Source organism: Pipistrellus hanaki (genome assembly GCF_964339955.1).
Source record: "Pipistrellus hanaki genome assembly, chromosome: 5".
NCBI classification, from domain to species: Eukaryota; Metazoa; Chordata; class Mammalia; order Chiroptera; family Vespertilionidae; genus Pipistrellus; species Pipistrellus hanaki.
Window position 1 is genome coordinate 95,590,535 of NC_140507.1, and position 72,089 is coordinate 95,662,623.

Genomic DNA, 72,089 nt, shown 5'->3' on the forward strand with positions numbered 1-72,089 from the left:
CAATGTTCCCTAGCTGCCTCAGTTCATAACAGTGTGTAGGAAGTTTTTTGATAAAGTGGGCAAAGCTTATACTTGGACCAGAAGGCAGAATATAGGAAACTACATGAAAACATGAATAATTCATTGAAAATGACTGTAAACAGATGAGAACTTGTTTAGAACAGCTGAAAGAGAATCTCCAAGTCAGTTCTTAGTGTAGAAAAGGTAGCTAAGATAAGGGAAATCCTTAATTCGAGTTAAGATAACATGAAACACTGTATGAATCCTATGTTGTTTACTTAAAGGAGACTAGAGTGGTAAATGTGTGTTATATAAAGCAGAATACCATTGAAATAGAGAAAGAAACACGTTCGGCAGCTTTGGAAAGCCTTACGCTTCACTGAAATGTAGTACTACACTCTATAACACAGTTGAGAGACAATGTTCCCTAGCTGTGTTAGTTCATAACAATGTGTAGGAAGTTGTTTGATAAAGTGGGCAAAGCTTATACTTGGACCAGAAGGTAGAATATAGGAAACTACATGAAAACATGAATAATTCAGTGAAAATGACTGAAAACAGAAGGGAACTTGTTTTAGAACAGCTGAAAGAGATTCTCTAAGTCAGTTCTTAGTGTAGAAAAGGTAGCTAAGATAAGGGAAATCCTTAATTCGAGTTAAGATAACATTAAACACTGTATGAATCCTATATTCATTACTTAAAGGAGACTAGAGTGGTAAATGTGTGTTATACAAGGCAGAATACCATTGAAATAGAGAAAGAAACACGTTCGGCAGCTTTGGAAAGCCTTACACTTCACTGAAATGTAGTACTACACTCTATAACACAGTTGAGAGACAATGTTCCCGAACTGCCTCTGTTCATAACAGTGTGTAGGAAGTTGTTTGATAAAGTGGGCAAAGCTTATACTTGGGCAAGAAGGCAGAATATAGGAAACTACATGAAAACATGAATAATTCAGTGAAAATGACTGTAAACAGATGAGAACTTGTTTAGAACAGCTGAAAGAGATTCTCCAAGTCTGTTCTTATTGTAGAAAAGGTAGCTAAGATAAGGGAAATCCTTAATTCGAGTTAAGATCACATGAAACACTGTGTGAATCCTATATTCTTTACTTAAAGGAGACTAGAGTGGTAAATGTGTGTTATACAAGGCAGAATACCATTGAAATAGAGAAAGAAACACGATCGGCAGCTTTGGAAAGCTTTACACTTCACTGAAATGTAGTACTACACTCTATAACACAGTTGAGAGACAATGTTCCCGAGCTGCCTCAGTTAATAACAGTGTGTAGGAAGTTGTTTGATAAAGTGGGCAAAGCTTATACTTGGGCCAGAAGGCAGAATATAGGAAACTACATGAAAACATGAATAATTCAGAGAAAATGACTGCAAACAGATGAGAACTTGTTTAGAACAGCTGAAAGAGAATCTCCAAGTCAGTTCTTAGTGTAGAAAAGGTAGCTAAGATAAGGGAAATCCTTAATTCGAGTTAAGATAACATGAAACACTGTATGAATCCTATATTCTTTACTTAAAGGAGACTAGAGTGGTAAATGTGTGTTAAACAAGGCAGAATACCATTGAAATAGAGAAAGAAACACGTTCGGCAGCTTTGGAAAGCCTTACACTTCACTGAAATGTAGTACTACACTCTATAACACAGTTGAGAGACAATGTTCCCTAGCTGCCTCAGTTCATAACAGTGTGTAGGAAGTTTTTTGATAAAGTGGGCAAAGCTTATACTTGGACCAGAAGGCAGAATATAGGAAACTACATGAAAACATGAATAATTCATAGAAAATGACTGTAAACAGATGAGAACTTGTTTAGAACAGCTGAAAGAGAATCTCCAAGTCAGTTCTTAGTGTAGAAAAGGTAGCTAAGATAAGGGAAATCCTTAATTCGAGTTAAGATAACATCAAACACTGTATGAATCCTATATTCATTACTTAAAGGAGACTAGAGTGGTAAATGTGTGTTATACAAGGCAGAATACCATTGAAATAGAGAAAGAAACACATTCGGCAGCTTTGGAAAGCCTTACACTTCACTGAAATGTAGTACTACACTCTATAACACAGTTGAGAGACAATGTTCCCTAGCTGCCTCAGTTCATAACAGTGTGTAGGAAGTTTTTTGATAAAGTGGGCAAAGCTTATACTTGGACCAGAAGGCAGAATATAGGAAACTATATGAAAACATGAATAATTCATTGAAAATGACTGTAAACAGATGAGAACTTGTTTAGAACAGCTGAAAGAGAATCTCCAAGTCAGTTCTTAGTGTAGAAAAGGTAGCTAAGATAAGGGAAATCCTTAATTCGAGTTAAGATAACATGAAACACTGTATGAATCCTATATTGTTTACTTAAAGGAGACTAGAGTGGTAAATGTGTGTTATATAAGGCAGAATACCATTGAAATAGAGAAAGAAACACGTTCGGCAGCTTTGGAAAGCCTTACACTTCACTGAAATGTAGTACTACACTCTATAACACAGTTGAGAGACAATGTTCCCTAGCTGCCTTAGTTCATAACAATGTGTAGGAAGTTGTTTGATAAAGTGGGCAAAGCTTATACTTGGACCAGAAGGCAGAATATAGGAAACTACATGAAAACATGAATAATTCAGTGAAAATGACTGTAAACAGAAGGGAACTTGTTTTAGAACAGCTGAAAGAGATTCTCCAAGTCAGTTCTTAGTGTAGAAAAGTTAGCTAAGATAAGGGAAATCCTTAATTCGAGTTAAGATAACATCAAACACTGTATGAATCCTATATTCATTACTTAAAGGAGACTAGAGTGGTAAATGTGTGTTATACAAGGCAGAATACCATTGAAATAGAGAAAGAAACACGTTCGGCAGCTTTGGAAAGCCTTACACTTCACTGAAATGTAGTACTACACTCTATAACACAGTTGAGAGACAATGTTCCCGAGCTGCCTCAGTTAATAACAGTGTGTAGGAAGTTGTTTGATAAAGTGGGCAAAGCTTATACTTGGGCCAGAAGGCAGAATATAGGAAACTACATGAAAACATGAATAATTCAGAGAAAATGACTGCAAACAGATGAGAACTTGTTTAGAACAGATGAAAGAGAATCTCCAAGTCAGTTCTTAGTGTAGAAAAGGTAGCTAAGATAAGGGAAATCCGTAATGCCAGTTAAGATCACATGACACACTGTATGAATCCTATATTCTTTACTTAAAGGAGACTAGAGTGGTAAATGTGTGTTAAACAAGGCAGAATACCATTGAAATAGAGAAAGAAACACGTTCGGCAGCTTTGGAAAGCCTTACACTTCACTGAAATGTAGTACTACACTCTATAACACAGTTGAGAGACAATGTTCCCTAGCTGCCTCAGATCATAACAGTGTGTAGGAAGTTGTTTGATAAAGTGGGCAAAGCTTATACTTGGGCCAGAAGGCAGAATATAGGAAACTACATGAAAACATGAATAATTCAGAGAAAATGACTGCAAACAGATGAGAACTTGTTTAGAACAGATGAAAGAGAATCTCCAAGTCAGTTCTTAGTGTAGAAAAGGTAGCTAAGATAAGGGAAATCCGTAATGCCAGTTAAGATCACATGAAACACTCTATGAATCCTATATTCTTTACTTAAAGGAGACTAGAGTGGTAAATGTGTGTTATACAAGGCAGAATACCATTGAAATAGAGAAAGAAACACGTTCGGCAGCTTTGGAAAGCCTTACACTTCACTGAAATGTAGTACTACACTCTATAACACAGTTGAGAGACAATGTTCCCTAGCTGCCTCAGTTCATAACAGTGTGTAGGAAGTTGTTTGATAAAGTGGGCAAAGCTTATACTTGGACCAGAAGGCAGAATATTGGAAACTACATGAAAACATGAATAATTCAGTGAAAATGACTGTAAACGGCTGAGAACTTGTTTAGAACAGCTGAAAGAGAATCTCCAAGTCAGTTCTTAGTGTAGAAAAGGTAGCTAAGATAAGGGAAATCCTTAATTCGAGTTAAGATAACATCAAACACTGTATGAATCCTATATTCATTACTTATATACAAGGCAGAATACCATTGAAATAGAGAAAGAAACACGTTCGGCAGCTTTGGAAAGCCTTACACTTCACTGAAATGTAGTACTACACTCTATAACACAGTTGAGAGACAATGTTCCCGAGCTGCCTCAGTTAATAACAGTGTGTAGGAAGTTGTTTGATAAAGTGGGCAAAGCTTATACTTGGGCCAGAAGGCAGAATATAGGAAACTACATGAAAACATGAATAATTCAGAGAAAATGACTGCAAACAGATGAGAACTTGTTTAGAACAGATGAAAGAGAATCTCCAAGTCAGTTCTTAGTGTAGAAAAGGTAGCTAAGATAAGGGAAATCCTTAATTCGAGTTAAGATAACATCAAACACTGTATGAATCCTATATTCATTACTTAAAGGAGACTAGAGTGGTAAATGTGTGTTATACAAGGCAGAATACCATTGAAATAGAGAAAGAAACACATTCGGCAGCTTTGGAAAGCCTTACACTTCACTGAAATGTAGTACTACACTCTATAACACAGTTGAGAGACAATGTTCCCTAGCTGCCTCAGTTCATAACAGTGTGTAGGAAGTTTTTTGATAAAGTGGGCAAAGCTTATACTTGGACCAGAAGGCAGAATATAGGAAACTATATGAAAACATGAATAATTCATTGAAAATGACTGTAAACAGATGAGAACTTGTTTAGAACAGCTGAAAGAGAATCTCCAAGTCAGTTCTTAGTGTAGAAAAGGTAGCTAAGATAAGGGAAATCCTTAATTCGAGTTAAGATAACATGAAACACTGTATGAATCCTATATTGTTTACTTAAAGGAGACTAGAGTGGTAAATGTGTGTTATATAAGGCAGAATACCATTGAAATAGAGAAAGAAACACGTTCGGCAGCTTTGGAAAGCCTTACACTTCACTGAAATGTAGTACTACACTCTATAACACAGTTGAGAGACAATGTTCCCTAGCTGCCTTAGTTCATAACAATGTGTAGGAAGTTGTTTGATAAAGTGGGCAAAGCTTATACTTGGACCAGAAGGTAGAATATAGGAAACTACATGAAAACATGAATAATTCAGTGAAAATGACTGTAAACAGAAGGGAACTTGTTTTAGAACAGCTGAAAGAGATTCTCTAAGTCAGTTCTTAGTGTAGAAAAGGTAGCTAAGATAAGGGAAATCCTTAATTCGAGTTAAGATAACATCAAACACTGTATGAATCCTATATTCATTACTTAAAGGAGACTAGAGTGGTAAATGTGTGTTATACAAGGCAGAATACCATTGAAATAGAGAAAGAAACACGTTCGGCAGCTTTGGAAAGCCTTACACTTCACTGAAATGTAGTACTACACTCTATAACACAGTTGAGAGACAATGTTCCCGAGCTGCCTCAGTTAATAACAGTGTGTAGGAAGTTGTTTGATAAAGTGGGCAAAGCTTATACTTGGGCCAGAAGGCAGAATATAGGAAACTACATGAAAACATGAATAATTCAGAGAAAATGACTGCAAACAGATGAGAACTTGTTTAGAACAGATGAAAGAGAATCTCCAAGTCAGTTCTTAGTGTAGAAAAGGTAGCTAAGATAAGGGAAATCCGTAATGCCAGTTAAGATCACATGACACACTGTATGAATCCTATATTCTTTACTTAAAGGAGACTAGAGTGGTAAATGTGTGTTAAACAAGGCAGAATACCATTGAAATAGAGAAAGAAACACGTTCGGCAGCTTTGGAAAGCCTTACACTTCACTGAAATGTAGTACTACACTCTATAACACAGTTGAGAGACAATGTTCCCTAGCTGCCTCAGATCATAACAGTGTGTAGGAAGTTGTTTGATAAAGTGGGCAAAGCTTATACTTGGGCCAGAAGGCAGAATATAGGAAACTACATGAAAACATGAATAATTCAGAGAAAATGACTGCAAACAGATGAGAACTTGTTTAGAACAGATGAAAGAGAATCTCCAAGTCAGTTCTTAGTGTAGAAAAGGTAGCTAAGATAAGGGAAATCCGTAATGCCAGTTAAGATCACATGAAACACTCTATGAATCCTATATTCTTTACTTAAAGGAGACTAGAGTGGTAAATGTGTGTTATACAAGGCAGAATACCATTGAAATAGAGAAAGAAACACGTTCGGCAGCTTTGGAAAGCCTTACACTTCACTGAAATGTAGTACTACACTCTATAACACAGTTGAGAGACAATGTTCCCTAGCTGCCTCAGTTCATAACAGTGTGTAGGAAGTTGTTTGATAAAGTGGGCAAAGCTTATACTTGGACCAGAAGGCAGAATATTGGAAACTACATGAAAACATGAATAATTCAGTGAAAATGACTGTAAACGGCTGAGAACTTGTTTAGAACAGCTGAAAGAGAATCTCCAAGTCAGTTCTTAGTGTAGAAAAGGTAGCTAAGATAAGGGAAATCCGTAATGCCAGTTAAGATCACATGAAACAGAGGAGGTAAGATGGCGGAAGAATAGATGGGCGGATTCTGAGCCCTCTCCCGAAGCAGAAAGAGAGAGCAACTGAGGGTCTTGTGCTGTGAGTGTTTATTGGCAAGCTGGGAGACAGCGAACACCAGAAGAAACTGCCGGGGGGCTGCTGACAGAGGTGCCCCTCACAGGGAAGCACCCACGCGGGCTGTCTCCCTGCCCGGAGCTACCTACTGGCTTGGACGGGGAAACCTCGCCATCTTGAGAGGAAGATAGGATCGTGTCAGAGGCCTGAATATCCACAGCCGCAGCGACCACCAAGCATCTGTGACCCCCAGAACACGGATCCCAAGCGGCACGAACACTTGCCCTCACAGGATTGCCCCACTGCTCAGCGAAAAGGTCAGATTTCGCGGGGAGAGGGTGGAGAGGGCTCGCAGCGAAAACAAAAAGCCTGTGCGCACAGAGCGCGCTCCCGGAAGCTGGAGGACAGGGGTGGTGATTACAAGTAGAAGCCCCCGCTGTTGGGCGGTTGTCACCCTTGAAAGTGGACGGGGCTCCTAACAGGGGAGATATCTAAAGAGCAACACATTTGGATCCGGCTCGGAGGGATATCGGAGAGTTGCGGGAGATCGCAGTTGCTCGGACCTGCCCCCTCCCCCCCTCCATAGTTCCAGCTTCAGAGAGGACGGAAAAAAAAAAAAAAAAAGCTGGAGAGGCTTTAGAGTCTGGGAAGTCAACCTAGAAACACTGCCCCCAGAGGCTAATTCACAAATTGACTCTAGTGTAATAAAAACAAAGCAAAACCTGCCTAAAAATCAGGACTGGATCATAACAATAGAGGAAGCGAATGACCTTCATTACTGCTAATTTTAATTAAATTTTTAAAATTTTATTATTATTATTTTTTAATTTTTAAATTTTTGTTTTTTACTTTTGTTTTCATTATTTGCAACGTTTACTCAAGAAACTATTTTTTTTCTTTTTCCTCACTTGATTTTATCTTGATAATTATTACATTGTATATGTAATCAACATTATTACTACTACTAATTTACCTTTTTCATCTTATTTTCTTTTGTTTATTTTTATTATTTTTATTCCATTTGATTATATATATATATATATATATATATATATATATATATATATATATATTTTAATTTCAGGATTACTGTTCTACAGTCTTTATCTATCCTTCTTTCTCCAACGCTTTATTCTATCTCAACCCTACCTTTATGCCCTCACCCTCTTTCCAATCTTTTCCTTTGATACCCTGTTTATCTTAACCCTTTCCTGCTCTAGATTTCCCCCATTCCATCTGTCTACCCCCTCCTAAAATTTCACCCTACTTGTATATATCTAATTTCCAACTACCTGCTCTAAACCCATTCACACCTCCCTCGCAGTTGTCCTAAAAACAAACAAAAAAACAAAAAAAACAAAACAGTCTTACTCTCTAACTCTGAAGTTGTATGTTGAATGTTAACTTTACTGAAGTTGTATGCTTTTCTTTTATAAGATTGATTTGCCTATGCTTTTTGTTTGATTGCATGCTTTTGTTAGCTGGGTTCTAGTCACCCTTATTGGTGGTTATTAATATCGCAAACACATTTCGATTCAGTGCCTTGTGTGTTGTACCTGGTTGTGTTGTATTTTGTGCCTTTAAATCAAAGCAGGAGAGAGAGAACTACACAACCAGACATCATAGATCATGGGGAGACCAAAAAACAGCCCACATATGAAAGAAAAGCAGGCTTCACCAGAAAAGGAAGTAAACGATATAGAGGCAAGCAACCTACCAGAGCAAGAATTCAGAGTAACGATCTTAAGATGGCTAAAAAGAATGGAAGACAAATTTGACAATTTGAGTAAGACCCAAGAGGAAATGAAAAAAACCCAAGAGGAAATGAAGATGACTCAAGATGAAATGAAAAATGACATCGCTACTATGAAGAACTCAATAGATAGCATCAAGAGCAGACTAGAAGAAGCAGAGGATCGCATCAGTGAGCTAGAAGACAAGATGGAAAAAAATACCCAATTAGAGCAGCTTCTAGAAAAAAAAATTAAAAAGCAGGAGGAGAGCCTACGGGAGCTTTGGGACAATGCAAAACAAAACAATATTCGAATAATAGGGGTTCCGGAAGGAAAGAAAACCGAGGTAGACATGGAAAATGTATTTCAAGAAATAATGACAGAAAATTTTCCTGAGATAGAGAAGAAAAAACCCACACAAATCCAAGATGCTCGCAGAGTCCCAAGCAAAATGGATCCCAGAAGACCAACGCCAAGACATATTATAATTAAATTGGCAAACACCAATGACAAAGTTAGAATCTTAAAAGCAGCCAGAGAGAGACAGAAAGTTACATATAAAGGAACCCCCATCAGACTAACAACTGATTTCTCAACAGAAACTTATCAGGCCAGAAGGGAATGGGATGAAATATACAAAGTCATGCAAAGAAAGGGTCTGAATCCAAGAATACTGTACCCAGCAAGACTATCAATCAAAATTGAAGGGGAAATCAGGAGCTTCACAGACAAAAAAAGACTAAAGGAATTTATCTCCACCAAACCAGCAATGCAAGAAATGCTCAAAGGTCTACTGTAAAAATAAATAAATAGGAAGCGAAGAAGGAACACAGGGGTATAGAATAAAAATGGCATCAAATGAGTACCTATCATTAATAACATTAAATGTAAATGGTTTAAATGCTCCAATCAAAAGACATAGGGTAACAGATTGGATAAGAAAACAAGACCCATACATCTGCTGTCTACAAGAAACCCACCTCAGAAAAAGAGATGCACACAGACTGAGGGTGAAGGGATGGAAAAAGGTTTTCCAGGCAAATGGAAATGAAAAGAAAGCTGGGGTAGCAATACTTATATCTGACAAATTAGATCTCAGAGTGAAGGACATAACAAGAGACAATGAAGGCCACTTCATAATACTAAAGGGAGCAATCAAACAAGAAGAAATAACCCTGGTAAATATATATGCACCCAATACGGGAGCACCCAAATACATAAAAAAACTGCTGGAGGACATTAAGGGAGAGATTAACAGCAATACAATCATAGTAGGAGATTTTAATACCCCACTGTCACCCTTCGACAAATCATCCAAACAAAAAATCAGCAAAGAAATATCAATCCTAAATGACTCACTAGACCAGATGGAATTAATTGACATCTTCAGAACATTCCACCCCAAAGCCACAGAATATACATTCTTCTCAAATGCACATGGGACATTCTCAAAGATAGACCACATTTTGGGAAATAGGCAAAGTCTCTTCAAATTCAAGAAGATAGAAATCATATCAAGCATCTTCTCAGACCATAATGGCATAAAACTGGAAATTAACTACAATAAAAATAACCCAAAGAAATCAAACACATGGAGACTAAACAGCATGCTATTAAACAAGGACTGGGTTACCAGAGAAATCAAGGAAGAAATTAAAAACATCCTGGAAACAAATGACAATGAAAACACAACAATCCAAAATCTATGGGACACAGCAAAAGCAGTTTTGAGAGGGAAGTTCATATCCTTACAAGCCTATTGCAAAAAACTAGAAAAAAGTGTAACAAATGATCTAACTCTACAACTCAAAGAGTTAGAAAAAGAGCAACAAGAAAAGCCCAGTGTAAGTAGAAGGAAGGAAATAACAAAAATCAGAGCACAGATAAACGACATAGAGACCAAAGAAACAATACATAAGATCAACAAAACCAAGAGCTGGTTCTTTGAAAGGATAAACAAGATAGATGGACCTCTAGCCAGACTAACCAAGAAACAAAGAGAGAGGACCCAAATAAACAAAATCAGAAATGAAAGAGGTGAAATAACAACAGACCCCACCGAAATACAACGGATTGTTACAAAATACTATGAACAACTCTACTCCAACAAACTGAACAACCTGGAGGAAATGGACATATTCCTAGAAAAATATAATCTTCCAAAACTCAATCAGGAAGAATCTAAAAATCTCAATAAACCAGTGACTTGGGAAGAAATTGAAACAGTCATCAAAAAGCTTCCAGCAAACAAAAGCCCAGGGCCAGATGGCTTCACAGGAGAGTTTTACCAAACATTCAAGGAAGAACTAAAAACTATCCTCCTCAGACTATTCCAAAAAATCCAAGAGGAAGGAACACTTCCAAATTCCTTCTATGAAGCCAGCATCACCCTAATACCAAAACCAGATAAAGACAACTCAATGAAAGAGAATTACAGACCAATATCCCTCATGAACATAGATGCTAAAATCCTCAACAAAATTCTAGCAAATCGACTCCAGAAGAGCATCACAAAGATCATACACCACGACCAAGTAGGATTTATTCCAGGAATGCAAGGATGGTACAATATCCGCAAATCAATAAACGTGATACATCACATAAACAAATTGAAAGATAAAAATCATATAGTCATATCAATTGATGCAGAAAAAGCATTCGATAAAATCCAACACCCTTTTCTGATAAAAACTCTTAACAAGGTGGGAGTACAAGGATCATACCTCAACATAATAAAAGCTATATATGATAAACCCACAGCCAACATTATACTCAATGGGCAAAAACTAAAACCATTCCCTCTAAGAACAGGAACAAGACAGGGATGCCCACTCTCGCCACTCCTGTTTGACATAGTACTGGAAGTACTAGCCATTGCAATTAGACAAGAGGAGGAAATAAAAGGCATCCAAATTGGAAAAGAAGAAGTAAAGTTATCCTTATTTGCCGATGACATGATATTGTACATAAAAAACCCAAAAGACTCCATTAAAAAACTAATTGACTTAATAAATGAATTTGGTAATGTAGCAGGATACAAAATTAATGCCAAGAAATCCATGGCTTTTCTATACACCAACAGAGAAACTGCAGAAACAGAGACTAAAAAAGCAATTCCATTTACCATCGCACCAAAAAAATTAAGATACCTAGGAATAACTTTAACTAAGGAAGTAAAGGACCTATATGGGGAAAACTACACGACACTGAAAAAAGAGATAGAGGAAGATGTAAGGAGATGGAAGAACATACCATGTTCATGGATTGGTAGGATCAACATCATCAAAATGTCCATACTTCCTAAAGCAATCTATAGGTTCAATGCACTCCCCATTAAAATACCAACGACATATTTCACCAACCTAGAAAGAACTCTCCAAAAGTTCATTTGGAACAATAAAAGACCCCGAATAGCCACAGCAATCCTGAGAAAGAAGAGTAAAGTAGGAGGGATCTCAATACCAGACTTCAAACTATATTACAAAGCCACTGTTCTTAAAACAGCCTGGTACTGGCACAAGAACAGACATATAGATCAATGGAATCGAATTGAGAACCCAGATATCAACCCAAATCACTATGCTCAACTAATATTTGACAAAGGAGGCACGAATATACAATGGAGTCAAGACAGTTTCTTCAATAAATGGTGTTGGGAAAATTGGACAGACACATGCAAAAGAATGAAACTAGATCACCAACTTACACCATTCACAAAAATAAACTCAAAATGGATACAGGACTTAAACATCAGACGGGAAACCATAAAAATACTAGAAGCATCCACAGGCAGCAAAATCTCAGACGTATGCCAAAAGAACTTCTTCACTGATACTACCCCTAGGGCAATGGAAGCTAAAGAGAAAATAAACAAATGGGACTACATCAAAATAAAAAGCTTTTTTACAGCAAAAGAAACCATCAACAAAACAACAAGAAAGCCCACAGTGTGGGAGAACATATTTGCAAATGATACCACTGATAAAGGTTTAATCTCCAACATCTACAAACAGCTTATACAACTAAATAAAAGGAAGATAAATAATCCAATTAAAAAATGGGCAATGGACCTAAATAGAACATTTTCAAAAGAAGACAGAAGGAAGGCCAAAAGGCACATGAAAATATGCTCAAAGTCACTAATTGTCCGAGAGATGCAAATCAAAACAACAATGCGGTACCATCTCACACCTGTCAGAATGGCCAACATCAACAAATCAACAAACGACAAGTGTTGGCGAGGTTGCGGAGAAAAAGGAACCCTCGTGCACTGCTGGTGGGAATGTAGACTGGTGCAACCACTGTGGAGAACAGTATGGAGTCTCCTCAAAAAACTGAAAATGGAACTCCCATTTGACCCAGTAATCCCACTTCTAGGAATATATCCCAAGAAACTAGAAACACCAATCAGAAAGGATATATGCACCCCTATGTTCATAGCAGCACAATCTACAATAGCCAGAATTTGGAAACAGCCTAAGTGTCCGTCAGCAGATGATTGGATCCAAAAACTTTGGTACATCTACACAATGGAATACTATGCGGCCATAAAAAATAAGGAATTCTCATCATTTGCAGCAAACTGGATGGAACTTGAGAACATCATGCTGAGTGAAATAAGCCAATCAATGAAAGAGAAACACCACATGATCTCACTCATTTGTGGATAACAAAGAGCATTATAAACTGATGAACCAAAAGATAGATATGGAGACAGTAAATCAACAAGTAGACTGTCAAATTACAGCGGGGAGGGGAGGAAGATCTGGGGGAGATAATAGATCAACCGAAGGACTTGTATACATGCATATAAGTGCAACCAATGGACACAAAACTCTGGGGAGGGAGGGGATGTGTGGGAGGGAGGGTGGGGGGCAAAAAAAAAATCAATAAAATATATTAAAAAAAATAAATAAATAAAAATAAATAAATAAAAATAAAAATAAATGCTGCACTAAAAAAAAAAAAATCACATGAAACACTGTATGAATCCTATATTCTTTACTTAAAGGAGACTAGAGTGGTAAATGTGTGTTATACAAGGCAGAATACCATTGAAATAGAGAAAGAAACACGTTCGGCAGCTTTGGAAAGCCTTACACTTCACTGAAATGTAGTACTACACTCTATAACACAGTTGAGAGAAAATGTTCCCGAGCTGCCTCAGTTAATAACAGTGTGTAGGAAGTTGTTTGATAAAGTGGGCAAAGCTTATACTTGGGCCAGAAGGCAGAATATAGGAAACTACATGAAAACATGAATAATTCAGAGAAAATGACTGCAAACAGATGAGAACTTGTTTAGAACAGCTGAAAGAGAATCTCCAAGTCAGTTCTTAGTGTAGAAAAGGTAGCTAAGATAAGGGAAATCCTTAATTCGAGTTAAGATAACATCAAACACTGTATGAATCCTATATTCATTACTTAAAGGAGACTAGAGTGGTAAATGTGTGTTAAACAAGGCAGAATACCATTGAAATAGAGAAAGAAACACGTTCGGCAGCTTTGGAAAGCCTTACACTTCACTGAAATGTAGTACTACACTCTATAACACAGTTGAGAGACAATGTTCCCTAGCTGCCTCAGTTCATAACAGTGTGTAGGAAGTTGTTTGATAAAGTGGGCAAAGCTTATACTTGGACCAGAAGGCAGAATATTGGAAACTACATGAAAACATGAATAATTCAGTGAAAATGACTGTAAACGGCTGAGAACTTGTTTAGAACAGCTGATAGAGAATCTCCAAGTCAGTTCTTAGTGTAGAAAAGGTAGCTAAGATAAGGGAAATCCTTAATTCGAGTTAAGATAACATCAAACACTGTATGAATCCTATATTCATTACTTAAAGGAGACTAGAGTGGTAAATGTGTGTTAAACAAGGCAGAATACCATTGAAATAGAGAAAGAAACACATTCGGCAGCTTTGGAAAGCCTTACACTTCACTGAAATGTAGTACTACACTCTATAACACAGATGAGAGACAATGTTCCCTAGCTGCCTCAGTTCATAACAGTGTGTAGGAAGTTGTTTGATAAAGTGGGCAAAGCTTATACTTGGACGAGAAGGCAGAATATTGGAAACTACATGAAAACATGAATAATTCAGTGAAAATGACTGTAAACGGCTGAGAACTTATTTAGAACAGCTGATAGAGAATCTCCAAGTCAGTTCTTAGTGTAGAAAAGGTAGCTAAGATAAGGGAAATCCTTAATTCGAGTTAAGATAACATCAAACACTGTATGAATCCTATATTCATTACTTAAAGGAGACTAGAGTGGTAAATGTGTGTTAAACAAGGCAGAATACCATTGAAATAGAGAAAGAAACACGTTCGGCAGCTTTGGAAAGCCTTACACTTCACTGAAATGTAGTACTACACTCTATAACACAGTTGAGAGACAATGTTCCCTAGCTGCCTCAGTTCATAACAGTGTGTAGGAAGTTTTTTGATAAAGTGGGCAAAGCTTATACTTGGACCAGAAGGAAGAATATAGGAAACTACATGAAAACATGAATAATTCAGTGAAAATGACTGTAAACAAAAGAGAACTTGTTTTAGAACAGCTGAAAGAGATTCTCCAAGTCAGTTCTTAGTGTAGAAAAGGTAGCTAAGATAAGGGAAATCCTTAATTCGAGTTAAGATAACATCAAACACTGTATGAATCCTATATTCATTACTTAAAGGAGACTAGAGTGGTAAATGTGTGTTAAACAAGGCAGAATACCATTGAAATAGAGAAAGAAACACGTTCGGCAGCTTTGGAAAGCCTTACACTTCACTGAAATGTAGTACTACACTCTATAACACAGTTGAGAGACAATGTTCCCTAGCTGCCTCAGTTCATAACAGTGTGTAGGAAGTTTTTTGATAAAGTGGGCAAAGCTTATACTTGGACCAGAAGGCAGAATATAGGAAACTACATGAAAACATGAATAATTCAGTGAAAATGACTGTAAACAAAAGAGAACTTGTTTTAGAACAGCTGAAAGAGATTCTCCAAGTCAGTTCTTAGTGTAGAAAAGGTAGCTAAGATAAGGGAAATCCTTAATTCGAGTTAAGATAACATCAAACACTGTATGAATCCTATATTCATTACTTAAAGGAGACTAGAGTGGTAAATGTGTGTTATACAAGGCAGAATACCATTGAAATCGAGAAAGAAACACGTTCGGCAGCTTTGGAAAGCTTTACACTTCACTGAAATGTAGTACTACACTCTATAACACAGTTGAGAGACAATATTCCCTAGCTGCCTCAGTTCATAACAGTGTGTAGGAAGTTGTTTGATAAAGTGGGCAAAGCTTATACTTGGACCAGAAGGCAGAATATAGGAAACTACATGAAAACATGAATAATTCCGTGGAAATGACTGTAAACAGATGAGAACTTGTTTAGAACAGCTGAAAGAGATTCTCCAAGTCTGTTCTTAATGTAGAAAAGGTAGCTAAGATCCGGGAAATCCTTAATTCGAGTTAAGATCACATGAAACACTGTATGAATCCTATATTCTTTACTTAAAGGAGACTAGAGTGGTAAATGTGTGTTATACAAGGCAGAATACCATTGAAATAGAGAAAGAAACACGTTCGGCAGCTTTGGAAAGCCTTACACTTCACTGAAATGTAGTACTACACTCTATAACAAAGTTGAGAGACAATGTTCCCTAGCTGCCTCAGTTCATAACAGTGTGTAGGAAGTTGTTTGATAAAGTGGGCAAAGCTTATACATGGACCAGAAGGCAGAATATAGGAAACTACATGAAAACATGAATAATTCAGTTAAAATGACTGTAAACAGAAGAGAACTTGTTTTAGAACAGCTGAAAGAGATTCTCCAAGTCAGTTCTTAGTGTAGAAAAGTTAGCTAAGATAAGGGAAATCCTTAATTCGAGTTAAGATAACATCAAACACTGTATGAATCCTATATTCTTTACTTAAAGGAGACTAGAGTGGTAAATGTGTGTTATACCAGGCAGAATACCTTTGAAATAGAGAAAGAAACATGTTCGGCAGCTTTGGAAAGCCTTACACTTCACTGAAATGTTGTACTACACTCTATAACACAGTTGAGAGACAATGTTCCCGAGCTGCCTCAGTTCATAACATTGTGTAGGAAGTTGTTTGATAAAGTGGGCAAAGCTTATACTTGGGCCAGAAGGCAGAATATAGGAAACTACATGAAAACATGAATAATTCAGAGAAAATGACTGCAAACAGATGAGAACTGGTTTAGAGCAGCTGAAAGAGAATCTCCAAGTCAGTTCTTAGTGTAGAAAAGGTAGCTAAGATAAGGGAAATCCTTAATTCGAGTTTAGATAACATCAAACACTGTATGAATGCTATATTCATTACTTAAAAGGAGAATAGAGTCGTAAATGTGTGTTATACAAGGCAGAAAACCATTGAAATAGAGAAAGAAACACGTTCGGCAGCTTTGGAAAGCCTTACACTTCACTGAAATGTAGTACTACACTCTATAACACAGTTGAGAGACAATGTTCCCGAGCTGCCTCAGTTCATAACAGTGTGTAGGAAGTTGTTTGATAAAGTAGGCAAAGCTTATACTTGGGCCAGAAGGCAGAATATAGGAAACTACATGAAAACATGAATAATTCAGAGAAAATGACTGCAAACAGATGAGAACTTGTTTAGAACAGATGAAAGAGAATCTCCAAGTCAGTTCTTAGTGTAGAAAAGGTAGCTCAGATAAGGGAAATCCGTAATTCCAGTTAAGACCACATGAAACACTGTATGAATCCTATATTCTTTACTTAAAGGAGACTAGAGTGGTAAAACTGTGTTATACAAGGCAGAATACCATTGAAATAGAGAAAGAAACACGTTCGGCAGCTTTGGAAAGCCTTACACTTCACTGAAATGTAGTACTACACTCTATCACACAGTTGAGAGACAAGGTTCCCGAGCTGCCTCAGTTCATAACAGTGTGTAGGAAGTTGTTTGATAAAGTGGGCAAAGCTTATACTTGGGCCAGAAGGCAGAATATAGGAAACTACATGAAAACATGAATAATTCAGTGAAAATGACTGTAAACAGATGAGAACTGGTTTAGAACAGCTGAAAGAGAATCTCCAAGTCAGTTCTTAGTGTAGAAAAGGTAGCTAAGATAAGGGAAATCCTTAATTCGAGTTTAGATAACATCAAACACTGTATGAATGCAATATTCATTACTTAAAAGGAGACTAGAGTAGTAAATGTGTGTTATATAAGGCAGAATACCATTGAAATAGAGAAAGAAACACGTTCGGCAGCTTTGGAAAGCCTTACGCTTCACTGAAATGTAGTACTACACTCTATAACACAGTTGAGAGACAATGTTCCCTAGCTGCCTTAGTTCATAACAATGTGTAGGAAGTTGTTTGATAAAGTGGGCAAAGCTTATACTTGGACCAGAAGGCAGAATATAGGAAACTACATGAAAACATGAATAATTCAGTGAAAATGACTGTAAACAGAAGAGAACTTGTTTTAGAACAGCTGAAAGAGATTCTCCAAGTCAGTTCTTAGTGTAGAAAAGGTAGCTAAGATAAGGGAAATCCTTAATTCGAGTTAAGATCACATGAAACACTGTATGAATCCTATATTCTTTACTTAAAGGAGACTAGAGTGGTAAATGTGTGTTATACAAGGCAGAATACCATTGAAAAAAGAAAGAAACACGTTCGGCAGCTTTGGAAAGCCTTACACTTCACTGAAATGTAGTACTACACTCTATAACACAATTGAGAGACAATGTTCCCTAGCTGCCTTAGTTCATAACAATGTGTAGGAAGTTGTTTGATAAAGTGGGCAAAGCTTATACTTGGACCATAAGGCAGAATATAGGAAACTACATGAAAACATGAATAATTCAGTGAAAATGACTGTAAACAGAAGAGAACTTGTTTTAGAACAGCTGAAAGAGATTCTCCAAGTCAGTTCTTAGTGTAGAAAAGTTAGCTAAGATAAGGGAAATCCTTAATTCGAGTTAAGATAACATCAAACACTGTATGAATCCTATATTCATTACTTAAAGGAGACTAGAGTGGTAAATGTGTGTTATACAAGGCAGAATACCATTGAAATAGAGAAAGAAACACGTTCGGCAGCTTTGGAAAGCCTTACACTTCACTGAAATGTAGTACTACACTCTATCACACAGTTGACAGACAAGGTTCCCAAGCTGCCTCAGTTCATAACAGTGTGTAGGAAGTTGTTTGATAAAGTGGGCAAAGCTTATACTTGGGCCAGAAGGCAGAATATAGGAAACTACATGAAAACATGAATAATTCAGTGAAAATGACTGTAAACAGATGAGAACTGGTTTAGAACAGCTGAAAGAGAATCTCCAAGTCAGTTCTTAGTGTAGAAAAGGTAGCTAAGTTAAGGGAAATCCTTAATTCGAGTTTAGATAACATCAAACACTGTATGAATGCTATATTCATTACTTAAAAGGAGACTAGAGTCGTAAATGTGTGTTATACCAGGCAGAATACCATTGAAATAGAGAAAGAAACACGTTCGGCAGCTTTGGAAAGCCTTACACTTCACTGAAATGTAGTACTACACTCTATAACACAGTTGAGAGACAATGTTCCCGAGCTGCCTCAGTTTAACAGTGTGTAGGAAGTTGTTTGATAAAGTGGGCAAAGCTTATACTTGGGCCAGAAGGCAGAATATAGGAAATTACATGAAAACATGAATAAATCAGAGAAAATGACTCCAAACAGATGAGAACATGTTTAGAACAGATGAAAGAGAATCTCCAAGTCAGTTCTTAGTGTAGAAAACATAGCTCAGATAAGGGAAATCCGTAATTTCAGTTAAGACCACATGAAATACTGTATGAATCCTATATTCTTTACTTAAAGGAGACTAGAGTGGTAAAACTGTGTTATACAAGGCAGAATACCATTGAAATAGAGAAAGAAACACGTTTGGCAGCTTTGGAAAGCCTTACACTTCACTGAAATTTAGTACTACAGTCTATAACACAGTTGAGAGACAATGTTCCCTAGCTGCCTCAGTTCATAACAGTGTGTAGGAAGTTTTTTGATAAAGTGGGCAAAGCTTATACTTGGACCAGAAGGCAGAATATAAGAAACTACATGAAAACATGAATAATTCATAGAAAATGACTGTAAACAGATGAGAACTAGTTTAGAACAGCTGAAAGAGAATCTCCAAGTCAGTTCTTAGTGTAGAAAAGGTAGCTAAGATAAGGGAAATCCTTAATTCGAGTTAAGATAACATGAAACACTGTATTAATCCTATATTGTTTACTTAAAGGAGACTAGAGTGGTAAATGTGTGTTATATAAGGCAGAATACCATTGAAATAGAGAAAGAAACACGTTCGGCAGCTTTGGAAAGCCTTACCCTTCACTGAAATGTAGTACTACACTCTATAACACAGTTGAGAGACAATGTTCCCTAGCTGCCTTAGTTCATAACAATGTGTAGGAAGTTGTTTGATAAAGTGGGCAAAGCTTATACTTGGACCAGAAGGCAGAATATAGGAAACTACATGAAAACATGAATAATTCAGTGAAAATGACTGTAAACAGAAGAGAACTTGTTTTAGAACAGCTGAAAGAGATTCTCCAAGTCAGTTCTTAGTGTAGAAAAGGTAGCTAAGATAAGGGAAATCCTTAATTCGAGTTAAGATAACATCAAACACTGTATGAATCCTATATTCATTACTTAAAGGAGACTAGAGTGGTAAATGTGTGTTATACAACGCAGAATACCATTGAAATACAGAAAGAAACACGTTCGGCAGCTTTGGAAAGCCTTACACTTCACTGAAATGTAGTACTACACTCTATAACACAGTTGAGAGACAATGTTCCCTAGCTGCCTTAATTCATAACAATGTGTAGGAAGTTGTTTGATAAAGTGGGCAAAGTTTATACTTGGACCAGAAGGCAGAATATAGGAAACTACATGAAAACATGAATAATTCATAAAAAATGACTGTAAACAGATGAGAACTTGTTTAGAACAGCTGAAAGAGAATCTCCAAGTCAGTTCTTAGTGTAGAAAAGGTAGCTAAGATAAGGGAAATCCTTAATTCGAGTTAAGATAACATCAAACACTGTATGAATCCTATATTGATTACTTAAAGGAGATTAGAGTGGTAAATGTGTGTTATACAAGGCAGAATACCATTGAAATAGAGAAAGAAACACATTCGGCAGCTTTGGAAAGCCTTACACTTCACTGAAATGTAGTACTACACTCTATAACACAGTTGAGAGACAATGTTCCCTAGCTGCCTCAGTTCATAACAGTGTGTAGGAAGTTGTTTGATAAAGTGGGCAAAGCTTATACTTGGAACAGAAGGCAGAATATTGGAAACTACATGAAAACATGAATAATTCAGTGAAAATGACTGTAAACGGATGAGAACTTGTTTAGAACAGCTGAAAGAGAATCTCCAAGTCAGTTCTTAGTGTAGAAAAGGTAGCTAAGATAAGGGAAATCCTTAATTCGAGTTAAGATAACATCAAACACTGTATGAATCCTATATTGATTACTTAAAGGAGACTAGAGTGGTAAATGTGTGTTATACAAGGCAGAATACCATTGAAATCGAGAAAGAAACATGTTCGGCAGCTTTGGAAAGCTTTACACTTCACTGAAATGTAGTACTACACTCTATAACACAGTTGAGAGACAATGTTCCCTAGCTGCCTCAGTTCATAACAGTGTGTAGGAAGTTGTTTGATAAAGTGGGCAAAGCTTATACTTGGACCAGAAGGCAGAATATAGGAAACTACATGAAAACATGAATAATTCAGTGAAAATGACTGTAAACAGATGAGAACTTGTTTAGAACAGCTGAAAGAGATTCTCCAAGTCTGTTCTTAATGTAGAAAAGGTAGCTAAGATCCGGGAAATCCTTAATTCGAGTTAAGATCACATGAAACACTGTATGAATCCTATATTCTTTACTTAAAGGAGACTAGAGTGGTAAATGTGTGTTATACAAGGCAGAATACCATTGAAATAGAGAAAGAAACACGTTCGGCAGCTTTGGAAAGCCTTACACTTCACTGAAATGTAGTACTACACTCTATCACACAGTTGAGAGACAAGGTTCCCGAGCTGCCTCAGTTCATAACAGTGTGTAGGAAGTTGTTTGATAAAGTGGGCAAAGCTTATACTTGGGCCAGAAGGCAGAATATAGGAAACTACATGAAAACATGAATAATTCAGTGAAAATGACTGTAAACAGATGATAACTGGTTTAGAACAGCTGAAGAGAATCTCCAAGTCAGTTCTTAGTGTAGAAAAGGTAGCTAAGTTAAGGGAAATCCTTAATTCGAGTTTAGATAACATCAAACACTGTATGAATGCTATATTCATTACTTAAAAGGAGACTAGAGTGGTAAATGTGTGTTATACAAGGCAGAATACCATTGAAATAGAGAAAGAAACACGTTCGGCAGCTTTGGAAAGCCTTACACTTCACTGAAATGTAGTACTACACTCTATAACACAGTTGAGAGACAATGTTCCCGAGCTGCCTCAGTTCATAACAGTGTGTAGGAAGTTGTTTGATAAAGTGGGCAAAGCTTATACTTGGGCCAGAAGGCAGAATATAGGAAACTACATGAAAACATGAATAATTCAGTGAAAATGACTGTAAACAGATGAGAACTTGTTTAGAACAGCTGAAAGAGATTCTCCAAGTCTGTTCTTAATTTAGAAAAGGTAGCTAAGATCCGGGAAATCCTTAATTCGAGTTAAGATCACATGAAACACTGTATGAATCCTATATTCTTTACTTAAAGGAGACTAGAGTGGTAAATGTGTGTTATACAAGGCAGAATACCGTTGAAATAGAGAAAGAAACACGTTCGGCAGCTTTGGAAAGCCTTACACTTCACTGAAATATAGTACTACACTCTATAACACAGTTGAGAGACAATGTTCCCTAGCTGCCTCAGTTCATAACAGTGTGTAGGAAGTTTTTTGATAAAGTGGACAAAGTTTATACTTGGACCAGAAGGCAGAATATAGGAAACTACATGAAAACATGAATAATTCATAGAAAATGACTGTAAACAGATGAGAACTTGTTTAGAACAGCTGAAAGAGAATCTCCAAGTCAGTTCTTAGTGTAGAAAAGGTAGCTAAGATAAGGGAAATCCTTAATTCGAGTTAAGATAACATCAAACACTGTATGAATCCTATATTGATTACTTAAAGGAGACTAGAGTGGTAAATGTGTGTTATACAAGGCAGAATACCATTGAAATAGAGAAAGAAACACATTCGGCAGCTTTGGAAAGCCTTACACTTCACTGAAATGTAGTACTACACTCTATAACACAGTTGAGAGACAATGTTCCCTAGCTGCCTCAGTTCATAACAGTGTGTAGGAAGTTTTTTGATAAAGTGGGCAAAGCTTATACTTGGACCAGAAGGCAGAATATAGGAAACTACATGAAAACATGAATAATTCATTGAAAATGACTGTAAACAGATGAGAACTTGTTTAGAACAGCTGAAAGAGAATCTCCAAGTCAGTTCTTAGTATAGAAAAGGTAGCTAAGATAAGGGAAATCCTTAATTCGAGTTAAGATAACATCAAACACTGTATGAATCCTATATTCATTACTTAAAGGAGACTAGAGTGGTAAATGTGTGTTATACAAGGCAGAATACCATTGAAATCGAGAAAGAAACAAGTTCGGCAGCTTTGGAAAGCTTTACACTTCACTGAAATGTAGTACTACACTCTATAACACAGTTGAGAGACAATGTTCCCTAGCTGCCTCAATTCATAACAGTGTGTAGGAAGTTGTTTGATAAAGTGGGCAAAGCTTATACTTGGACCAGAAGGCAGAATATAGGAAACTACATGAAGACATGAATAATTCAGTGAAAATGACTGTAAACAGATGAGAACTTGTTTAGAACAGCTGAAAGAGATTCTCCAAGTCTGTTCTTAATTTAGAAAAGGTAGCTAAGATCCGGGAAATCCTTAATTCGAGTTAAGATCACATGAAACACTGTATGAATCCTATATTCTTTACTTAAAGGAGACTAGAGTGGTAAATGTGTGTTATACAAGGCAGAATACCATTGAAATAGAGAAAGAAACACATTCGGCAGCTTTGGAAAGCCTTACACTTCACTGAAATGTAGTACTACACTCTATAACACAGTTGAGAGACAATGTTCCCTAGCTGCCTCAGTTCATAACAGTGTGTAGGAAGTTGTTTGATAAAGTGGGCAAAGCTTATACTTGGAACAGAAGGCAGAATATTGGAAACTACATGAAAACATGAATAATTCAGTGAAAATGACTGTAAACGGATGAGAACTTGTTTAGAACAGCTGAAGAGAATCTCCAAGTCAGTTCTTAGTGTAGAAAAGGTAGCTAAGTTAAGGGAAATCCTTAATTCGAGTTTAGATAACATCAAACACTGTATGAATGCTATATTCATTACTTAAAAGGAGACTAGAGTGGTAAATGTGTGTTATACAAGGCAGAATACCATTGAAATAGAGAAAGAAACACGTTCGGCAGCTTTGGAAAGCCTTACACTTCACTGAAATGTAGTACTACACTCTATAACACAGTTGAGAGACAATGTTCCCGAGCTGCCTCAGTTCATAACAGTGTGTAGGAAGTTGTTTGATAAAGTGGGCAAAGCTTATACTTGGGCCAGAAGGCAGAATATAGGAAACTACATGAAAACATGAATAATTCAGTGAAAATGACTGTAAACAGATGAGAACTTGTTTAGAACAGCTTAAAGAGATTCTCCAAGTCTGTTCTTAATTTAGAAAAGGTAGCTAAGATCCGGGAAATCCTTAATTCGAGTTAAGATCACATGCAACACTGTATGAATCCTATATTCTTTACTTAAAGGAGACTAGAGTGGTAAATGTGTGTTATACAAGGCAGAATACCGTTGAAATAGAGAAAGAAACACGTTCGGCAGCTTTGGAAAGCCTTACACTTCACTGAAATGTAGTACTACACTCTATAACACAGTTGAGAGACAATGTTCCCTAGCTGCCTCAGTTCATAACAGTGTGTAGGAAGTTTTTTGATAAAGTGGGCAAAGTTTATACTTGGACCAGAAGGCAGAATATAGGAAACTACATGAAAACATGAATAATTCATAGAAAATGACTGTAAACAGATGAGAACTTGTTTAGAACAGCTGAAAGAGAATCTCCAAGTCAGTTCTTAGTGTAGAAAAGGTAGCTAAGATAAGGGAAATCCTTAATTCGAGTTAAGATAACATCAAACACTGTATGAATCCTATATTGATTACTTAAAGGAGACTAGAGTGGTAAATGTGTGTTATACAAGGCAGAATACCATTGAAATAGAGAAAGAAACACATTCGGCAGCTTTGGAAAGCCTTACACTTCACTGAAATGTAGTACTACACTCTATAACACAATTGAGAGACAATGTTCCCGAGCTGCCTCAGTTCATAACAGTGTGTAGGAAGTTGTTTGATAAAGTGGGCAAAGCTTATACTTGGGCCAGAAGGCAGAATATAGGAAACTACATGAAAACATGAATAATTCAGTGAAAATGACTGTAAACAGATGAGAACTTGTTTAGAACAGCTGAAAGAGATTCTCCAAGTCTGTTCTTAATTTAGAAAAGGTAGCTAAGATCCGGGAAATCCTTAATTCGAGTTAAGATCACATGCAACACTGTATGAATCCTATATTCTTTACTTAAAGGAGACTAGAGTGGTAAATGTGTGTTATACAAGGCAGAATACCGTTGAAATAGAGAAAGAAACACGTTCGGCAGCTTTGGAAAGCCTTACACTTCACTGAAATGTAGTACTACACTCTATAACACAGTTGAGAGACAATGTTCCCTAGCTGCCTCAGTTCATAACAGTGTGTAGGAAGTTTTTTGATAAAGTGGGCAAAGTTTATACTTGGACCAGAAGGCAGAATATAGGAAACTACATGAAAACATGAATAATTCATAAAAAATGACTGTAAACAGATGAGAACTTGTTTAGAACAGCTGAAAGAGAATCTCCAAGTCAGTTCTTAGTGTAGAAAAGGTAGCTAAGATAAGGGAAATCCTTAATTCGAGTTAAGATAACATCAAACACTGTATGAATCCTATATTGATTACTTAAAGGAGATTAGAGTGGTAAATGTGTGTTATACAAGGCAGAATACCATTGAAATAGAGAAAGAAACACATTCGGCAGCTTTGGAAAGCCTTACACTTCACTGAAATGTAGTACTACACTCTATAACACAGTTGAGAGACAATGTTCCCTAGCTGCCTCAGTTCATAACAGTGTGTAGGAAGTTGTTTGATAAAGTGGGCAAAGCTTATACTTGGAACAGAAGGCAGAATATTGGAAACTACATGAAAACATGAATAATTCAGTGAAAATGACTGTAAACGGATGAGAACTTGTTTAGAACAGCTGAAAGAGAATCTCCAAGTCAGTTCTTAGTGTAGAAAAGGTAGCTAAGATAAGGGAAATCCTTAATTCGAGTTAAGATAACATCAAACACTGTATGAATCCTATATTGATTACTTAAAGGAGACTAGAGTGGTAAATGTGTGTTATACAAGGCAGAATACCATTGAAATCGAGAAAGAAACATGTTCGGCAGCTTTGGAAAGCTTTACACTTCACTGAAATGTAGTACTACACTCTATAACACAGTTGAGAGACAATGTTCCCTAGCTGCCTCAGTTCATAACAGTGTGTAGGAAGTTGTTTGATAAAGTGGGCAAAGCTTATACTTGGACCAGAAGGCAGAATATAGGAAACTACATGAAAACATGAATAATTCAGTGAAAATGACTGTAAACAGATGAGAACTTGTTTAGAACAGCTGAAAGAGATTCTCCAAGTCTGTTCTTAATGTAGAAAAGGTAGCTAAGATCCGGGAAATCCTTAATTCGAGTTAAGATCACATGAAACACTGTATGAATCCTATATTCTTTACTTAAAGGAGACTAGAGTGGTAAATGTGTGTTATACAAGGCAGAATACCATTGAAATAGAGAAAGAAACACGTTCGGCAGCTTTGGAAAGCCTTACACTTCACTGAAATGTAGTACTACACTCTATCACACAGTTGAGAGACAAGGTTCCCGAGCTGCCTCAGTTCATAACAGTGTGTAGGAAGTTGTTTGATAAAGTGGGCAAAGCTTATACTTGGGCCAGAAGGCAGAATATAGGAAACTACATGAAAACATGAATAATTCAGTGAAAATGACTGTAAACAGATGATAACTGGTTTAGAACAGCTGAAGAGAATCTCCAAGTCAGTTCTTAGTGTAGAAAAGGTAGCTAAGATAAGGGAAATCCTTAATTCGAGTTTAGATAACATCAAACACTGTATGAATGCTATATTCATTACTTAAAAGGAGACTAGAGTGGTAAATGTGTGTTATACAAGGCAGAATACCATTGAAATAGAGAAAGAAACACGTTCGGCAGCTTTGGAAAGCCTTACACTTCACTGAAATGTAGTACTACACTCTATAACACAGTTGAGAGACAATGTTCCCGAGCTGCCTCAGTTCATAACAGTGTGTAGGAAGTTGTTTGATAAAGTGGGCAAAGCTTATACTTGGGCCAGAAGGCAGAATATAGGAAACTACATGAAAACATGAATAATTCAGTGAAAATGACTGTAAACAGATGAGAACTTGTTTAGAACAGCTGAAAGAGATTCTCCAAGTCTGTTCTTAATTTAGAAAAGGTAGCTAAGATCCGGGAAATCCTTAATTCGAGTTAAGATCACATGAAACACTGTATGAATCCTATATTCTTTACTTAAAGGAGACTAGAGTGGTAAATGTGTGTTATACAAGGCAGAATACCGTTGAAATAGAGAAAGAAACACGTTCGGCAGCTTCGGAAAGCCTTACACTTCACTGAAATATAGTACTACACTCTATAACACAGTTGAGAGACAATGTTCCCTAGCTGCCTCAGTTCATAACAGTGTGTAGGAAGTTTTTTGATAAAGTGGGCAAAGTTTATACTTGGACCAGAAGGCAGAATATAGGAAACTACATGAAAACATGAATAATTCATAGAAAATGACTGTAAACAGATGAGAACTTGTTTAGAACAGCTGAAAGAGAATCTCCAAGTCAGTTCTTAGTGTAGAAAAGGTAGCTAAGATAAGGGAAATCCTTAATTCGAGTTAAGATAACATCAAACACTGTATGAATCCTATATTGATTACTTAAAGGAGACTAGAGTGGTAAATGTGTGTTATACAAGGCAGAATACCATTGAAATAGAGAAAGAAACACATTCGGCAGCTTTGGAAAGCCTTACACTTCACTGAAATGTAGTACTACACTCTATAACACAGTTGAGAGACAATGTTCCCTAGCTGCCTCAGTTCATAACAGTGTGTAGGAAGTTTTTTGATAAAGTGGGCAAAGCTTATACTTGGACCAGAAGGCAGAATATAGGAAACTACATGAAAACATGAATAATTCATTGAAAATGACTGTAAACAGATGAGAAGTTGTTTAGAACAGCTGAAAGAGAATCTCCAAGTCAGTTCTTAGTATAGAAAAGGTAGCTAAGATAAGGGAAATCCTTAATTCGAGTTAAGATAACATCAAACACTGTATGAATCCTATATTGATTACTTAAAGGAGATTAGAGTGGTAAATGTGTGTTATACAAGGCAGAATACCATTGAAATAGAGAAAGAAACACATTCGGCAGCTTTGGAAAGCCTTACACTTCACTGAAATGTAGTACTACACTCTATAACACAGTTGAGAGACAATGTTCCCTAGCTGCCTCAGTTCATAACAGTGTGTAGGAAGTTGTTTGATAAAGTGGGCAAAGCTTATACTTGGAACAGAAGGCAGAATATTGGAAACTACATGAAAACATGAATAATTCAGTGAAAATGACTGTAAACGGATGAGAACTTGTTTAGAACAGCTGAAAGAGAATCTCCAAGTCAGTTCTTAGTGTAGAAAAGGTAGCTAAGATAAGGGAAATCCTTAATTCGAGTTAAGATAACATCAAACACTGTATGAATCCTATATTGATTACTTAAAGGAGACTAGAGTGGTAAATGTGTGTTATACAAGGCAGAATACCATTGAAATCGAGAAAGAAACATGTTCGGCAGCTTTGGAAAGCTTTACACTTCACTGAAATGTAGTACTACACTCTATAACACAGTTGAGAGACAATGTTCCCTAGCTGCCTCAGTTCATAACAGTGTGTAGGAAGTTGTTTGATAAAGTGGGCAAAGCTTATACTTGGACCAGAAGGCAGAATATAGGAAACTACATGAAAACATGAATAATTCAGTGAAAATGACTGTAAACAGATGAGAACTTGTTTAGAACAGCTGAAAGAGATTCTCCAAGTCTGTTCTTAATGTAGAAAAGGTAGCTAAGATCCGGGAAATCCTTAATTCGAGTTAAGATCACATGAAACACTGTATGAATCCTATATTCTTTACTTAAAGGAGACTAGAGTGGTAAATGTGTGTTATACAAGGCAGAATACCATTGAAATAGAGAAAGAAACACGTTCGGCAGCTTTGGAAAGCCTTACACTTCACTGAAATGTAGTACTACACTCTATCACACAGTTGAGAGACAAGGTTCCCGAGCTGCCTCAGTTCATAACAGTGTGTAGGAAGTTGTTTGATAAAGTGGGCAAAGCTTATACTTGGGCCAGAAGGCAGAATATAGGAAACTACATGAAAACATGAATAATTCAGTGAAAATGACTGTAAACAGATGATAACTGGTTTAGAACAGCTGAAGAGAATCTCCAAGTCAGTTCTTAGTGTAGAAAAGGTAGCTAAGATAAGGGAAATCCTTAATTCGAGTTTAGATAACATCAAACACTGTATGAATGCTATATTCATTACTTAAAAGGAGACTAGAGTGGTAAATGTGTGTTATACAAGGCAGAATACCATTGAAATAGAGAAAGAAACACGTTCGGCAGCTTTGGAAAGCCTTACACTTCACTGAAATGTAGTACTACACTCTATAACACAGTTGAGAGACAATGTTCCCGAGCTGCCTCAGTTCATAACAGTGTGTAGGAAGTTGTTTGATAAAGTGGGCAAAGCTTATACTTGGGCCAGAAGGCAGAATATAGGAAACTACATGAAAACATGAATAATTCAGTGAAAATGACTGTAAACAGATGAGAACTTGTTTAGAACAGCTGAAAGAGATTCTCCAAGTCTGTTCTTAATTTAGAAAAGGTAGCTAAGATCCGGGAAATCCTTAATTCGAGTTAAGATCACATGAAACACTGTATGAATCCTATATTCTTTACTTAAAGGAGACTAGAGTGGTAAATGTGTGTTATACAAGGCAGAATACCGTTGAAATAGAGAAAGAAACACGTTCGGCAGCTTCGGAAAGCCTTACACTTCACTGAAATATAGTACTACACTCTATAACACAGTTGAGAGACAATGTTCCCTAGCTGCCTCAGTTCATAACAGTGTGTAGGAAGTTTTTTGATAAAGTGGGCAAAGTTTATACTTGGACCAGAAGGCAGAATATAGGAAACTACATGAAAACATGAATAATTCATAGAAAATGACTGTAAACAGATGAGAACTTGTTTAGAACAGCTGAAAGAGAATCTCCAAGTCAGTTCTTAGTGTAGAAAAGGTAGCTAAGATAAGGGAAATCCTTAATTCGAGTTAAGATAACATCAAACACTGTATGAATCCTATATTGATTACTTAAAGGAGACTAGAGTGGTAAATGTGTGTTATACAAGGCAGAATACCATTGAAATAGAGAAAGAAACACATTCGGCAGCTTTGGAAAGCCTTACACTTCACTGAAATGTAGTACTACACTCTATAACACAGTTGAGAGACAATGTTCCCTAGCTGCCTCAGTTCATAACAGTGTGTAGGAAGTTTTTTGATAAAGTGGGCAAAGCTTATACTTGGACCAGAAGGCAGAATATAGGAAACTACATGAAAACATGAATAATTCATTGAAAATGACTGTAAACAGATGAGAAGTTGTTTAGAACAGCTGAAAGAGAATCTCCAAGTCAGTTCTTAGTATAGAAAAGGTAGCTAAGATAAGGGAAATCCTTAATTCGAGTTAAGATAACATCAAACACTGTATGAATCCTATATTCATTACTTAAAGGAGACTAGAGTGGTAAATGTGTGTTATACAAGGCAGAATACCATTGAAATAGAGAAAGAAACAGGTTTGGCAGCTTTGGAAAGCTTTACACTTCACTGAAATGTAGTACTACACTCTATAACACAGTTGAGAGACAATGTTCCCTAGCTGCCTCAATTCATAACAGTGTGTAGGAAGTTGTTTGATAAAGTGGGCAAAGCTTATACTTGGACCAGAAGGCAGAATATAGGAAACTACATGAAGACATGAATAATTCAGTGAAAATGACTGTAAACAGATGAGAACTTGTTTAGAACAGCTGAAAGAGATTCTCCAAGTCTGTTCTTAATTTAGAAAAGGTAGCTAAGATCCGGGAAATCCTTAATTCGAGTTAAGATCACATGAAACACTGTATGAATCCTATATTCTTTACTTAAAGGAGACTAGAGTGGTAAATGTGTGTTATACAAGGCAGAATACCATTGAAATAGAGAAAGAAACACATTCGGCAGCTTTGGAAAGCCTTACACTTCACTGAAATGTAGTACTACACTCTATAACACAGTTGAGAGACAATGTTCCCTAGCTGCCTCAGTTCATAACAGTGTGTAGGAAGTTGTTTGATAAAGTGGGCAAAGCTTATACTTGGAACAGAAGGCAGAATATTGGAAACTACATGAAAACATGAATAATTCAGTGAAAATGACGGTAAACGGATGAGAACTTGTTTAGAACAGCTGAAGAGAATCTCCAAGTCAGTTCTTAGTGTAGAAAAGGTAGCTAAGTTAAGGGAAATCCTTAATTCGAGTTTAGATAACATCAAACACTGTATGAATGCTATATTCATTACTTAAAAGGAGACTAGAGTGGTAAATGTGTGTTATACAAGGCAGAATACCATTGAAATAGAGAAAGAAACACGTTCGGCAGCTTTGGAAAGCCTTACACTTCACTGAAATGTAGTACTACACTCTATAACACAGTTGAGAGACAATGTTCCCGAGCTGCCTCAGTTCATAACAGTGTGTAGGAAGTTGTTTGATAAAGTGGGCAAAGCTTATACTTGGGCCAGAAGGCAGAATATAGGAAACTACATGAAAACATGAATAATTCAGTGAAAATGACTGTAAACAGATGAGAACTTGTTTAGAACAGCTGAAAGAGATTCTCCAAGTCTGTTCTTAATTTAGAAAAGGTAGCTAAGATCCGGGAAATCCTTAATTCGAGTTAAGATCACATGCAACACTGTATGAATCCTATATTCTTTACTTAAAGGTGACTAGAGTGGTAAATGTGTGTTATACAAGGCAGAATACCGTTGAAATAGAGAAAGAAACACGTTCGGCAGCTTTGGAAAGCCTTACACTTCACTGAAATGTAGTACTACACTCTATAACACAGTTGAGAGACAATGTTCCCTAGCTGCCTCAGTTCATAACAGTGTGTAGGAAGTTTTTTGATAAAGTGGGCAAAGTTTATACTTGGACCAGAAGGCAGAATATAGGAAACTACATGAAAACATGAATAATTCATAGAAAATGACTGTAAACAGATGAGAACTTGTTTAGAACAGCTGAAAGAGAATCTCCAAGTCAGTTCTTAGTGTAGAAAAGGTAGCTAAGATAAGGGAAATCCTTAATTCGAGTTAAGATAACATCAAACACTGTATGAATCCTATATTCATTACTTAAAGGAGACTAGAGTGGTAAATGTGTGTTATACAATGCAGAATACCATTGAAATAGAGAAAGAAACACATTCGGCAGCTTTGGAAAGCCTTACACTTCACTGAAATGTAGTACTACACTCTATAACACAATTGAGAGACAATGTTCCCGAGCTGCCTCAGTTCATAACAGTGTGTAGGAAGTTGTTTGATAAAGTGGGCAAAGCTTATACTTGGGCCAGAAGGCAGAATATAGGAAACTACATGAAAACATGAATAATTCAGTGAAAATGACTGTAAACAGATGAGAACTTGTTTAGAACAGCTGAAAGAGATTCTCCAAGTCTGTTCTTAATTTAGAAAAGGTAGCTAAGATCCGGGAAATCCTTAATTCGAGTTAAGATCACATGCAACACTGTATGAATCCTATATTCTTTACTTAAAGGAGACTAGAGTGGTAAATGTGTGTTATACAAGGCAGAATACCGTTGAAATAGAGAAAGAAACACGTTCGGCAGCTTTGGAAAGCCTTACACTTCACTGAAATGTAGTACTACACTCTATAACACAGTTGAGAGACAATGTTCCCTAGCTGCCTCAGTTCATAACAGTGTGTAGGAAGTTTTTTGATAAAGTGGGCAAAGTTTATACTTGGACCAGAAGGCAGAATATAGGAAACTACATGAAAACATGAATAATTCATAAAAAATGACTGTAAACAGATGAGAACTTGTTTAGAACAGCTGAAAGAGAATCTCCAAGTCAGTTCTTAGTGTAGAAAAGGTAGCTAAGATAAGGGAAATCCTTAATTCGAGTTAAGATAACATCAAACACTGTATGAATCCTATATTGATTACTTAAAGGAGATTAGAGTGGTAAATGTGTGTTATACAAGGCAGAATACCATTGAAATAGAGAAAGAAACACATTCGGCAGCTTTGGAAAGCCTTACACTTCACTGAAATGTAGTACTACACTCTATAACACAGTTGAGAGACAATGTTCCCTAGCTGCCTCAGTTCATAACAGTGTGTAGGAAGTTGTTTGATAAAGTGGGCAAAGCTTATACTTGGAACAGAAGGCAGAATATTGGAAACTACATGAAAACATGAATAATTCAGTGAAAATGACTGTAAACGGATGAGAACTTGTTTAGAACAGCTGAAAGAGAATCTCCAAGTCAGTTCTTAGTGTAGAAAAGGTAGCTAAGATAAGGGAAATCCTTAATTCGAGTTAAGATAACATCAAACACTGTATGAATCCTATATTCTTTACTTAAAAGGAGACTAGAGTGGTAAATGTGTGTTATACAAGGCAGAATACCATTGAAATAGAGAAAGAAACACGTTCGGCAGCTTTGGAAAGCCTTACACTTCACTGAAATGTAGTACTACACTCTATAACACAGTTGAGAGACAATGTTCCCGAGCTGCCTCAGTTCATAACAGTGTGTAGGAAGTTGTTTGATAAAGTGGGCAAAGCTTATACTTGGGCCAGAAGGCAGAATATAGGAAACTACATGAAAACATGAATAATTCAGTGAAAATGACTGTAAACAGATGAGAACTTGTTTAGAACAGCTGAAAGAGATTCTCCAAGTCTGTTCTTAATTTAGAAAAGGTAGCTAAGATCCGGGAAATCCTTAATTCGAGTTAAGATCACATGCAACACTGTATGAATCCTATATTCTTTACTTAAAGGAGACTAGAGTGGTAAATGTGTGTTATACAAGGCAGAATACCGTTGAAATAGAGAAAGAAACACGTTCGGCAGCTTTGGAAAGCCTTACACTTCACTGAAATGTAGTACTACACTCTATAACACAGTTGAGAGACAATGTTCCCTAGCTGCCTCAGTTCATAACAGTGTGTAGGAAGTTTTTTGATAAAGTGGGCAAAGTTTATACTTGGACCAGAAGGCAGAATATAGGAAACTACATGAAAACATGAATAATTCATAGAAAATGACTGTAAACAGATGAGAACTTGTTTAGAACAGCTGAAAGAGAATCTCCAAGTCAGTTCTTAGTGTAGAAAAGGTAGCTAAGATAAGGGAAATCCTTAATTCGAGTTAAGATAACATCAAACACTGTATGAATCCTATATTCATTACTTAAAGGAGACTAGAGTGGTAAATGTGTGTTATACAAGGCAGAATACCGTTGAAATAGAGAAAGAAACACGTTCGGCAGCTTTGGAAAGCCTTACACTTCACTGAAATGTAGTACTACACTCTATAACACAGTTGAGAGACAATGTTCCCTAGCTGCCTCAGTTCATAACAGTGTGTAGGAAGTTTTTTGATAAAGTGGGCAAAGTTTATACTTGGACCAGAAGGCAGAATATAGGAAACTACATGAAAACATGAATAATTCATAAAAAATGACTGTAAACAGATGAGAACTTGTTTAGAACAGCTGAAAGAGAATCTCCAAGTCAGTTCTTAGTGTAGAAAAGGTAGCTAAGATAAGGGAAATCCTTAATTCGAGTTAAGATAACATCAAACACTGTATGAATCCTATATTGATTACTTAAAGGAGATTAGAGTGGTAAATGTGTGTTATACAAGGCAGAATACCATTGAAATAGAGAAAGAAACACATTCGGCAGCTTTGGAAAGCCTTACACTTCACTGTAATGTAGTACTACACTCTATAACACAGTTGAGAGACAATGTTCCCTAGCTGCCTCAGTTCATAACAGTGTGTAGGAAGTTGTTTGATAAAGTGGGCAAAGCTTATACTTGGAACAGAAGGCAGAATATTGGAAACTACATGAAAACATGAATAATTCAGTGAAAATGACTGTAAACGGATGAGAACTTGTTTAGAACAGCTGAAAGAGAATCTCCAAGTCAGTTCTTAGTGTAGAAAAGGTAGCTAAGATAAGGGAAATCCTTAATTCGAGTTAAGATAACATCAAACACTGTATGAATCCTATATTGATTACTTAAAGGAGACTAGAGTGGTAAATGTGTGTTATACAAGGCAGAATACCATTGAAATCGAGAAAGAAACATGTTCGGCAGCTTTGGAAAGCTTTACACTTCACTGAAATGTAGTACTACACTCTATAACACAGTTGAGAGACAATGTTCCCTAGCTGCCTCAGTTCATAACAGTGTGTAGGAAGTTGTTTGATAAAGTGGGCAAAGCTTATACTTGGACCAGAAGGCAGAATATAGGAAACTACATGAAAACATGAATAATTCAGTGAAAATGACTGTAAACAGATGAGAACTTGTTTAGAACAGCTGAAAGAGATTCTCCAAGTCTGTTCTTAATGTAGAAAAGGTAGCTAAGATCCGGGAAATCCTTAATTCGAGTTAAGATCACATGAAACACTGTATGAATCCTATATTCTTTACTTAAAGGAGACTAGAGTGGTAAATGTGTGTTATACAAGGCAGAATACCATTGAAATAGAGAAAGAAACACGTTCGGCAGCTTTGGAAAGCCTTACACTTCACTGAAATGTAGTACTACACTCTATCACACAGTTGAGAGACAAGGTTCCCGAGCTGCCTCAGTTCATAACAGTGTGTAGGAAGTTGTTTGATAAAGTGGGCAAAGCTTATACTTGGGCCAGAAGGCAGAATATAGGAAACTACATGAAAACATGAATAATTCAGTGAAAATGACTGTAAACAGATGATAACTGGTTTAGAACAGCTGAAGAGAATCTCCAAGTCAGTTCTTAGTGTAGAAAAGGTAGCTAAGTTAAGGGAAATCCTTAATTCGAGTTTAGATAACATCAAACACTGTATGAATGCTATATTCATTACTTAAAAGGAGACTAGAGTGGTAAATGTGTGTTATACAAGGCAGAATACCATTGAAATAGAGAAAGAAACACGTTCGGCAGCTTTGGAAAGCCTTACACTTCACTGAAATGTAGTACTACACTCTATAACACAGTTGAGAGACAATGTTCCCGAGCTGCCTCAGTTCATAACAGTGTGTAGGAAGTTGTTTGATAAAGTGGGCAAAGCTTATACTTGGGCCAGAAGGCAGAATATAGGAAACTACATGAAAACATGAATAATTCAGTGAAAATGACTGTAAACAGATGAGAACTTGTTTAGAACAGCTGAAAGAGATTCTCCAAGTCTGTTCTTAATTTAGAAAAGGTAGCTAAGATCCGGGAAATCCTTAATTCGAGTTAAGATCACATGAAACACTGTATGAATCCTATATTCTTTACTTAAAGGAGACTAGAGTGGTAAATGTGTGTTATACAAGGCAGAATACCGTTGAAATAGAGAAAGAAACACGTTCGGCAGCTTTGGAAAGCCTTACACTTCACTGAAATATAGTACTACACTCTATAACACAGTTGAGAGACAATGTTCCCTAGCTGCCTCAGTTCATAACAGTGTGTAGGAAGTTTTTTGATAAAGTGGGCAAAGTTTATACTTGGACCAGAAGGCAGAATATAGGAAACTACATGAAAACATGAATAATTCATAGAAAATGACTGTAAACAGATGAGAACTTGTTTAGAACAGCTGAAAGAGAATCTCCAAGTCAGTTCTTAGTGTAGAAAAGGTAGCTAAGATAAGGGAAATCCTTAATTCGAGTTAAGATAACATCAAACACTGTATGAATCCTATATTGATTACTTAAAGGAGACTAGAGTGGTAAATGTGTGTTATACAAGGCAGAATACCATTGAAATAGAGAAAGAAACACATTCGGCAGCTTTGGAAAGCCTTACACTTCACTGAAATGTAGTACTACACTCTATAACACAGTTGAGAGACAATGTTCCCTAGCTGCCTCAGTTCATAACAGTGTGTAGGAAGTTTTTTGATAAAGTGGGCAAAGCTTATACTTGGACCAGAAGGCAGAATATAGGAAACTACATGAAAACATGAATAATTCATTGAAAATGACTGTAAACAGATGAGAACTTGTTTAGAACAGCTGAAAGAGAATCTCCAAGTCAGTTCTTAGTATAGAAAAGGTAGCTAAGATAAGGGAAATCCTTAATTCGAGTTAAGATAACATCAAACACTGTATGAATCCTATATTCATTACTTAAAGGAGACTAGAGTGGTAAATGTGTGTTATACAAGGCAGAATACCATTGAAATCGAGAAAGAAACATGTTCGGCAGCTTTGGAAAGCTTTACACTTCACTGAAATGTAGTACTACACTCTATAACACAGTTGAGAGACAATGTTCCCGAGCTGCCTCAGTTCATAACAGTGTGTAGGAAGTTGTTTGATAAAGTGGGCAAAGCTTATACTTGGGCCAGAAGGCAGAATATAGGAAACTACATGAAAACATGAATAATTCAGTGAAAATGACTGTAAACAGATGAGAACTTGTTTAGAACAGCTGAAAGAGATTCTCCAAGTCTGTTCTTAATTTAGAAAAGGTAGCTAAGATCCGGGAAATCCTTAATTCGAGTTAAGATCACATGAAACACTGTATGAATCCTATATTCTTTATTTAAAGGAGACTAGAGTGGTAAATGTGTGTTATACAAGGCAGAATACCGTTGAAATAGAGAAAGAAACACGTTCGGCAGCTTTGGAAAGCCTTACACTTCACTGAAATGTAGTACTACACTCTATAACACAGTTGAGAGACAATGTTCCCGAGCTGCCTCAGTTCATAACAGTGTGTAGGAAGTTGTTTGATAAAGTGGGCAAAGCTTATACTTGGGCCAGAAGGCAGAATATAGGAAACTACATGAAAACATGAATAATTCAGTGAAAATGACTGTAAACAGATGAGAACTTGTTTAGAACAGCTGAAAGAGATTCTCCAAGTCTGTTCTTAATTTAGAAAAGGTAGCTAAGATCCGGGAAATCCTTAATTCGAGTTAAGATCACATGCAACACTGTATGAATCCTATATTCTTTACTTAAAGGAGACTAGAGTGGTAAATGTGTGTTATACAAGGCAGAATACCGTTGAAATAGAGAAAGAAACACGTTCGGCAGCTTTGGAAAGCCTTACACTTCACTGAAATGTAGTACTACACTATATAACACAGTTGAGAGACAATGTTCCCTAGCTGCCTCAGTTCATAACAGTGTGTAGGAAGTTGTTTGATAAAGTGGGCAAAGCTTATACTTGGGCCAGAAGGCAGAATATAGGAAACTACATGAAAACATGAATAATTCAGTGAAAATGACTGTAAACAGATGAGAACTTGTTTAGAACAGCTGAAAGAGATTCTCCAAGTCTGTTCTTAATTTAGAAAAGGTAGCTAAGATCCGGGAAATCCTTAATTCGAGTTAAGATCACATGAAACACTGTATGAATCCTATATTCTTTACTTAAAGGAGACTAGAGTGGTAAATGTGTGTTATACAAGGCAGAATACCATTGAAATCGAGAAAGAAACACGTTCGGCAGCTTTGGAAAGCCTTACACTTCACTGAAATATAGTACTACACTCTATAACACAGTTGAGAGACAATGTTCCCTAGCTGCCTCAGTTCATAACAGTGTGTAGGAAGTTTTTTGATAAAGTGGGCAAAGTTTATACTTGGACCAGAAGGCAGAATATAGGAAACTACATGAAAACATGAATAATTCATAGAAAATGACTGTAAACAGATGAGAACTTGTTTAGAACAGCTGAAAGAGAATCTCCAAGTCAGTTCTTAGTGTAGAAAACGTAGCTAAGATAAGGGAAATCCTTAATTCGAGTTAAGATAACATCAAACACTGTATGAATCCTATATTGATTACTTAAAGGAGACTAGAGTGGTAAATGTGTGTTATACAAGGCAGAATACCATTGAAATAGAGAAAGAAACACATTCGGCAGCTTTGGAAAGCCTTACACTTCACTGAAATGTAGTACTACACTCTATAACACAGTTGAGAGACAATGTTCCCTAGCTGCCTCAGTTCATAACAGTGTGTAGGAAGTTTTTTGATAAAGTGGGCAAAGCTTATACTTGGACCAGAAGGCAGAATATAGGAAACTACATGAAAACATGAATAATTCATTGAAAATGACTGTAAACAGATGAGAACTTGTTTAGAACAGCTGAAAGAGAATCTCCAAGTCAGTTCTTAGTATAGAAAAGGTAGCTAAGATAAGGGAAATCCTTAATTCGAGTTAAGATAACATCAAACACTGTATGAATCCTATATTCATTACTTAAAGGAGACTAGAGTGGTAAATGTGTGTTATACAAGGCAGAATACCATTGAAATCGAGAAAGAAACATGTTCGGCAGCTTTGGAAAGCTTTACACTTCACTGAAATGTAGTACTACACTCTATAACACAGTTGAGAGACAATGTTCCCTAGCTGCCTCAGTTCATAACAGTGTGTAGGAAGTTGTTTGATAAAGTGGGCAAAGCTTATACTTGGACCAGAAGGCAGAATATAGGAAACTACATGAAAACATGAATAATTCAGTGAAAATGACTGTAAACAGATGAGAACTTGTTTAGAACAGCTGAAAGAGATTCTCCAAGTCTGTTCTTAATGTAGAAAAGGTAGCTAAGATCCGGGAAATCCTTAATTCGAGTTAAGATCACATGAAACACTGTATGAATCCTATATTCTTTACTTAAAGGAGACTAGAGTGGTAAATGTGTGTTATACAAGGCAGAATACCATTGAAATAGAGAAAGAAACACGTTCGGCAGCTTTGGAAAGCCTTACACTTCACTGAAATGTAGTACTACACTCTATCACACAGTTGAGAGACAAGGTTCCCGAGCTGCCTCAGTTCATAACAGTGTGTAGGAAGTTGTTTGATAAAGTGGGCAAAGCTTATACTTGGGCCAGAAGGCAGAATATAGGAAACTACATGAAAACATGAATAATTCAGTGAAAATGACTGTAAACAGATGATAACTGGTTTAGAACAGCTGAAGAGAATCTCCAAGTCAGTTCTTAGTGTAGAAAAGGTAGCTAAGTTAAGGGAAATCCTTAATTCGAGTTTAGATAACATCAAACACTGTATGAATGCTATATTCATTACTTAAAAGGAGACTAGAGTGGTAAATGTGTGTTATACAAGGCAGAATACCATTGAAATAGAGAAAGAAACACGTTCGGCAGCTTTGGAAAGCCTTACACTTCACTGAAATGTAGTACTACACTCTATAACACAGTTGAGAGACAATGTTCCCGAGCTGCCTCAGTTCATAACAGTGTGTAGGAAGTTGTTTGATAAAGTGGGCAAAGCTTATACTTGGGCCAGAAGGCAGAATATAGGAAACTACATGAAAACATGAATAATTCAGTGAAAATGACTGTAAACAGATGAGAACTTGTTTAGAACAGCTGAAAGAGATTCTCCAAGTCTGTTCTTAATTTAGAAAAGGTAGCTAAGATCCGGGAAATCCTTAATTCGAGTTAAGATCACATGCAACACTGTATGAATCCTATATTCTTTACTTAAAGGAGACTAGAGTGGTAAATGTGTGTTATACAAGGCAGAATACCGTTGAAATAGAGAAAGAAACACGTTCGGCAGCTTTGGAAAGCCTTACACTTCACTGAAATGTAGTACTACACTCTATAACACAGTTGAGAGACAATGTTCCCTAGCTGCCTCAGTTCATAACAGTGTGTAGGAAGTTGTTTGATAAAGTGGGCAAAGCTTATACTTGGGCCAGAAGGCAGAATATAGGAAACTACATGAAAACATGAATAATTCAGTGAAAATGACTGTAAACAGATGAGAACTTGTTTAGAACAGCTGAAAGAGATTCTCCAAGTCTGTTCTTAATTTAGAAAAGGTAGCTAAGATCCGGGAAATCCTTAATTCGAGTTAAGATCACATGAAACACTGTATGAATCCTATATTCTTTACTTAAAGGAGACTAGAGTGGTAAATGTGTGTTATACAAGGCAGAATACCATTGAAATCGAGAAAGAAACACGTTCGGCAGCTTTGGAAAGCCTTACACTTCACTGAAATATAGTACTACACTCTATAACACAGTTGAGAGACAATGTTCCCTAGCTGCCTCAGTTCATAACAGTGTGTAGGAAGTTTTTTGATAAAGTGGGCAAAGTTTATACTTGGACCAGAAGGCAGAATATAGGAAACTACATGAAAACATGAATAATTCATAGAAAATGACTGTAAACAGATGAGAACTTGTTTAGAACAGCTGAAAGAGAATCTCCAAGTCAGTTCTTAGTGTAGAAAAGGTAGCTAAGATAAGGGAAATCCTTAATTCGAGTTAAGATAACATCAAACACTGTATGAATCCTATATTGATTACTTAAAGGAGACTAGAGTGGTAAATGTGTGTTATACAAGGCAGAATACCATTGAAATAGAGAAAGAAACACATTCGGCAGCTTTGGAAAGCCTTACACTTCACTGAAATGTAGTACTACACTCTATAACACAGTTGAGAGACAATGTTCCCTAGCTGCCTCAGTTCATAACAGTGTGTAGGAAGTTTTTTGATAAAGTGGGCAAAGCTTATACTTGGACCAGAAGGCAGAATATAGGAAACTACATGAAAACATGAATAATTCATTGAAAATGACTGTAAACAGATGAGAACTTGTTTAGAACAGCTGAAAGAGAATCTCCAAGTCAGTTCTTAGTATAGAAAAGGTAGCTAAGATAAGGGAAATCCTTAATTCGAGTTAAGATAACATCAAACACTGTATGAATCCTATATTCATTACTTAAAGGAGACTAGAGTGGTAAATGTGTGTTATACAAGGCAGAATACCATTGAAATCGAGAAAGAAACATGTTCGGCAGCTTTGGAAAGCTTTACACTTCACTGAAATGTAGTACTACACTCTATAACACATTTGAGAGACAATGTTCCCTAGCTGCCTCAGTTCATAACAGTGTGTAGGAAGTTGTTTGATAAAGTGGGCAAAGCTTATACTTGGACCAGAAGGCAGAATATAGGAAACTACATGAAAACATGAATAATTCAGTGAAAATGACTGTAAACAGATGAGAACTTGTTTAGAACAGCTGAAAGAGATTCTCCAAGTCTGTTCTTAATGTAGAAAAGGTAGCTAAGATCCGGGAAATCCTTAATTCGAGTTAAGATCACATGAAACACTGTATGAATCCTATATTCTTTACTTAAAGGAGACTAGAGTGGTAAATGTGTGTTATACAAGGCAGAATACCATTGAAATAGAGAAAGAAACACGTTCGGCAGCTTTGGAAAGCCTTACACTTCACTGAAATGTAGTACTACACTCTATCACACAGTTGAGAGACAAGGTTCCCGAGCTGCCTCAGTTCATAACAGTGTGTAGGAAGTTGTTTGATAAAGTGGGCAAAGCTTATACTTGGGCCAGAAGGCAGAATATAGGAAACTACATGAAAACATGAATAATTCAGTGAAAATGACTGTAAACAGATGATAACTGGTTTAGAACAGCTGAAGAGAATCTCCAAGTCAGTTCTTAGTGTAGAAAAGGTAGCTAAGTTAAGGGAAATCCTTAATTCGAGTTTAGATAACATCAAACACTGTATGAATGCTATATTCATTACTTAAAAGGAGACTAGAGTGGTAAATGTGTGTTATACAAGGCAGAATACCATTGAAATAGAGAAAGAAACACGTTCGGCAGCTTTGGAAAGCCTTACACTTCACTGAAATGTAGTACTACACTCTATAACACAGTTGAGAGACAATGTTCCCGAGCTGCCTCAGTTCATAACAGTGTGTAGGAAGTTGTTTGATAAAGTGGGCAAAGCTTATACTTGGGCCAGAAGGCAGAATATAGGAAACTACATGAAAACATGAATAATTCAGTGAAAATGACTGTAAACAGATGAGAACTTGTTTAGAACAGCTGAAAGAGATTCTCCAAGTCTGTTCTTAATTTAGAAAAGGTAGCTAAGATCCGGGAAATCCTTAATTCGAGTTAAGATCACATGAAACACTGTATGAATCCTATATTCTTTACTTAAAGGAGACTAGAGTGGTAAATGTGTGTTATACAAGGCAGAATACCGTTGAAATAGAGAAAGAAACACGTTCGGCAGCTTTGGAAAGCCTTACACTTCACTGAAATATAGTACTACACTCTATAACACAGTTGAGAGACAATGTTCCCTAGCTGCCTCAGTTCATAACAGTGTGTAGGAAGTTTTTTGATAAAGTGGGCAAAGTTTATACTTGGACCAGAAGGCAGAATATAGGAAACTACATGAAAACATGAATAATTCATAGAAAATGACTGTAAACAGATGAGAACTTGTTTAGAACAGCTGAAAGAGAATCTCCAAGTCAGTTCTTAGTGTAGAAAAGGTAGCTAAAATAAGGGAAATCCTTAATTCGAGTTAAGATAACATCAAACACTGTATGAATCCTATATTGATTACTTAAAGAGACTAGAGTGGTAAATGTGTGTTATACAAGGCAGAATACCATTGAAATAGAGAAAGAAACACATTCGGCAGCTTTGGAAAGCCTTACACTTCACTGAAATGTAGTACTACACTCTATCACACAGTTGAGAGACAATGTTCCCTAGCTGCCTCAGTTCATAACAGTGTGTAGGAAGTTTTTTGATAAAGTGGGCAAAGCTTATACTTGGACCAGAAGGCAGAATATAGGAAACTACATGAAAACATGAATAATTCATTGAAAATGACTGTAAACAGATGAGAACTTATTTAGAACAGCTGAAACAGAATCTCAAAGTCAGTTCTTAGTATAGAAAAGGTACCTAAGATAAGGGAAATCCTTAATTCGAGTTAAGATAACATCAAACACTGTATGAATCCTATATTCATTACTTAAAGGAGACTAGAGTGGTAAATGTGTGTTATACAAGGCAGAATACCATTGAAATCGAGAAAGAAACACGTTCGGCAGCTTTGGAAAGCTTTACACTTCACTGAAATGTAGTACTACACTCTATAACACAGTTGAGAGACAATGTTCCCTAGCTGCCTCAATTCATAACAGTGTGTAGGAAGTTGTTTGATAAAGTGGGCAAAGCTTATACTTGGACCAGAAGGCAGAATATAGGAAACTACATGAAGACATGAATAATTCAGTGAAAATGACTGTAAACAGATGAGAACTTGTTTAGAACAGCTGAAAGAGATTCTCCAAGTCTGTTCTTAATTTAGAAAAGGTAGCTAAGATCCGGGAAATCCTTAATTCGAGTTAAGATCACATGAAACACTGTATGAATCCTATATTCTTTACTTAAAGGAGACTAGAGTGGTAAATGTGTGTTATACAAGGCAGAATACCATTGAAATAGAGAAAGAAACACGTTCGGCAGCTTTGGAAAGCCTTACACTTCACTGAAATGTAGTACTACACTCTATCACACAGTTGAGAGACAAGGTTCCCGAGCTGCCTCAGTTCATAACAGTGTGTAGGAAGTTGTTTGATAAAGTGGGCAAAGCTTATACTTGGGCCAGAAGGCAGAATATAGGAAACTACATGAAAACATGAATAATTCAGTGAAAATGACTGTAAACAGATGATAACTGGTTTAGAATAGCTGAAGAGAATCTCCAAGTCAGTTCTTAGTGTAGAAAAGGTAGCTAAGTTAAGGGAAATCCTTAATTCGAGTTTAGATAACATCAAACACTGTATGAATGCTATATTCATTACTTAAAAGGAGACTAGAGTGGTAAATGTGTGTTATACAAGGCAGAATACCATTGAAATAGAGAAAGAAACACGTTCGGCAGCTTTGGAAAGCCTTACACTTCACTGAAATGTAGTACTACACTCTATAACACAGTTGAGAGACAATGTTCCCGAGCTGCCTCAGTTCATAACAGTGTGTAGGAAGTTGTTTGATAAAGTGGGCAAAGCTTATACTTGGGCCAGAAGGCAGAATACAGGAAACTACATGAAAACATGAATAATTCAGTGAAAATGACTGTAAACAGATGAGAACTTGTTTAGAACAGCTGAAAGAGATTCTCCAAGTCTGTTCTTAATTTAGAAAAGGTAGCTAAGATCCGGGAAATCCTTAATTCGAGTTAAGATCACATGAAACACTGTATTAATCCTATATTCTTTACTTAAAGGAGACTAGAGTGGTAAATGTGTGTTATACAAGGCAGAATACCGTTGAAATAGAGAAAGAAACACGTTCGGCAGCTTTGGAAAGCCTTACACTTCACTGAAATATAGTACTACACTCTATAACACAGTTGAGAGACAATGTTCCCTAGCTGCCTCAGTTCATAACAGTGTGTAGGAAGTTTTTTGATAAAGTGGGCAAAGTTTATACTTGGACCAGAAGGCAGAATATAGGAAACTACATGAAAACATGAATAATTCATAGAAAATGACTGTAAACAGATGAGAACTTGTTTAGAACAGCTGAAAGAGAATCTCCAAGTCAGTTCTTAGTGTAGAAAAGGTAGCTAAGATAAGGGAAATCCTTAATTCGAGTTAAGATAACATCAAACACTGTATGAATCCTATATTCATTACTTAAAGGAGACTAGAGTGGTAAATGTGTGTTATACAAGGCAGAATACCATTGAAATCGAGAAAGAAACATGTTCGGCAGCTTTGGAAAGCTTTACACTTCACTGAAATGTAGTACTACACTCTATAACACAGTTGAGAGACAATGTTCCCTAGCTGCCTCAGTTCATAACAGTGTGTAGGAAGTTGTTTGATAAAGTGGGCAAAGCTTATACTTGGACCAGAAGGCAGAATATAGGAAACTACATGAAAACATGAATAATTCAGTGAAAATGACTGTAAACAATGAGAACTTGTTTAGAACAGCTGAAAGAGATTCTCCAAGTCTGTTCTTAATGTAGAAAAGGTAGCTAAGATCCGGGAAATCCTTAATTCGAGTTAAGATCACATGAAACACTGTATGAATCCTATATTCTTTACTTAAAGGAGACTAGAGTGGTAAATGTGTGTTATACAAGGCAGAATACCATTGAAATAGAGAAAGAAACACGTTCGGCAGCTTTGGAAAGCCTTACACTTCACTGAAATGTAGTACTACACTCTATCACACAGTTGAGAGACAAGGTTCCCGAGCTGCCTCAGTTCATAACAGTGTGTAGGAAGTTGTTTGATAAAGTGGGCAAAGCTTATACTTGGGCCAGAAGGCAGAATATAGGAAACTACATGAAAACATGAATAATTCAGTGAAAATGACTGTAAACAGATGATAACTGGTTTAGAACAGCTGAAGAGAATCTCCAAGTCAGTTCTTAGTGTAGAAAAGGTAGCTAAGTTAAGGGAAATCCTTAATTCGAGTTTAGATAACATCAAACACTGTATGAATGCTATATTCATTACTTAAAAGGAGACTAGAGTGGTAAATGTGTGTTATACAAGGCAGAATACCATTGAAATAGAGAAAGAAACACGTTCGGCAGCTTTGGAAAGCCTTACACTTCACTGAAATGTAGTACTACACTCTATAACACAGTTGAGAGACAATGTTCCCGAGCTGCCTCAGTTCATAACAGTGTGTAGGAAGTTGTTTGATAAAGTGGGCAAAGCTTATACTTGGGCCAGAAGGCAGAATATAGGAAACTACATGAAAATATGAATAATTCAGTGAAAATGACTGTAAACAGATGAGAACTTGTTTAGAACAGCTGAAAGAGATTCTCCAAGTCTGTTCTTAATTTAGAAAAGGTAGCTAAGATCCGGGAAATCCTTAATTCGAGTTAAGATCACATGCAACACTGTATGAATCCTATATTCTTTACTTAAAGAGACTAGAGTGGTAAATGTGTGTTATACAAGGCAGAATACCGTTGAAATAGAGAAAGAAACACGTTCGGCAGCTTTGGAAAGCCTTACACTTCACTGAAATGTAGTACTACACTCTATAACACAGTTGAGAGACAATGTTCCCTAGCTGCCTCAGTTCATAACAGTGTGTAGGAAGTTGTTTGATAAAGTGGGCAAAGCTTATACTTGGGCCAGAAGGCAGAATATAGGAAACTACATGAAAACATGAATAATTCAGTGAAAATGACTGTAAACAGATGAGAACTTGTTTAGAACAGCTGAAAGAGATTCTCCAAGTCTGTTCTTAATTTAGAAAAGGTAGCTAAGATCCGGGAAATCCTTAATTCGAGTTAAGATCACATGAAACACTGTATGAATCCTATATTCTTTACTTAAAGGAGACTAGAGTGGTAAATGTGTGTTATACAAGGCAGAATACCGTTGAAATAGAGAAAGAAACACGTTCGGCAGCTTTGGAAAGCCTTACACTTCACTGAAATATAGTACTACACTCTATAACACAGTTGAGAGACAATGTTCCCTAGCTGCCTCAGTTCATAACAGTGTGTAGGAAGTTTTTTGATAAAGTGGGCAAAGTTTATACTTGGACCAGAAGGCAGAATATAGGAAACTACATGAAAACATGAATAATTCATAGAAAATGACTGTAAACAGATGAGAACTTGTTTAGAACAGCTGAAAGAGAATCTCCAAATCAGTTCTTAGTGTAGAAAAGGTAGCTAAGATAAGGGAAATCCTTAATTCGAGTTAAGATAACATCAAACACTGTATGAATCCTATATTGATTACTTAAAGGAGACTAGAGTGGTAAATGTGTGTTATACAAGGCAGAATACCATTGAAATAGAGAAAGAAACACATTCGGCAGCTTTGGAAAGCCTTACACTTCACTGAAATGTAGTACTACACTCTATAACACAGTTGAGAGACAATGTTCCCTAGCTGCCTCAGTTCATAACAGTGTGTAGGAAGTTTTTTGATAAAGTGGGCAAAGCTTATACTTGGACCAGAAGGCAGAATATAGGAAACTACATGAAAACATGAATACTTCATTGAAAATGACTGTAAACAGATGAGAACTTGTTTAGAACAGCTGAAAGAGAATCTCCAAGTCAGTTCTTAGTATAGAAAAGGTAGCTAAGATAAGGGAAATCCTTAATTCGAGTTAAGATAACATCAAACACTGTATGAATCCTATATTCATTACTTAAAGGAGACTAGAGTGGTAAATGTGTGTTATACAAGGCAGAATACCATTGAAATCGAGAAAGAAACATGTTCGGCAGCTTTGGAAAGCTTTACACTTCACTGAAATGTAGTACTACACTCTATAACACAGTTGAGAGACAATGTTCCCTAGCTGCCTCAGTTCATAACAGTGTGTAGGAAGTTGTTTGATAAAGTGGGCAAAGCTTATACTTGGACCAGAAGGCAGAATATAGGAAACTACATGAAAACATGAATAATTCAGTGAAAATGACTGTAAACAATGAGAACTTGTTTAGAACAGCTGAAAGAGATTCTCCAAGTCTGTTCTTAATGTAGAAAAGGTAGCTAAGATCCGGGAAATCCTTAATTCGAGTTAAGATCACATGAAACACTGTATGAATCCTATATTCTTTACTTAAAGGAGACTAGAGTGGTAAATGTGTGTTATACAAGGCAGAATACCATTGAAATAGAGAAAGAAACACGTTCGGCAGCTTTGGAAAGCCTTACACTTCACTGAAATGTAGTACTACACTCTATCACACAGTTGAGAGACAAGGTTCCCGAGCTGCCTCAGTTCATAACAGTGTGTAGGAAGTTGTTTGATAAAGTGGGCAAAGCTTATACTTGGGCCAGAAGGCAGAATATAGGAAACTACATGAAAACATGAATAATTCAGTGAAAATGACTGTAAACAGATGATAACTGGTTTAGAACAGCTGAAGAGAATCTCCAAGTCAGTTCTTAGTGTAGAAAAGGTAGCTAAGTTAAGGGAAATCCTTAATTCGAGTTTAGATAACATCAAACACTGTATGAATGCTATATTCATTACTTAAAAGGAGACTAGAGTGGTAAATGTGTGTTATACAAGGCAGAATACCATTGAAATAGAGAAAGAAACACGTTCGGCAGCTTTGGAAAGCCTTACACTTCACTGAAATGTAGTACTACACTCTATAACACAGTTGAGAGACAATGTTCCCGAGCTGCCTCAGTTCATAACAGTGTGTAGGAAGTTGTTTGATAAAGTGGGCAAAGCTTATACTTGGGCCAGAAGGCAGAATATAGGAAACTACATGAAAATATGAATAATTCAGTGAAAATGACTGTAAACAGATGAGAACTTGTTTAGAACAGCTGAAAGAGATTCTCCAAGTCTGTTCTTAATTTAGAAAAGGTAGCTAAGATCCGGGAAATCCTTAATTCGAGTTAAGATCACATGCAACACTGTATGAATCCTATATTCTTTACTTAAAGGAGACTAGAGTGGTAAATGTGTGTTATACAAGGCAGAATACCGTTGAAATAGAGAAAGAAACACGTTCGGCAGCTTTGGAAAGCCTTACACTTCACTGAAATGTAGTACTACACTCTATAACACAGTTGAGAGACAATGTTCCCTAGCTGCCTCAGTTCATAACAGTGTGTAGGAAGTTGTTTGATAAAGTGGGCAAAGCTTATACTTGGGCCAGAAGGCAGAATATAGGAAACTACATGAAAACATGAATAATTCAGTGAAAATGACTGTAAACAGATGAGAACTTGTTTAGAACAGCTGAAAGAGATTCTCCAAGTCTGTTCTTAATTTAGAAAAGGTAGCTAAGATCCGGGAAATCCTTAATTCGAGTTAAGATCACATGAAACACTGTATGAATCCTATATTCTTTACTTAAAGGAGACTAGAGTGGTAAATGTGTGTTATACAAGGCAGAATACCGTTGAAATAGAGAAAGAAACACGTTCGGCAGCTTTGGAAAGCCTTACACTTCACTGAAATATAGTACTACACTCTATAACACAGTTGAGAGACAATGTTCCCTAGCTGCCTCAGTTCATAACAGTGTGTAGGAAGTTTTTTGATAAAGTGGGCAAAGTTTATACTTGGACCAGAAGGCAGAATATAGGAAACTACATGAAAACATGAATAATTCATAGAAAATGACTGTAAACAGATGAGAACTTGTTTAGAACAGCTGAAAGAGAATCTCCAAATCAGTTCTTAGTGTAGAAAAGGTAGCTAAGATAAGGGAAATCCTTAATTCGAGTTAAGATAACATCAAACACTGTATGAATCCTATATTGATTACTTAAAGGAGACTAGAGTGGTAAATGTGTGTTATACAAGGCAGAATACCATTGAAATAGAGAAAGAAACACATTCGGCAGCTTTGGAAAGCCTTACACTTCACTGAAATGTAGTACTACACTCTATAACACAGTTGAGAGACAATGTTCCCTAGCTGCCTCAGTTCATAACAGTGTGTAGGAAGTTTTTTGATAAAGTGGGCAAAGCTTATACTTGGACCAGAAGGCAGAATATAGGAAACTACATGAAAACATGAATACTTCATTGAAAATGACTGTAAACAGATGAGAACTTGTTTAGAACAGCTGAAAGAGAATCTCCAAGTCAGTTCTTAGTATAGAAAAGGTAGCTAAGATAAGGGAAATCCTTAATTCGAGTTAAGATAACATCAAACACTGTATGAATCCTATATTCATTACTTAAAGGAGACTAGAGTGGTAAATGTATGTTATACAAGGCAGAATACCATTGAAATCGAGAAAGAAACATGTTCGGCAGCTTTGGAAAGCTTTACACTTCACTGAAATGTAGTACTACACTCTATAACACAGTTGAGAGACAATGTTCCCTAGCTGCCTCAGTTCATAACAGTGTGTAGGAAGTTGTTTGATAAAGTGGGCAAAGCTTATACTTGGACCAGAAGGCAGAATATAGGAAACTACATGAAAACATGAATAATTCAGTGAAAATGACTGTAAACAGATGAGAACTTGTTTAGAACAGCTGAAAGAGATTCTCCAAGTCTGTTCTTAATGTAGAAAAGGTAGCTAAGATCCGGGAAATCCTTAATTCGAGTTAAGATCACATGAAACACTGTATGAATCCTATATTCTTTACTTAAAGGAGACTAGAGTGGTAAATGTGTGTTATACAAGGCAGAATACCATTGAAATAGAGAAAGAAACACATTCGGCAGCTTTGGAAAGCCTTACACTTCACTGAAATGTAGTACTACACTCTATCACACAGTTGAGAGACAAGGTTCCCGAGCTGCCTCAGTTCATAACAGTGTGTAGGAAGTTGTTTGATAAAGTGGGCAAAGCTTATACTTGGGCCAGAAGGCAGAATATAGGAAACTACATGAAAACATGAATAATTCAGTGAAAATGACTGTAAACAGATGATAACTGGTTTAGAACAGCTGAAGAGAATCTCCAAGTCAGTTCTTAGTGTAGAAAAGGTAGCTAAGTTAAGGGAAATCCTTAATTCGAGTTTAGATAACATCAAACACTGTATGAATGCTATATTCATTACTTAAAAGGAGACTAGAGTGGTAAATGTGTGTTATACAAGGCAGAATACCATTGAAATAGAGAAAGAAACACGTTCGGCAGCTTTGGAAAGCCTTACACTTCACTGAAATGTAGTACTACACTCTATAACACAGTTGAGAGACAATGTTCCCGAGCTGCCTCAGTTCATAACAGTGTGTAGGAAGTTGTTTGATAAAGTGGGCAAAGCTTATACTTGGGCCAGAAGGCAGAATATAGGAAACTACATGAAAACATGAATAATTCAGTGAAAATGACTGTAAACAGATGAGAACTTGTTTAGAACAGCTGAAAGAGATTCTCCAAGTCTGTTCTTAATTTAGAAAAGGTAGCTAAGATCCGGGAAATCCTTAATTCGAGTTAAGATCACATGCAACACTGTAGGAATCCTATATTCTTTACTTAAAGGAGACTAGAGTGGTAAATGTGTGTTATACAAGGCAGAATACCGTTGAAATAGAGAAAGAAACACGTTCGGCAGCTTTGGAAAGCCTTACACTTCACTGAAATGTAGTACTACACTCTATAACACAGTTGAGAGACAATGTTCCCGAGCTGCCTCAGTTCATAACAGTGTGTAGGAAGTTGTTTGATAAAGTGGGCAAAGCTTATACTTGGGCCAGAAGGCAGAATATAGGAAACTACATGAAAACATGAATAATTCAGTGAAAATGACTGTAAACAGATGAGAACTTGTTTAGAACAGCTGAAAGAGATTCTCCAAGTCTGTTCTTAATTTAGAAAAGGTAGCTAAGATCCGGGAAATCCTTAATTCGAGTTAAGATCACATGAAACACTGTATGAATCCTATATTCTTTACTTAAAGGAGACTAGAGTGGTAAATGTGTGTTATACAAGGCAGAATACCGTTGAAATAGAGAAAGAAACACGTTCGGCAGCTTTGGAAAGCCTTACACTTCACTGAAATATAGTACTACACTCTATAACACAGTTGAGAGACAATGTTCCCTAGCTGCCTCAGTTCATAACAGTGTGTAGGAAGTTTTTTGATAAAGTGGGCAAAGTTTATACTTGGACCAGAAGGCAGAATATAGGAAACTACATGAAAACATGAATAATTCATAGAAAATGACTGTAAACAGATGAGAACTTGTTTAGAACAGCTGAAAGAGAATCTCCAAGTCAGTTCTTAGTGTAGAAAAGGTAGCTAAGATAAGGGAAATCCTTAATTCGAGTTAAGATAACATCAAACACTGTATGAATCCTATATTGATTACTTAAAGGAGACTAGAGTGGTAAATGTGTGTTATACAAGGCAGAATACCATTGAAATAGAGAAAGAAACACATTCGGCAGCTTTGGAAAGCCTTACACTTCACTGAAATGTAGTACTACACTCTATAACACAGTTGAGAGACAATGTTCCCTAGCTGCCTCAGTTCATAACAGTGTGTAGGAAGTTTTTTGATAAAGTGGGCAAAGCTTATACTTGGACCAGAAGGCAGAATATAGGAAACTACATGAAAACATGAATAATTCATTGAAAATGACTGTAAACAGATGAGAACTTGTTTAGAACAGCTGAAAGAGAATCTCCAAGTCAGTTCTTAGTATAGAAAAGGTAGCTAAGATAAGGGAAATCCTTAATTCGAGTTAAGATAACATCAAACACTGTATGAATCCTATATTCATTACTTAAAGGAGACTAGAGTGGTAAATGTGTGTTATACAAGGCAGAATACCATTGAAATCGAGAAAGAAACATGTTCGGCAGCTTTGGAAAGCTTTACACTTCACTGAAATGTAGTACTACACTCTATAACACAGTTGAGAGACAATGTTCCCTAGCTGCCTCAGTTCATAACAGTGTGTAGGAAGTTGTTTGATAAAGTGGGCAAAGCTTATACTTGGACCAGAAGGCAGAATATAGGAAACTACATGAAAACATGAATAATTCAGTGAAAATGACTGTAAACAGATGAGAACTTGTTTAGAACAGCTGAAAGAGATTCTCCAAGTCTGTTCTTAATGTAGAAAAGGTAGCTAAGATCCGGGAAATCCTTAATTCGAGTTAAGATCACATGAAACACTGTATGAATCCTATATTCTTTACTTAAAGGAGACTAGAGTGGTAAATGTGTGTTATACAAGGCAGAATACCATTGAAATAGAGAAAGAAACACATTCGGCAGCTTTGGAAAGCCTTACACTTCACTGAAATGTAGTACTACACTCTATCACACAGTTGAGAGACAAGGTACCCGAGCTGCCTCAGTTCATAACAGTGTGTAGGAAGTTGTTTGATAAAGTGGGCAAAGCTTATACTTGGGCCAGAAGGCAGAATATAGGAAACTACATGAAAACATGAATAATTCAGTGAAAATGACTGTAAACAGATTAGAACTGGTTTAGAACAGCTGAAGAGAATCTCCAAGTCAGTTCTTAGTGTAGAAAAGGTAGCTAAGTTAAGGGAAATCCTTAATTCGAGTTTAGATAACATCAAACACTGTATGAATGCTATATTCATTACTTAAAAGGAGACTAGAGTGGTAAATGTGTGTTATACAAGGCAGAATACCATTGAAATAGAGAAAGAAACACGTTCGGCAGCTTTGGAAAGCCTTACACTTCACTGAAATGTAGTACTACACTCTATAACACAGTTGAGAGACAATGTTCCCGAGCTGCCTCAGTTCATAACTGTGTGTAGGAAGTTGTTTGATAAAGTGGGCAAAGCTTATACTTGGGCCAGAAGGCAGAATATAGGAAACTACATGAAAACATGAATAATTCAGTGAAAATGACTGTAAACAGATGAGAACTTGTTTAGAACAGCTGAAAGAGATTCTCCAAGTCTGTTCTTAATTTAGAAAAGGTAGCTAAGATCCGGGAAATCCTTAATTCGAGTTAAGATCACATGAAACACTGTATGAATCCTATATTCTTTACTTAAAGGAGACTAGAGTGGTAAATGTGTGTTATACAAGGCAGAATACCGTTGAAATAGAGAAAGAAACACATTCGGCAGCTTTGGAAAGCCTTACACTTCACTGAAATGTAGTACTACACTCTATAACACAGTTGAGAGACAATGTTCCCTAGCTGCCTCTGTTCATAACAGTGTGTAGGAAGTTTTTTGATAAAGTGGGCAAAGCTTATACTTGGACCAGAAGGCAGAATATAGGAAACTACATGAAAACATGAATAATTCATTGAAAATGACTGTAAACAGATGAGAACTTGTTTAGAACAGCTGAAAGAGAATCTCCAAGTCAGTTCTTAGTATAGAAAAGGTAGCTAAGATAAGGGAAATCCTTAATTCGAGTTAAGATAACATCAAACACTGTATGAATCCTATATTCATTACTTAAAGGAGACTAGAGTGGTAAATGTGTGTTATACAAGGCAGAATACCATTGAAATCGAGAAAGAAACACGTTCGGCAGCTTTGGAAAGCTTTACACTTCACTGAAATGTAGTACTACACTCTATAACACAGTTGAGAGACAATGTTCCCTAGCTGCCTCAATTCATAACAGTGTGTAGGAAGTTGTTTGATAAAGTGGGCAAAGCTTATACTTGGACCAGAAGGCAGAATATAGGAAACTACATGAAGACATGAATAATTCAGTGAAAATGACTGTAAACAGATGAGAACTTGTTTAGAACAGCTGAAAGAGATTCTCCAAGTCTGTTCTTAATTTAGAAAAGGTAGCTAAGATCCGGGAAATCCTTAATTCGAGTTAAGATCACATGCAACACTGTATGAATCCTATATTCTTTACTTAAAGGAGACTAGAGTGGTAAATGTGTGTTATACAAGGCAGAATACCGTTGAAATAGAGAAAGAAACACGTTCGGCAGCTTTGGAAAGCCTTACACTTCACTGAAATGTAGTACTACACTCTATAACACAGTTGAGAGACAATGTTCCCTAGCTGCCTCAGTTCATAACAGTGTGTAGGAAGTTTTTTGATAAAGTGGGCAAAGTTTATACTTGGACCAGAAGGCAGAATATAGGAAACTACATGAAAACATGAATAATTCATAGAAAATGACTGTAAACAGATGAGAACTTGTTTAGAACAGCTGAAAGAGAATCTCCAAGTCAGTTCTTAGTGTAGAAAAGGTAGCTAAGATAAGGGAAATCCTTAATTCGAGTTAAGATAACATCAAACACTGTATGAATCCTATATTGATTACTTAAAGGAGACTAGAGTGGTAAATGTGTGTTATACAAGGCAGAATACCATTGAAATAGAGAAAGAAACACATTCGGCAGCTTTGGAAAGCCTTACACTTCACTGAAATGTAGTACTACACTCTATAACACAATTGAGAGACAATGTTCCCGAGCTGCCTCAGTTCATAACAGTGTGTAGGAAGTTGTTTGATAAAGTGGGCAAAGCTTATACTTGGGCCAGAAGGCAGAATATAGGAAACTACATGAAAACATGAATAATTCAGTGAAAATGACTGTAAACAGATGAGAACTTGTTTAGAACAGCTGAAAGAGATTCTCCAAGTCTGTTCTTAATTTAGAAAAGGTAGCTAAGATCCGGGAAATCCTTAATTCGAGTTAAGATCACATGCAACACTGTATGAATCCTATATTCTTTACTTAAAGGAGACTAGAGTGGTAAATGTGTGTTATACAAGGCAGAATACCGTTGAAATAGAGAAAGAAACACGTTCGGCAGCTTTGGAAAGCCTTACACTTCACTGAAATGTAGTACTACACTCTATAACACAGTTGAGAGACAATGTTCCCTAGCTGCCTCAGTTCATAACAGTGTGTAGGAAGTTTTTTGATAAAGTGGGCAAAGTTTATACTTGGACCAGAAGGCAGAATATAGGAAACTACATGAAAACATGAATAATTCATAAAAAATGACTGTAAACAGATGAGAACTTGTTTAGAACAGCTGAAAGAGAATCTCCAAGTCAGTTCTTAGTGTAGAAAAGGTAGCTAAGATAAGGGAAATCCTTAATTCGAGTTAAGATAACATCAAACACTGTATGAATCCTATATTGATTACTTAAAGGAAATTAGAGTGGTAAATGTGTGTTATACAAGGCAGAATACCATTGAAATAGAGAAAGAAACACATTCGGCAGCTTTGGAAAGCCTTACACTTCACTGAAATGTAGTACTACACTCTATAACACAGTTGAGAGACAATGTTCCCTAGCGGCCTCAGTTCATAACAGTGTGTAGGAAGTTGTTTGATAAAGTGGGCAAAGCTTATACTTGGAACAGAAGGCAGAATATTGGAAACTACATGAAAACATGAATAATTCAGTGAAAATGACTGTAAACGGATGAGAACTTGTTTAGAACAGCTGAAAGAGAATCTCCAAGTCAGTTCTTAGTGTAGAAAAGGTAGCTAAGATAAGGGAAATCCTTAATTCGAGTTAAGATAACATCAAACACTGTATGAATCCTATATTGATTACTTAAAGGAGACTAGAGTGGTAAATGTGTGTTATACAAGGCAGAATACCATTGAAATCGAGAAAGAAACATGTTCGGCAGCTTTGGAAAGCTTTACACTTCACTGAAATGTAGTACTACACTCTATAACACAGTTGAGAGACAATGTTCCCTAGCTGCCTCAGTTCATAACAGTGTGTAGGAAGTTGTTTGATAAAGTGGGCAAAGCTTATACTTGGACCAGAAGGCAGAATATAGGAAACTACATGAAAACATGAATAATTCAGTGAAAATGACTGTAAACAGATGAGAACTTGTTTAGAACAGCTGAAAGAGATTCTCCAAGTCTGTTCTTAATGTAGAAAAGGTAGCTAAGATCCGGGAAATCCTTAATTCGAGTTAAGATCACATGAAACACTGTATGAATCCTATATTCTTTACTTAAAGGAGACTAGAGTGGTAAATGTGTGTTATACAAGGCAGAATACCATTGAAATAGAGAAAGAAACACGTTCGGCAGCTTTGGAAAGCCTTACACTTCACTGAAATGTAGTACTACACTCTATCACACAGTTGAGAGACAAGGTTCCCGAGCTGCCTCAGTTCATAACAGTGTGTAGGAAGTTGTTTGATAAAGTGGGCAAAGCTTATACTTGGGCCAGAATGCAGAATATAGGAAACTACATGAAAACATGAATAATTCAGTGAAAATGACTGTAAACAGATGATAACTGGTTTAGAACAGCTGAAGAGAATCTCCAAGTCAGTTCTTAGTGTAGAAAAGGTAGCTAAGTTAAGGGAAATCCTTAATTCGAGTTTAGATAACATCAAACACTGTATGAATGCTATATTCATTACTTAAAAGGAGACTAGAGTGGTAAATGTGTGTTATACAAGGCAGAATACCATTGAAATAGAGAAAGAAACACATTCGGCAGCTTTGGAAAGCCTTACACTTCACTGAAATGTAGTACTACACTCTATAACACAATTGAGAGACAATGTTCCCGAGCTGCCTCAGTTCATAACAGTGTGTAGGAAGTTGTTTGATAAAGTGGGCAAAGCTTATACTTGGGCCAGAAGGCAGAATATAGGAAACTACATGAAAACATGAATAATTCAGTGAAAATGACTGTAAACAGATGAGAACTTGTTTAGAACAGCTGAAAGAGATTCTCCAAGTCTGTTCTTAATTTAGAAAAGGTAGCTAAGATCCGGGAAATCCTTAATTCGAGTTAAGATCACATGCAACACTGTATGAATCCTATATTCTTTACTTAAAGGAGACTAGAGTGGTAAATGTGTGTTATACAAGGCAGAATTCCGTTGAAATAGAGAAAGAAACACGTTCGGCAGCTTTGGAAAGCCTTACACTTCACTGAAATGTAGTACTACACTCTATAACACAGTTGAGAGACAATGTTCCCTAGCTGCCTCAGTTCATAACAGTGTGTAGGAAGTTTTTTGATAAAGTGGGCAAAGTTTATACTTGGACCAGAAGGCAGAATATAGGAAACTACATGAAAACATGAATAATTCATAAAAAATGACTGTAAACAGATGAGAACTTGTTTAGAACAGCTGAAAGAGAATCTCCAAGTCAGTTCTTAGTGTAGAAAAGGTAGCTAAGATAAGGGAAATCCTTAATTCGAGTTAAGATAACATCAAACACTGTATGAATCCTATATTGATTACTTAAAGGAGATTAGAGTGGTAAATGTGTGTTATACAAGGCAGAATACCATTGAAATAGAGAAAGAAACACATTCGGCAGCTTTGGAAAGCCTTACACTTCACTGAAATGTAGTACTACACTCTATAACACAGTTGAGAGACAATGTTCCCTAGCTGCCTCAGTTCATAACAGTGTGTAGGAAGTTGTTTGATAAAGTGGGCAAAGCTTATACTTGGAACAGAAGGCAGAATATTGGAAACTACATGAAAACATGAATAATTCAGTGAAAATGACTGTAAACGGATGAGAACTTGTTTAGAACAGCTGAAAGAGAATCTCCAAGTCAGTTCTTAGTGTAGAAAAGGTAGCTAAGATAAGGGAAATCCTTAATTCGAGTTAAGATCACATGAAACACTGTATGAATCCTATATTCATTACTTAAAGGAGACTAGAGTGGTAAATGTGTGTTATACAAGGCAGAATACCATTGAAATCGAGAAAGAAACATGTTCGGCAGCTTTGGAAAGCTTTACACTTCACTGAAATGTAGTACTACACTCTATCACACAGTTGAGAGACAATGTTCCCGAGCTGCCTCAGTTCATAACAGTGTGTAGGAAGTTGTTTGATAAAGTGGGCAAAGCTTATACTTGGGCCAGAAGGCAGAATATAGGAAACTACATGAAAACATGAATAATTCAGTGAAAATGACTGTAAACAGATGAGAACTTGTTTAGAACAGCTGAAAGAGATTCTCCAAGTCTGTTCTTAATTTAGAAAAGGTAGCTAAGATCCGGGAAATCCTTAATTCGAGTTAAGATCACATGAAACACTGTATGAATCCTATATTCTTTACTTAAAGGAGACTAGAGTGGTAAATGTGTGTTATACAAGGCAGAATACCGTTGAAATAGAGAAAGAAACACGTTCGGCAGCTTTGGAAAGCCTTACACTTCACTGAAATGTAGTACTACACTCTATAACACAGTTGAGAGACAATGTTCCCTAGCTGCCTCAGTTCATAACAGTGTGTAGGAAGTTTTTTGATAAAGTGGGCAAAGTTTATACTTGGACCAGAAGGCAGAATATAGGAAACTACATGAAAACATGAATAATTCATAGAAAATGACTGTAAACAGATGAGAACTTGTTTAGAACAGCTGAAAGAGAATCTCCAAGTCAGTTCTTAGTGTAGAAAAGGTAGCTAAGATAAGGGAAATCCTTAATTCGAGTTAAGATAACATCAAACACTGTATGAATCCTATGTTGATTACTTAAAGGAGACTAGAGTGGTAAATGTGTGTTATACAAGGCAGAATACCATTGAAATAGAGAAAGAAACACATTCGGCAGCTTTGGAAAGCCTTACACTTCACTGAAATGTAGTACTACACTCTATAACACAGTTGAGAGACAATGTTCCCTAGCTGCCTCAGTTCATAACAGTGTGTAGGAAGTTTTTTGATAAAGTGGGCAAAGCTTATACTTGGACCAGAAGGCAGAATATAGGAAACTACATGAAAACATGAATAATTCAGTGAAAATGACTGTAAACAGATGAGAACTGGTTTAGAACAGCTGAAAGAGAATCTCCAAGTCAGTTCTTAGTGTAGAAAAGGTAGCTAAGATAAGGGAAATCCTTAATTCGAGTTAAGATAACATCAAACACTGTATGAATCCTATATTCATACTTAAAGGAGACTAGAGTGGTAAATGTGTGTTATACAAGGCAGAATACCATTGAAATCGAGAAAGAAACACGTTCGGCAGCTTTGGAAAGCTTTACACTTCACTGAAATGTAGTACTACACTCTATAACACAGTTGAGAGACAATGTTTCCTAGCTGCCTCAGTTCATAACAGTGTGTAGGAAGTTGTTTGATAAAGTGGGCAAAGCTTATACTTGGACCAGAAGGCAGAATATAGGAAACTACATGAAAACATGAATAATTCATAGAAAATGACTGTAAACAGATGAGAACTTGTTTAGAACAGCTGAAAGAGAATCTCCAAGTCAGTTCTTAGTGTAGAAAAGGTAGCTAAGATAAGGGAAATCCTTAATTCGAGTTAAGATAACATCAAACACTGTATGAATCCTATATTGATTACTTAAAGGAGACTAGAGTGGTAAATGTGTGTTATACAAGGCAGAATACCATTGAAATAGAGAAAGAAACACATTCGGCAGCTTTGGAAAGCCTTACACTTCACTGAAATGTAGTACTACACTCTATAACACAGTTGAGAGACAATGTTCCCTAGCTGCCTCAGTTCATAACAGTGTGTAGGAAGTTTTTTGATAAAGTGGGCAAAGCTTATACTTGGACCAGAAGGCAGAATATAGGAAACTACATGAAAACATGAATAATTCATTGAAAATGACTGTAAACAGATGAGAACTTGTTTAGAACAGCTGAAAGAGAATCTCCAAGTCAGTTCTTAGTGTAGAAAAGGTAGCTAAGTTAAGGGAAATCCTTAATTCGAGTTAAGATTACATGAAACACTGTATGAATCCTATATTGTTTACTTAAAGGAGACTAGAGTGGTAAATGTGTGTTATACAAGGCAGAATACCATTGAAATAGAGAAAGAAACACGTTCGGCAGCTTTGGAAAGCCTTACACTTCACTGAAATGTAGTACTACACTCTATCACACAGTTGAGAGACAAGGTTCCCGAGCTGCCTCAGTTCCTAACAGTGTGTAGGAAGTTGTTTCATAAAGTGGGCAAAGCTTATACTTGGGCCAGAAGGCAGAATATAGGAAACTACATGAAAACATGAATAATTCAGTGAAAATGACTGTAAACAGATTAGAACTGGTTTAGAACAGCTGAAAGAGAATCTCCAAGTCAGTTCTTAGTGTAGAAAAGGTAGCTAAGTTAAGGGAAATCCTTAATTCGAGTTTAGATAACATCAAACACTGTATGAATGCTATATTCATTACTTAAAAGGAGACTGGAGTGGTAAATGTGTGTTATACAAGGCAGAATACCATTGAAATAGAGAAAGAAACACGTTCGGCAGCTTTGGAAAGCCTTACACTTCACTGAAATGTAGTACTACACTCTATAACACAGTTGAGAGACAATGTTCCCTAGCTGCCTTAATTCATAACAATGTGTAGGAAGTTGTTTGATAAAGTGGGCAAAGCTTATACTTGGACCAGAAGGCAGAATATAGGAAACTACATGAAAACATGAATAATTCAGTGAAAATGACTGTAAACAGATGAGAACTTGTTTAGAACAGCTGAAAGAGATTCTCCAAGTCTGTTCTTAATTTAGAAAAGGTAGCTAAGATCCGGAAAATCCTTAATTCGAATTAAGATCACATGAAACACTGTATGAATCCTATATTCTTTACTTAAAGGAGACTAGAGTGGTAAATGTGTGTTATACAAGGCAGAATACCATTGAAATAGAGAAAGAAACACGTTCGGCAGCTTTGGAAAGCCTTACACTTCACTGAAATGTAGTACTACACTCTATAACACAGTTGAGAGACAATGTTCCCTAGCTGCCTTAGTTCATAACAATGTGTAGGAAGTTGTTTGATAAAGCGGGCAAAGCTTATACTTGGACCAGAAGGCAGAATATAGGAAACTACATGAAAACATGAATAATTCAGTGAAAATGACTGTAAACAGAAGAGAACTTGTTTTAGAACAGCTGAAAGAGATTCTCCAAGTCAGTTCTTAGTGTAGAAAAGGTAGCTAAGATAAGGGAAATCCTTAATTCGAGTTAAGATAACATCAAACACTGTATGAATCCTATATTCATTACTTAAAGGAGACTAGAGTGGTAAATGTGTGTTATACAAGGCAGAATACCATTGAAATAGAGAAAGAAACACGTTCGGCAGCTTTGGAAAGCCTTACCCTTCACTGAAATGTAGTACTACACTCTATAACACAGTTGAGAGACAATGTTCCCAGGCTGCCTCAGTTCATAACAGTGTGTAGGAAGTTGTTTGATAAAGTGGGCAAAGCTTATACTTGGACCAGAAGGCAGAATATAGGAAACTACATGAAAACATGAATAATTCAGTGAAAATGACTGTAAACAGATGAGAACTTGTTCAGAATAGCTGAAAGAGATTCTCCAAGTCTCTTCTTAATGTAGAAAAGGTAGCTAAGATCCGGGAAATCCTTAATTCGAGTTAAGATCACATGAAACACTGTATGAATCCTATATTCTTTACTTAAAGGAGACTAGAGTGGTAAATGTGTGTTATACAAGGCAGAATACCATTGAAATAGAGAAAGAAACACGTTCGGCAGCTTTGGAAAGCCTTACACTTCACTGAAATGTAGTACTACACTCTATCACACAGTTGATAGACAAGGTTCCCGAGCTGCCTCAGTTCATTACAGTGTGTAGGAAGTTGTTTTATAAAGTGTGCAAAGCTTATACTTGGGCCAGAAGGCAGAATATAGGAAACTACATGAAAACATGAATAATTCAGTGAAAATGACTGTAAACAGATGAGAACTGGTTTAGAAAAGCTGAAAGAGAATCTCCAAGTCAGTTCTTAGTGTAGAAAAGGTAGCTAAGTTAAGGGAAATCCTTAATTCGAGTTTAGATAACATCAAACACTGTATGAATGCTATATTCATTACTTAAAAGGAGACTAGAGTGGTAAATGTGTGTTATACAAGGCAAAATACCATTGAAATAGAGAAAGAAACACGTTCGGCAGCTTTGGAAAGCCTTACACTTCACTGAAATGTAGTACTACTCTCTATAACACAGTTAAGAGACAATGTTCCCTAGCTGCCTTAATTCATAACAGTGTGTAGGAAGTTGTTTGATAAAGTGGGCAAAGCTTAAACTTGGACCAGAAGGCAGAATATAGGAAACTACATGAAAACATGAATAATTCAGTGAAAATGACTGTAAACAGAAGAGAACTTGTTTTGAACAGCTGAAAGAGATTCTCCAATTCTGTTCTTAATTTAGAAAAGGTAGCTAAGATCCGGGAAATCCTTAATTCGAGTTAAGATCACATGAAACACTGTATGAATCCTATATTCTTTACTTAAAGGAGACTAGAGTGGTAAATGTGTGTTATACAAGGCAGAATACCATTGAAATAGAGAAAGAAACACGTTCGGCAGCTTTGGAAAGCCTTACACTTCACTGAAATGTAGTACTACACTCTATAACACAGTTGAGAGACAATGTTCCCTAGCTGCCTCAGTTCATAACAGTGTGTAGGAAGTTGTTTGATAAAGTGGGCAAAGCTTATACTTGGACCAGAAGGCAGAATATAGGAAACTACATGAAAACATGAATAATTCAGAGAAAATGACTGCAAACAGATGAGAACTTGTTTAGAACAGCTGAGAGAGAATCTCCAAGTCAGTTCTTAGTGTAGAAAAGGTAGCTAAGATAAGGGAAATCCGTAATTCGAGTTAAGATAACATCAAACACTGTATGAATCCAATATTGTTTACTTAAAGGAGATTAGAGTGGTAAATATGTGTTATATAAGGCAAAATACCATTGAAATAGAGAAAGAAACAGGTTCGGCAGCTTTGGAAAGCCTTACAATACACTGAAATGTAGTACTACACTCTATAACACAGTTGAGAGACAATGTTCCCGAGCTGCCTCAGTTCATAACAGTGTGTAGGAAGTTGTTTGATAAAGTGGGCAAAGCTTATACTTGGGCCAGCAGGCAGAATATAGGAAACTACATGAAAACATGAATAATTCAGAGAAAATGACTGCAAACAGATGAGAACTTGTTTAGAACAGGTCAAAAAGAATCTCCAAGTCAGTTCTTAGTGTAGAAAAGGTAGCTAAGATAAGGGAAATCCGTAATTCCTTTTAAGATCACATGAAACACTGTATGAATCCTATATTCTTTACTTAAAGGAGACTAGAGTGCTAAATGTGTGTTATACAAGGCAGAATACCATTGAAATAGAGAAAGAAACACGATCGGCAGCTTTGGAAAGCCTTACACTTCACTGAAATGTAGTACTACACTCTATAACACAGTTGAGAGACAATGTTCCCTAGCTGCCTCAGTTCATAACAGTGTGTAGGAAGTTTTTTGATAAAGTGGGCAAAGCTTATACTTGGACCAGAAGGCAGAATATAGGAAACTACATGAAAACATGAATAATTCAGTGAAAATGACTGTAAACAGATGAGAACTTGTTTAGAACAGCTGAAAGAGAATCTCCAAGTCAGTTCTTAGTGTAGAAAAGGTAGCTAAGATAAGGGAAATCCTTAATTCGAGTTAAGATAACATCAAACACTGTATGAATCCTATATTCATTACTTAAAGGAGACTAGAGTGGTAAATGTGTGTTATACAAGGCAGAATACCATTGAAATAGAGAAAGAAACACGTTCGGCAGCTTTGGAAAGCCTTACACTTCACTGAAATGTAGTACTACACTCTATAACACAGTTGAGAGACAATGTTCCCGAGCTGCCTTAGTTCATAACAGTGTGTAGGAAGTTGTTTGATAAAGTGGGCAAAGCTTATACTTGGGGCAGAAGGCAGAAAATAGGAAACTACATGAAAACATGAATAATTCAGAGAAAATGACTGCAAACAGATGAGAACTTGTTTAGAACAGATGAAAGAGAATCTCCAAGTCAGTTCTTAGTGTAGAAAAGGTAGCTAAGATAAGGGAAATCCGTAATGCCAGTTAAGATCACATGAAACACTGTATGAATCCTATATTCATTACTTAAAGGAGACTAGAGTGGTAAATGTGTGTTATACAAGGCAGAATACAATTGAAATAGAGAAAGAAACACGTTCGGCAGCTTTGGAAAGCCTTACACTTCACTGAAATGTAGTACTACACTCTATCACACAGTTGAGAGACAAGGTTCCCGAGCTGCCTCAGTTCATTACAGTGTGTAGGAAGTTGTTTATAAAGTGGGCAAAGCTTATACTTGGGCCAGAAGGCAGAATATAGGAAACTACATGAAAACATGAATAATTCAGTTAAAATGACTGTAAACAGATGAGAACTGGTTTAGAACAGCTGAAAGAGAATCTCCAAGTCAGTTCTTAGTGTAGAAAAGGTAGCTAAGATAAGGGAAATCCTTAATTCGAGTTAAGATAACATCAAACACTGTATGAATCCTATATTCATTACTTAAAGGAGACTAGAGTGGTAAATGTGTGTTATACAAGGCAGAATACCATTGAAATAGAGAAAGAAACACATTCGGCAGCTTTGGAAAGCCTTACACTTCACTGAAAAGTAGTACTACACTCTATAACACAGTTGAGAGACAATGTTCCCTAGCTGCCTCAGTTCATAACAGTGTGTAGGAAGTTTTTTGATAAAGTGGGCAAAGCTTATACTTGGACCAGAAGGCAGAATATAGGAAACTACATGAAAACATGAATAATTCAGTGAAAATGACTGTAAACAGATGAGAACTGGTTTAGAACAGCTGAAAGAGAATCTCCAAGTCAGTTCTTAGTGTAGAAAAGGTAGCTAAGATAAGGGAAATCCTTAATTCGAGTTTAGATAACATCAAACACTGTATGAATCCTATATTCATTACTTAAAGGAGACTAGAGTGGTAAATGTGTGTTATACAAGGGAGAATACCATTGAAATAGAGAAAGAAACACGTTCGGCAGCTTTGGAAAGCCTTACACTTCACTGAAATGTAGTACTACACTCTATAACACAGTTGAGAGACAATGTTCCCGAGCTGCCTTAGTTCATAACAGTGTGTAGGAAGTTGTTTGATAAAGTGGGCAAAGCTTATACTTGGGCCAGAAGGCAGAATATAGGAAACTACATGAAAACATGAATAATTCAGAGAAAATGACTGCAAACGGATGAGAATTTGTTTAGAACACATGAAAGAGAATCTCCAAGTCAGTTCTTAGTGTAGAAAAGGTAGCTAAGATAAGGGAAATCCGTAATGCCAGTTAAGATCACATGAATCACTGTATGAATCCTATATTCTTTATTTAAGGAGACTAGAGTGGTAAATGTGTGTTATACAAGGCAGAATACCATTGAAATAGAGAAAGAAACACGTTCGGCAGCTTTGGAAAGCCTTACAATACACTGAAATGTAGTACTACACTCTATAACACAGTTGAGAGACAATGTTCCCGAGCTGCCTCAGTTCATAACAGTGTGTAGCAAGTTGTTTGATAAAGTGGGCAAAGCTTATACTTGGGCCAGAAGGCAGAATAAAGGAAACTACATGAAAACATGAATAATTCAGAGAAAATGACTGCAAACAGATGAGAACTTGTTTAGAACAGGTCAAAAAGAATCTCCAAGTCAGTTCTTAGTGTAGAAAAGGTAGCTAAGATAAGGGAAATCCGTAATTCCTTTTAAGATCACATGAAACACTGTATGAATCCTATATTCTTTACTTAAAGGAGACTAGAGTGCTAAATGTGTGTTATACAAGGCAGAATACCATTGAAATAGAGAAAGAAACACGATCGGCAGCTTTGGAAAGCCTTACACTTCACTGAAATGTAGTACTACACTCTATAACACAGTTGAGAGACAATGTTCCCTAGCTGCCTCAGTTCATAACAGTGTGTAGGAAGTTTTTTGATAAAGTGGGCAAAGCTTATACTTGGACCAGAAGGCAGAATATAGGAAACTACATGAAAACATGAATAATTCAGTGAAAATGACTGTAAACAGATGAGAACTTGTTTAGAACAGCTGAAAGAGAATCTCCAAGTCAGTTCTTAGTGTAGAAAAGGTAGCTAAGATAAGGGAAATCCTTAATTCGAGTTAAGATAACATCAAACACTGTATGAATCCTATATTCATTACTTAAAGGAGACTAGAGTGGTAAATGTGTGTTATACAAGGCAGAATACCATTGAAATAGAGAAAGAAACACGTTCGGCAGCTTTGGAAAGCCTTACACTTCACTGAAATGTAGTACTACACTCTATAACACAGTTGAGAGACAATGTTCCCGAGCTGCCTTAGTTCATAACAGTGTGTAGGAAGTTGTTTGATAAAGTGGGCAAAGCTTATACTTGGGGCAGAAGGCAGAAAATAGGAAACTACATGAAAACATGAATAATTCAGAGAAAATGACTGCAAACAGATGAGAACTTGTTTAGAACAGATGAAAGAGAATCTCCAAGTCAGTTCTTAGTGTAGAAAAGGTAGCTAAGATAAGGGAAATCCGTAATGCCAGTTAAGATCACATGAAACACTGTATGAATCCTATATTCATTACTTAAAGGAGACTAGAGTGGTAAATGTGTGTTATACAAGGCAGAATACAATTGAAATAGAGAAAGAAACACGTTCGGCAGCTTTGGAAAGCCTTACACTTCACTGAAATGTAGTACTACACTCTATCACACAGTTGAGAGACAAGGTTCCCGAGCTGCCTCAGTTCATTACAGTGTGTAGGAAGTTGTTTATAAAGTGGGCAAAGCTTATACTTGGGCCAGAAGGCAGAATATAGGAAACTACATGAAAACATGAATAATTCAGTTAAAATGACTGTAAACAGATGAGAACTGGTTTAGAACAGCTGAAAGAGAATCTCCAAGTCAGTTCTTAGTGTAGAAAAGGTAGCTAAGATAAGGGAAATCCTTAATTCGAGTTAAGATAACATCAAACACTGTATGAATCCTATATTCATTACTTAAAGGAGACTAGAGTGGTAAATGTGTGTTATACAAGGCAGAATACCATTGAAATAGAGAAAGAAACACATTCGGCAGCTTTGGAAAGCCTTACACTTCACTGAAAAGTAGTACTACACTCTATAACACAGTTGAGAGACAATGTTCCCTAGCTGCCTCAGTTCATAACAGTGTGTAGGAAGTTTTTTGATAAAGTGGGCAAAGCTTATACTTGGACCAGAAGGCAGAATATAGGAAACTACATGAAAACATGAATAATTCAGTGAAAATGACTGTAAACAGATGAGAACTGGTTTAGAACAGCTGAAAGAGAATCTCCAAGTCAGTTCTTAGTGTAGAAAAGGTAGCTAAGATAAGGGAAATCCTTAATTCGAGTTTAGATAACATCAAACACTGTATGAATCCTATATTCATTACTTAAAGGAGACTAGAGTGGTAAATGTGTGTTATACAAGGGAGAATACCATTGAAATAGAGAAAGAAACACGTTCGGCAGCTTTGGAAAGCCTTACACTTCACTGAAATGTAGTACTACACTCTATAACACAGTTGAGAGACAATGTTCCCGAGCTGCCTTAGTTCATAACAGTGTGTAGGAAGTTGTTTGATAAAGTGGGCAAAGCTTATACTTGGGCCAGAAGGCAGAATATAGGAAACTACATGAAAACATGAATAATTCAGAGAAAATGACTGCAAACGGATGAGAATTTGTTTAGAACACATGAAAGAGAATCTCCAAGTCAGTTCTTAGTGTAGAAAAGGTAGCTAAGATAAGGGAAATCCGTAATGCCAGTTAAGATCACATGAATCACTGTATGAATCCTATATTCTTTATTTAAGGAGACTAGAGTGGTAAATGTGTGTTATACAAGGCAGAATACCATTGAAATAGAGAAAGAAACACGTTCGGCAGCTTTGGAAAGCCTTACAATACACTGAAATGTAGTACTACACTCTATAACACAGTTGAGAGACAATGTTCCCGAGCTGCCTCAGTTCATAACAGTGTGTAGCAAGTTGTTTGATAAAGTGGGCAAAGCTTATACTTGGGCCAGAAGGCAGAATAAAGGAAACTACATGAAAACATGAATAATTCAGAGAAAATGACTGCAAACAGATGAGAACTTGTTTAGAACAGGTGAAAAAGAATCTCCAAGTCAGTTCTTAGTGTAGAAAAGGTAGCTAAGATAAGGGAAATCTGTAATTCCAGTTAAGATCACATGAAACACTGTATGAATCCTATATTCTTTACTTAAAGGAGACTAGAGTGCTAAATGTGTGTTATACAAGGCAGAATACCATTGAAATAGAGAAAGAAACACGTTCGGCAGCTTTGGAAAGCCTTACACTTCACTGAAATGTAGTACTACACTCTATCACACAGTTGAGAGACAATGTTCCCGAGCTGCCTCAGTTCATAACAGTGTGTAGGAAGTTGTTTGATAAAGTGGGCAAAGCTTATACTTGGGCCAGAAGGCAGAATATAGGAAACTACATGAAAACATGAATAATTCAGTGCAAATGACTGTAAACAGATGAGAACTTGTTTAGAACAGCTGAAAGAGATTCTCCAAGTCTGTTCTTAATTTAGAAAAGGTAGCTAAGATCCGGGAAATCCTTATTTCGAGTTAAGATCACATGAAACACTGTATGAATCCTATATTCTTTACTTAAAGGAGACTAGAGTGGTAAATGTGTGTTATACAAGGCAGAATACTGTTGAAATAGAGAAAGAAACACGTTCGGCAGCTTTGGAAAGCCTTACACTTCAATGAAATGTAGTACTACACTATATAACACAGTTGAGAGACAATGTTCCCTAGCTGCCTCAGTTCATAACAGTGTGTAGGAAGTTTTTTGATAAAGTGGGCAAAGTTTATACTTGGACCAGAAGGCAGAATATAGGAAACTACATGAAAACATGAATAATTCATAGAAAATGACTGTAAACAGATGAGAACTTGTTTAGAACAGCTGAAAGAGAATCTCCAAGTCAGTTCTTAGTGTAGAAAAGGTAGCCAAGATAAGGGAAATCCTTAATTCGAGTTAAGATAACATCAAACACTGTATGAATCCTATATTGATTACTTAAAGAAGACTAGAGTGGTAAATGTGAGTTATACAAGGCAGAATACCATTGAAATAGAGAAAGAAACACATTCGGCAGCTTTGGAAAGCCTTACACTTCACTGAAATGTAGTACTACACTCTATAACACAGTTGAGAGACAATGTTCCCTAGCTGCCTCAGTTCATAACAGTGTGTAGGAAGTTTTTTGATAAAGTGGGCAAAGCTTATACTTGGACCAGAAGGCAGAATATAGGAAACTACATGAAAACATGAATAATTCATTGAAAATGACTGTAAACAGATGAGAACTTGTTTAGAACAGCTGAAAGAGAATCTCCAAGTCAGTTCTTAGTGTAGAAAAGGTAGCTAAGATAAGGGAAATCCTTAATTCGAGTTAAGATAACATCAAACACTGTATGAATCCTATATTCATACTTAAAGGAGACTAGAGTGGTAAATGTGTGTTATACAAGGCAGAATACCATTGAAATCGAGAAAGAAACATGTTCGGCAGCTTTGGAAAGCTTTACACTTCACTGAAATGTAGTACTACACTCTATAACACAGTTGAGAGACAATGTTCCCTAGCTGCCTCAGTTCATAACAGTGTGTAGGAAGTTGTTTGATAAAGTGGGCAAAGCTTATACTTGGACCAGAAGGCAGAATATAGGAAACTACATGAAAACATGAATAATTCAGTGAAAATGACTGTAAACAGATGAGAACATGTTTAGAACAGCTGAAAGAGATTCTCCAAGTCTGTTCTTAATGTAGAAAAGGTAGCTAAGATCTGGGAAATCCTTAATTCGAGTTAAGATCACCTGAAACACTGTATGAATCCTATATTCTTTACTTAAAGGAGACTAGAGTGGTAAACGTGTGTTATACAAGGCAGAATACCATTGAAATAGAGAAAGAAACACGTTCGGCAGCTTTGGAAAGCCTTACACTTCACTGAAATGTAGTACTACACTCTATAACACAGTTGAGAGACAATGTTCCCTAGCTGCCTCAGTTCATAACAGTGTGTAGGAAGTTTTTTGATAAAGTGGGCAAAGTTTATACTTGGACCAGAAGGCAGAATATAGGAAACTACATGAAAACATGAATAATTCATAGAAAATGACTGTAAACAGATGAGAACTTGTTTAGAACAGCTGAAAGAGAATCTCCAAGTCAGTTCTTAGTGTAGAAAAGGTAGCTAAGATAAGGGAAATCCTTAATTCGAGTTAAGATAACATCAAACACTGTATGAATCCTATATTGATTACTTAAAGGAGACTAGAGTGGTAAATGTGTGTTATACAAGGCAGAATACCATTGAAATAGAGAAAGAAACACATTCGGCAGCTTTGGAAAGCCTTACACTTCACTGAAATGTAGTACTACACTCTATAACACAGTTGAGAGACAATGTTCCCTAGCTGCCTCAGTTCATAACAGTGTGTAGGAAGTTGTTTGATAAAGTGGGCAAAGCTTATACTTGGAACAGAAGGCAGAATATTGGAAACTACATGAAAACATGAATAATTCAGTGAAAATGACTGTAAACAGATGATAACTGTTTTAGAACAGCTGAAGAGAATCTCCAAGTCAGTTCTTAGTGTAGAAAAGGGAGCTAAGTTAAGGGAAATCCTTAATTCGAGTTTAGATAACATCAAACACTGTATGAATGCTATATTCATTACTTAAAAGGAGACTAGAGTGGTAAATGTGTGTTATACAAGGCAGAATACCATTGAAATAGAGAAAGAAACACGTTCGGCAGCTTTGGAAAGCCTTACACTTCACTGAAATGTAGTACTACACTCTATAACACAGTTGAGAGACAATGTTCCCGAGCTGCCTCAGTTCATAACAGTGTGTAGGAAGTTGTTTGATAAAGTGGGCAAAGCTTATACTTGGGCCAGAAGGCAGAATATAGGAAACTACATGAAAACATGAATAATTCAGTGAA